The 72089-nt window shown below is 40.4% G+C and overlaps 1 pseudogene; it reads right to left on the bottom strand.

Annotated features, from left to right (window-relative positions):
• Window positions 1–33056: 33056 nt before the first annotated feature.
• On the bottom strand, window positions 33057–59869 carry LOC140850248 (poly(A) polymerase alpha-like; annotated as a pseudogene).
• Window positions 59870–72089: the final 12220 nt, after the last annotated feature.

The following is a 72089-nucleotide window of genomic DNA, read 5'->3' as shown; positions in this document are numbered from 1 at the left end:
TGGCCTCTAATAGCTAACATTTTAAATCATCTCAGGTAGAAAGAAGATTATGATAGAGGAAAGGGTCCATGAAATCAGTGGGCATCTGATTGGGGGTGACTGGAAGTCAAAGCGGAAACTACTAGGAGATGAAAAGGCCAAAAGAGCAGAAGAGAGAATTTATGACATCTGGAAGTATGTGATTGTTACTTACAAAAAAAAAGAAAGAAAAAAAATGCTTGTTTAAATGCCTTTTGAAAATGAGTAATCACTTGTTACACTTAAGAGTTTGAGGTCCAACCCCAGAATTAATTGATTGATTGATTAAGTAATTAATTAATCTCACATGGTTATGTATGAGTGACAACATGATGTCATGGAATGGCTATGGGCTTTGAAGCCAGAAAGACCTGGCTTTAAATCAGTGCTTCTCCATGTGGGGCAAAGCACATTTTTGTCCCAGGACACTGGGCAGTATCTGGAGACATTTTTGGTTGTCACAAATAGGGCAGGAATAGTGCTGCTGGCATGTACTGAGCAGAGCCCAGGGGTGCTGCTAAACATCCCATATTGCCCAGGACGTTCCTCACAGCACAGAATGATCTGGTCCAGAACATCAGTTGTGCTGATGATAAGAAACCTTGGTTTAAACACTAATTACAGCATCTACTAAATATATGGCCTTGAGCTTAATCCCTGTGAACCTCATTCAGTTTTCCCATATGAACAATGAGGAGAATAAAACCTTCTACCACAGTAATAATACCTAAACCTAAAACACTTAAGAAGTGCATACCATATGCCAGGCACAGAAACAGAGATATAGAAGTCTAAGTTCAGACAGGCTGGTGCCCAGTTCAAGCTGCTCAGCAGGATTAGGACCCAGCCCAAACACTATCCCTTACTTCAAGGCACCTCGAAGCCTCCAGTTTGAGGGGTGTAGGACTCTGTCGACCATTCAGTTGGACAGGTCACTTGTACTCCCACAGTCTCCTTCCTAAGAACTGATCAGAATAATTTACATCCATTGGCAACAGTTTGCTCATCTAGATAAAGCTGAAGTGTCAAAAAAAAAAAAAAAGCGGTAGCTGGCAGCCAAGAATGTAATAGAGCTGATGCCCAAATATCTCCAGAGGGTTGTGATGCATTGCAATCAGTGGATAATTCTCTTACTGGATGCAAATGGACAAACAATCTCATGTTATTTTTCCAGGAACAAAAACCCTGACTCTAGCTTTCCAGAATCATAGGGTGTTTAAGAGCCCCAATGCCACACCCTTTACTGCTGCCAATACAGCTAAAGTGCTTTAGATAGAAGCTTCTTACTCAAATGGGTTTCTTTTTTTTTTTAATTAAAGTATCATTGATATACAATCTTATGTTGGTTTCAAATACACAACACCATGGTTCAACATTTACCTATATTATCAAGTTCTCACCCCCTCCAGGGCAGTTACTGTCCATCAACATAGTAAGATATTATGGAATCATTAACTATACTCTCCATGCTGTACTACTGTTTCCATGATTGTGAATTTCAAATGGGTTTCTTTAACAGAAAACAATGATTCCCAAAACACAAATATGAAAAGTCTTTTTCTTTTGTGGATATATATTTCCACAGCTCTTCTGTCTTCAAACCTATAATATTTATTTCTTTTCTTGAGAAAGATTTCATGAATATAAGGTACAAAATTCTTATTTAGATATCAGATATGGCTCTAACTCTAGACAAACTACCTAATTTCCCTGCGTTTAGGAGTCCAGATTTGTAGGAAATAAGATTCTCAGTCATAAGTAATAACAGCCAATTATTGCATGTGTAATATGTCCCACATGCTAGACATGTAACTATTATTCCCATTTTATAATTGAGGAAACTGAGACTCAGGTCTAATGGCTTGCCTAATGCCACAGAGATAGAGAGTGACAAAGTAAGCATTCGAAACTGGGGCTCTCTGAATCTAAAGCCTGACATCGTGATGCTATAGCCCAGCAATGACAACTGTCATTGTCAGTACAGTGAACTTCCATGACAGCTTCAAAGAAGAAAAGGAAATTCCAGAAGCAGGATTAGCAATATTATCGTAGATGTTGGCTATTTTGAAGGAGGCAAAGAGTGTTTAGTAAGAGGAGAAGGGAATTTGGAGTCAAACTAGACTTGAATCCCATGGTCAAGTTATATAGTCTCATGCTACCATATTCTCTTCCTTTGTTATTTTACCAAAATTATAATTTTATATTTATTTGCATGACTATTAAATCTATTTTCCCCTACACACATATATGAGGGCTGGGGTTTTGGTATATCCCCAAGACTTAGTACAGAGCTTGGCACATAGTAAGTGCTGAAGAAACATTTGTTAAACAATAGGATAGAGGTAAAAGGGAAGGAAGGAAGGAGGGAGGCCACTGTTTGATTTTGAGCAAGTAACTTAACACTTTGCCCTTCAGTAACCTTTTAATGGAATTGTTTTAAGTGGTCCCCCCAAAATTTCCTTGGTTTGATGTTATATGATATGGTGTGGTTGTTATTAGTGGTGTCTATTATGTTTCCCTGTACCATACAGTTCTGTTCTTTGACAGTCAGTAGATAGTCTCCCTATACCCAACACTGTCATTCACTGTTTGCTGGGTGTAATTTCTCTCCTTGACCACCGTTTAAGAACTGATGGGTAGAACATATCTTGTACGATGTTTGAATCCCATGGCTTCTAGCACAGTGGTAGACACAAGGAAGATACTCCGCAAGGAGCTATTAAGCTAGAGCAAACTAAATGCCCCTGGGGTTTGCATGCTTTTCATAGGCAGAGGGTGACTGCAATGTTTGGGAAATGTGTGGTTAGGAGAAGAGTTGGAGAATTATTTTCCTTCTAATAATTTAAAAGCCGAAGTGCCCTCTACAAAGTTGTTTTGTTTGTTCCCATGTATACTCTCACCAGCAGTATTTGAGTGTTCCCACTTCTCTGCACCCTGGAGCTGGTCTGGCTTACTGATAGACTTTTGCATTCCTGCATTACTGCAGGAATTATGAGGATTTTCAGTAATCTTAAGCAAGTGACATCCTTATTTCCCCAGGTTTCACAATCCCAGGGCTAAAAATGGGTCACAAATCAGTCAGGGGACAGGCTTTCTCTGACTCTCCTACAATCCACAATTGTTGGGTCTTTGACACCCCTTCAAATTCCTCCTAATGAATTCTGGAGTGCTGACCAAAAGCCTCATAGCAAAAGCCTCTCAGTTACCCATAGGGCCATCATTTTCTTCTCTATTGTTGTGTCTCACGTAACCACTGGGGCCACCAGCACCCATCTCCTACCTGTGTCATCGCCATAGCTAAGACTTGTGTCACATTTGTCTTATGCTGGCAACATTTAGCAAAATAGCTCCTCCTTCAGATTTTTATCCATATAGGCTTGCTATTGAAATATCAAATACAGAAAAACAAAGAATAAAAAATGGAAGACCTTCACTGCTTCCTTACAAGGTTTTTATGTACCAATATTTACCTATGAATAATAACCCTAATAAATTCTATTTTCCACATAGTCCAATCTCTGAATAGTCAAATTCAAAGAAACATAGTCCATCCACAAAATATTAATAAGAAGCATTTGTAATCATTGCACTCATCTCTTGAAAATGAGCACCATAACCCTTACCACATACTGTCTTTTTCACTTCACTCTGGAATCTCTGATATGCTAAGTCACAAACCTTTCCCCAGTCCCAGAGTCACACATGTGGTTGTTGGTAGTCCTCAGTTCTTTGCCACAAGGGCCCCTCTCCAAGACTGCCTCAGGACATGGCAGCTGGCTTTCCCTTCGGTGAACAATCTGAGAGTGAAAGAGTGTGCCCAGAATGGAAACCAAATCCTTCATATAACCTAATCTTAGAAGTGACATCTCAGCATATTCTGTCATATTCTGTTTATTAGGAGAGTCAGTAAGTACAGCCACAAATAAGGGGAAGGGACTGCACAAGGGCATGAATGCTAGTGAGCAAGGATCATTGGGGGCCAGCAGAGACTGCCTACCTTATTCGTTTCAAATACAACATAGTATTCCAAATTTTGGAAGGACTGTAATTTTTTTTAACCATCAGCCATGATTTCCTATTTGTTTTCTTTAATTTTCTTTTCACTTTCTCCCTTTTCTTTGATTGATTCTACTTTTTTTTCTCCAGTGTTTTAGAACTTATACATTGTATTGTGTTGTCTATGCTGATGAGAAATTCACCAAAATCACCTTGAAAATCAAAACAGAGTTTTATTTGATCAAAAATTTTGAACCTAGGCACAGGAAGATATCCCTTTGGTGGAGTAGGAGATATGTTCCAAAGAGCCAAATCATTGAGGAGACAGGCAAGGGAGATATAACTTCAAAGGGGTACATTTCATTTATAAAAGATACATTATTCAAAGAAAAGAGTGGGGGGCAGGGACAATACACATCCTGGTGGACACCTGGCACTAAAGGATATTAAGAGAAAAGGTAAACATTTTGCTTATCTTTTAACAGTGATGTGGGTGCCTTTAGTCTTTAACTTAATTGTTTAGTCTTTACTCTTTAACTTAATGAACAGAATTTTTTTAGTTTTTCATGAGTGGCCATTTTGAGATTCCCAGAGTTAATGAAACCTTCAATACTTAGAAATCTTTCCAGTGGGCCCTCATACAGTGGTTATCTGTTCTTTATTTCACAGCTAAGTAACATTTTGTCAGGATCTATGTCTTGCTGCCTACCCATATCTGAGAACAAGATGAGAGTCTCAGCATGCTGTCACTCCCCACTTACTTCTTTATTTTCTTAAAATCATTTGAACTCTTAGGTCTAGATCTGTGCTGTCCAATAGGTCACACTGGACACATGGAGCTATTGAGTACTTAAAATGTGGCTGGTCTGAATTGAGATAACACTTTAAGTGTAAAATACACACTGAATTTCAAAGACAGTATGAAAAAAAGGAATGTAAAATATATTGTTAATAATTTTTATACTGATCATATTTATATTATATTACTGATTCTGATGTGCATCAGGGGTGAGACCACTGCTGGCTTTACAATACACAACAGCAGAAGAAGATGAAATGAAAACCTCTTATCAATAGCAAACATACTATATTACCTGAAAATCAGAACAAACTAGTGAATACACATTTACCCTTTTAAAAGAGATCTAAAAAAAAACACACAATAGAGCCATAGACATGTTGGTTGATTGGTTTGTTAGAGCTTGGTTGTGCTTAGAAATGAAAGATATGAGAAGTTTGTATTGGCTTTTTTAAATGGTTTAATATTAAAATTCTAAACCATAGCAAAATTAAACTAGCCTAAACCTGGCCCCTCTGATGACTTTGGTCACCAAATTTCAATCCTTGAAGATTTTTCTTTATGATGTTGTCTCCTTGTCTCTGCCCATTTAATGGATGCTTCCAGAAGACTGAGGAATCTTGGGGGAAAAGCCTTTGTAGCCTGAAGACGACATGTTAACAAAGCCTACTCAAACTCAATTTAAATCATGCTTAGACAAACATAAACAAATTTAAACTCTGATTTTAAAGTGCCTGCAACTTTCTTGGAGGGATAGAGTGGTGAAGAGGGGTTCTATACTAACTGCACCATCAAAGGGGCTTTAATAAACTGTCACTTGTTTATGTGTTAAGAGCTTCTGCAAACTAAGCATCATCCCTTAGAGATTACAGCAGGTCTTAGATATTTTGTTAGAAACCGGCACTTAGTTCTACAGTGAGCTAGAAACTCAACCCCCTACAGGACTGAGACATCTAATCAAACACAGATGACATACTGGTAATGAAATCCAATAGCAGTAAATTAAACCTTATAATATTGATCACTGTGTTTTTAATTCCATTCACTAAAGGCCTTTCTACTTCACCATTTTTCCTTGAATTCCAACACTTTCCAGTTTACTGCAAATAGGTGAGACCTAGTTTTGTAGTTTCGTATCAAAAGCAGAAACTGCAGCTATGTTAAGCCTAGAGGGAATGTATATGAACTAATTTCTTTTGTAATTTTTGGACTCAGAGAAATGGATATTTGAGCATCCAGCCCCCTAAGGGCCCATGTATCATACCTCCCACATGTTGTACGTCACTCTTTAGAACATGTGTCATCAAACACCTTTCAAAGTGCTTTCAGCTGAAAATCCTGTGGGGCAGGCAGGAAGTATTAACGACCTCAACTTAAAAGGAATATGTCAGTTAGGAGGCTTTGGCTGCAAGTAATGGAAAACCCAATTTACACAATTAAAAACATTTATTATCTCACATAAAAATTGCAAACAGAGACTAAACCAGTTTTCCCTCAGAGGGGAAGAAATCACTAAAAGCCTCCTTGACAAATGGATTTCACATATTTATCAGTTACCTACAACTTACAAAGAATTGTGAAATAACTCAAAGATGAAAAGCAGGGCTAGAATCTGGCTACTTGAAAGGGTACGTTATAGATAATATCACCAGAACTGGGAGAGGGCACAGCCCTGGGAAGGGTAGTGTGAGGCAGAAGCCCAGGCAGCCTGCCTGGGAAGAGGGCCAGGAATTGGGATAAACGGGCCATGACAAACATGGGCCCGCTGGCACAGTAGTGGTCACAAAGGAGCTGGCTGCTGCCCTGGCGCCCACAGAGTGGCAACAGGACTTGAACATGGATGCCTCTGATTTCTGATTCACCCAGGAAACGCTGCAGAAAAACACAGGAAATCAATCTCAGGTGCGGTTGGCCTCTGGTTGCAAGGTGGTAACAAAAAGCCTTGCTCAAAGAGGGGCAGGCCCTGACAAAGTCTGGCTTCTTGGTTGTAAAGAACAGAGATTTACTCACCACAAGAAAAAGGATTTTTGTAAGGTTACTGGTAGGCTGGGAAGTATCAGGAACCCAACCAGCTCATACTTGACAGTGTTTTCTCTCTCTCTCTCCTAGGAGGCTCACTCTCTCTCCCCGTCTCTGGTTCTCTCTCCCTCTCTGGTTCTCTGGCCCCTGCCCACCCTGCCACCAGTTCTCCTTCCCTCCCTCTGTCCCTTCCTCTTCCGGATCTCTCCCTCCTCCTCCCCCTCCCATCTCCCCGGGGCCCCCAGCTCCTTCTCTGTCCCCCTCCGTCCCTCTTCCTACAGCCCACCCCTGACCTGCTTTCTCTCCGGATCTGTGCTGCTTCGCCACGCCCTCCGCTCCCATTCTGTCTGCTCACAGCGCGGTCTGCTCATGGCCATGCAGCTCTCAGCCCCCTCAACGTCACCACCTTTTCAGCAGCAGACCTGACAGCTGCACTCAATGCCTTATTTTCTTGGCATTTTCCAGTTTTAATTCCCAAGCAAGGTAGAAATCGATTGGTTCGGTTTGTTTTTAATGTCAGAGCACATCATAAGGTCCTGGGCAGCCTGTGAATTGGAACTGAGTCATCTGTGGCTGGGGAGGGCAGTGTCAGAGGCTCCAGGAGAGGACCCAACAAGATGGCCCTGTGGAGGGAGGGGCAGGCATCATGACTGACACTAGAACTGTATCCAGAAGCAAGGTCTCAGTGGGGGAAGTGGCGCTGTTGTTTGCCTTTTTCACAGTGTTGACCTTTGCACTGACCAGACAAAAAGAATGATGGGTGGAATTCCTGACACCTTAGTGCAAATCAGGGCAGAGCACCAAACTGTATTCAAGTCATTGGATTCTTTGCCACAGTAATCAGGAGTTTAAAAAAAAAAAGTTTTATTTAAGAATGTTCTTGATGAAACAGGAAGTTATCAACTTTAAACAATTAATAAAATTATCAATGAATTATTAATAAAATCATCAATAAATTATGAATAAATTTATTAGATTTTAAGTACACATAGTTTAATGTTTTGTATGACAAAATGGGAAAGCATGCTCTATTCTACTGCATATCAAGACATTTGTGTATTGCTTGAGTTGTGAGCTGAACTAGCCATTTCTTTTCATTATTTTTACTGAAAATACTACTTTTGGTTAAAAGAACTGCTGGCAGATAAATAATGGATATTTGGCAGTATACAGTATAGAAGACTATCCAAGTTTCTGAAAGACTATTAAAATGCTCCTTTTCCAACTGCATATCTGTACAAAGTCAGATTGTTTGAATATACCTCAAACAAAACAGCACAATTAAGAAATTGAATGTAGAAGCAGATATGAGAATACAGTTGCCTTCCATTAAATAAGACATTAAGAAAAGTTCCAAATATGTAAAATAATGTCACCCTTCTTACTAACTTTTCTTGTTTGGAAAATACAGTTATTAACATAGAAGTGTTGTCTATGTTAACATTAACTGAGTTTGTTTTTGTTATTTTTATATGTTAGTAAATATTTTAAAATTTAGCTGTATTGTCTAATGCAGTAAATATCATACAAGTTAATCTACATAAACAATAATTCTTTAGGTTCCTCAATAATTTTTAGTGTAAAGAAGTCCTGAGACCAAAACATTGGAGAACCACTAATCTAAAAAACAGAGACACAAATGGCTCTGAATTCATCTGTAGACCTGCTTCTATGTGTAAGGCCTGTGCCTGCCAAAGTAAAAAAATAGGCAGTTTATCTTCTACATGCCTCTCCCCATTCCCTACCCTTTTCATAGGGCTTCTCCTTCGCCCAGGGCTTGAGCTTTCAAATTGTCTCAGTTTCTTTGAATTTTGAGAAACTATTTCCAAGTAAAGGTGTTAATGACTTTACACCTCCAAAACAATTTACATATTAAATAATATCTGAAGAGAAACAGGAGTGTTTACCCCAAAAGTAATTTCAGATAGTGACTGTAAGAACTTCAGCCTCTGAGTAGAGGGAGATCCCTGGGCTAAGAGCCTTCTTGAGGCCTCCCAATTGGGCACAGTAGTTGACTACCTGCCCTACCTGGACTTGCCACCTCTCTTACAAGGCTTGCTCGAAAATCTGCATGGGCGTAGGAACCCTAGCTTTGTATCTGGCACATTAGAGGAAATAGTGTCAAGTGGCAATGTGAGGCACAGAGAAGAATTGAGCTGAGCCCTTTATTGGGATGAAGGGCTGATAGCCACTTCCCTACATCAGCTCATAGGGCCAGGGGCCAGAACTGTCATAAACCACACACACATTTCCAAATCATTTTTTCAAAGCAAGAAATTTATGACTAGCTATGATGTAAGCAATCAGGAGTAAATATTCTTACTTGTCTCACCCCAACCCATATACAAAATATTCTTTGTATCTATGGATTTAATATTGGAGCAGTGATTATTTACAGGTGACACTGAAGGGTCATGCAATGTAACCATATGTAATTCTTATGAGTGCAATGATGTCTGAAGCCAACTACTCAGACTTACACCCAACTTCACTGCTTAAGAGCACAGTCCTTCACAAAGCTAATTTACTTCAGACACCAGTCACCAACACTGAGGTCCCCAGGGCCACTCTCACTCTGACGAACTCGTTACATATTTGGGGGTTCCTCTACCCCCTTGAATTTGATAACTCACAGAACTCAGGAAAGTACCGTGCTAGACTTTATAACTTATTAGAAGGATACAAATCAGAACCAGCTGAACAAAGAGGCTCATAGGTCAAGGTCTGAGAGAGTCCCAAATGTGAAGTTTCCACTGCCAATCACCAATCAAACAATATTTTAATTTCCATTATTATGCAGTCTATTACATATACAATGCAGCCTATTATATTTATCTCTAGTCTACACATATATACACATGTGTGTATGTGTGTGTATATATATATATGTATGTATATATACACACAGAGAGAGAGAGAAAGCTTTGAATAAATAATGAAGAAGCATAAAAATACATTCTGGTATGGAAGCCTAAACATTGAAGGAAAGAAGAAACAATTATCCACAGGTTAACTTACAGGTTTTAAAGTATTCTAATCTAGAATCTCAAGACACTTTTTTCAACCTCAAAAAAAAAAACTTCTAAAGTTTATTCAGAAGAGTAAACAGACTAGACTACAAGAGCTAAAACAATGTTTGAAGATGAAAAATGATGGGAAAGCATTCCTAGCCAAAAAAACCCCACAAAAAAAACATTTAAAATTAATACAATAGCACTAAAACTGGTATACAAATTAATGGATAAGGATAGCTAAAAAGGAAGTTGAAGTATATAAAGTAACTCAACTTATTATTATAAAGGAGGCATTATAAATCAATTAAGAAGGGGAAAGTATTTAATTAATAAAAGGGAAATTGATTTTAGGTATTAGGGGAAATCAATCAATTTACATTCTCACCTCACAATATAAGCCAAAGAAATCCTACATGAATCAAAGAGCTAAATGTAAGAGAAAAAAGAAATAAAGAAAAACAAAACACCACAAAAATCAGAAAGAGAGTAATTTTTCCTAACAGAGAAGAAGAGACTTTTAAACCTAAATTAAGTGGGGAAAAAAAAATCTCAAAAGAAAAAATAATTTGATACCTTACAATCTATTAAAAATAAATGCAAGGCTTACAAGTTGTGAAAAAATCTAGGACCAAAAATGCAATTTTTAAAATATATAAATATTTTATGAAAACAATAAAAAATATACTAATATGTTTACAAAATAAGAAGCAAGAGATAAAGGCTGACAATTCAATTACTAAAGTCTAAAAGAAATTTTCTTTAGAAAAGAAGAAAATTCAATCTCACTGAGCATCAAAGAATGCAAATTTAACAAAAGGAGAATATGTTCAGGACTTTGAAGAATACAGATTTTCTTTAAAAGGACTGTGCCCTAGCATAACCATAAAGGGAAAAAAATGGGATCTAATGAAGTCTATTAAAATGTATCTCTTTTCCTAATGCAAAGTGTAGTGAAGATAGACAACAATATTATATTCATCAAACTTGCTTACAGACTAAATCTTAATTATTCCAGCCACTAAAAAGAAATGGTAATTATGTGACATGATAGAGGTGTTAATTATCATATGATAGGAACCATTTGCAATATAGAAATGTATTAAATCAACATGTACACCTTAAATTTATGCAATGTTATATGTCAAATATATTTCAATTAAAAAAATGTGCATATTTTGTTCATTAAAATACCCTTAAATGTATATCTTTTGTTCATCAAAAAAGTATACTTTTGTTCATCAAAGTGCAAAGGCAACCCAAAGAGTAAAAGAATATATTGATAACTGACAAAGAATTCAATGTTAGAATATAAAAATTGCTTATACAATTCAGTAAGAGACAACTTAGCTTAAAAAGGGGCAAAAATACCCAAAAACCCATAAAAAACAGACTATTTACAAAAGAGGGTATCTTCAAATGGCCAGTAAACATATGAAAAGTTGTTTAACATCATTAGTAACCAAGAAATGCAAATTAATGCCACAATGATATATGACCACCCAGCCCAGCCAGGCAGATGAAATTTTTTTTTTTTAAAGACGAACTTGATACTATCAAGTGTTAACCAAAATTCAGAGAAACTAGAATTTTTATACATTCCTGGTGAGAGTCTAAATTGATTCAGATCATGTTGGAAATTATTGTCTGGCAGTATGTATTAAACTTGAATATAGGCATGCCCTATACCCAGCAATTCTACTGCTAGAAGCCTGCTGATCAAAAATGCGTACTTACAGTCACGAAAAGAAATGTACAGAAATGTTCATAATCCAAAGCTGAAAACTATCTAAAAGTCCTTTGACAGCAGAATGGATAAGTACACTGTGATATACTGTATTTATAAAATGGGATACTACACCAAAATGAGAAAACCAAAGAGGACCAACCTATTGCTTAGTTGTCAGGATGGTGATTATTGTTGTGGTAGTAATGACTGGAAGAGGGTGAGGCAGGGTTTCTGAGGATGGTGAATCTATCTTTCTTGCTATGGCTGCTGATTACTCAAGTAGGTTTGCTTTGTGACAATCACACACTTTTCTGTGTGTATTATAAGGCATCAATAAAAAGTTTAGAAATAGTAATCTGATGGCATTTTTGTAAGGTTTCTAAATGAATAATTCTCAGTGGTGACAAGGATATAGCAAAACAGGTACTTTTTTAGACTATTCCTGGAACTCTAAACTGTTTCAACCTTCCTGAAAAACAAATTAACAAAATGCATAAAAATATTTAAAACCCTATGCTCTCTGACCCATTAATTCTACCCACATGAATCAATCTTAAGGTGACAATCTGCTCAAAACAAATGACAAAGAAAAAATTTATGACAGGATTAAAAACTGTAATGAAGCTATGTATGTACAATAGAATCCCAACTATTTGAAATACATTTAGAAAAACAACAACAAAAAAGACTAAAAGGAAATATACCAAAATAGGTTTGTTATGGGCTAAACATTGGGTCCTATTCCCTCCTCACACTCCAAAATTTATAGTCAAAAGCTCAATCCTCATGGTCTTTTGGAGGCAGGGCTTTTGGGAAGCAAGTACATTTAGATGAGATCAGGAGGGTGGGGTTAGTGTCCTCATAAGAAGAGGATGAGATATAAGAGCTCTCTGTCTCTCTCCACCACGTGAAGATACTGTATGAAGGTGGCCATTAAAAGCCAAAAAGAGACATCTCATCAGACCAGGCCATACTGACACCTCGATCTTGGCCTTCCTGCCTCTAGAATTATGAGAAATAAATGTTTGTTGTTTAAGTCACTCCACCTATGGTATTTAGTTATAGCAGCCCAAGCAGACTAAAACAATAATCAGTAGCTATATCTGAGTTTATGAGATTTTGGGAGATTCTTATCTATTCTTTTCATTCTTTTCCAAAATTTCCACATCCTTATGAATTACTTTTTTATTTTTATAAAACATAATTACTCATTAATATGTGACTACATTCCCATTGTAAAAGTCAAGCAATAAAGAAATATAGAGTAAAATGAAAATTTCCCTTTAACATATTCTCCCACCTATCCTCCTTTCCCAACTTTGATTTCTCAAAGATAAGCACCAAAGTTTATATATGTATCTTTCTGGGTAGCTTATTTTGCATTTACAAACATGCATATGTATGTAAGAAAATATTCATGTACAGACTTTGTTTGGTAATTCTTGCTTGCAAACAACCTTAGGAGAGCTAGATACTCCCAGTATAGTGTTTCATTATGTAAAAGGTTATATAGCTATACAAATAATACTTTTCTATAACACAAACAGCTTGGTGCCTGTTGTCATGTACCTGGTCCTTCACATTTTTGATACCTGCTTGGCCTCCCTAGGTTTTGTTGTTGTTGTTGTTTTATTATTTTATTTTATTTTATTTTTTGGTATCATTAATATACAATTACATGAGCAACATGTGGCTGCTAGATTACCCCCATTATCAAGTCCCCACCACATACCCCACTACAGTCACTGTCCATCAGTGTAGTAAGATGCTATAGAATCACTACTTGTCTCCTCTGTGCTATACTGCCTTCCCGTGCCTACCCCCTTAAATTATGTACACTAATCATAATACCCCTTTTTTCCCCTCATCCCTCCCTTCCCACCCATCCTCCCCAGTCCCTTTCCCTTTGGTAACTGTTAGTCCATTCTTGGGTTCTGTGAGTCTGCTGCTGTTTTGTTCCTTCAGTTTTTGCTTTGTTCTTATACTCCACAGATGAGTGAAATCATTTGATACTTGTCTTTCTCCACCTGGCTTATTTCACTGAGCATAATACCCTCTAGCTCCATCCATGTTGTTGCAAATAGTAGGATTTGTTTTCTTCTTATGGCTGAATAGTATTCCATTACGTATATGTACCACATCTTCTTTATCTGTTTATCTACTAATGGACACTTAGGTTGCTTCCACTTCTTGGCCTCCCTAGGTTTTTTTATGTTTGTCACCCTGGATCTCTTTAGCATATTGCTCTGTAAAATGCTTTTTAAAAATCACAAATGCCAAGTAATAAATATGTCTGCATGTCAATATGTGTAGCTCTACTTCATTCTTTCTACATAGTATTCCATAGTTCACATTAGTTTTATAATCAAAATTTTGAAAAGCACATATTATTTTTTAAGGGAGTTTAGATGCAAAATTTCTTTTTGTTTCAAGTTTCCTGAGTATGTTTCTGTCTGCTCATTAGCTATGAAGTAGGAAGTCTTTTACTCTCTGTTTAATTTTTCATCAAAGATGTCTCTTGAAAGGGTGCACTGGTGATCTGGAAGGCATTCTTATACTAAGCATGACATCAATAAAGACTCCTGTTAGCACAGTGGAAAAGCGTAATTATTATTTAGAAACTCCCTTGAGGAAACTTGCTTTTCACACAGATTGGATTATTTGTCTAAATGTCAAAGGACTGTTCAATATTTGTAAATAACCTTCATGCCCAGCAAACAGCAGTTGACTGGAGATTTCTTGAATCATGATTGCCTCTATCATTTTAGAGACAGCTTAAATCTTTGATTGTACTCAGTTCCACTGCACACTGTTTTATATATTACAATAATTCCATGCCTCCTTAATTTAACCATTTAAGCCTTGCATCTCCCAAATATGGTCATTTCATGGAGAAAAGGGTATTTTTAATCCGTATGTAGACAGACCAACCTGGCTCTGTCTCAACAGGGAGTTGCAGACTTATTCCAGCAGTCAAGAGTAATTAGGGGTAATTCCAATCCACTGGCATCTCTCAAATATCATTAGAGAGGATGTAATACATGCTTATGGTAATAGTTCTCCAAATGCTCTTTTCCCTAGTCCTCTGCAAAAGGACTACCCTTGTCAAAAATCTACCCAAAAGCCTCTCTCCCTACTGCTCACTCTAGCCTCCCCCTTTCCTGAGTTAGTTCCCTTCCTTGTTTCTCTGTTCTTCCCAAAGGATTACCACCAATCTGTGGTTTAGGAGCAGAGTTGGAAGGAACAATCCCACCAGACAACCAAAATCGACCTAGCAGGAAGGGAGAAGGCATGAGAGATGGAACAGGATCTAAATACTTTTGTTTAATAATTTTTTTGTACTTAAATATACCAACACTTTTAAACGAATATTTTATATACACAGTCTAGAATTGAGCAGCATATCGAAGCTGGGATTATTCGGGAAAATCAAGGGAGAGGTGTTTTGCGGTTTCTTTGTTAGTTTTTTGAGAGGAGGAGGAAGGTGACATTTACTGAGCGTTAAATACCGTGGAATGCCCCTTTCACGTATTGTTGTGTCTAGCTAGCACACAACTCTGAAAGTAGTGTTATCATTTTATATTAGAGGAATATAACAGGTACCTTTGAATATACATCTGTCCACCTCCTAAGAAGCAGTGAGTTCTCTAGGAACTGTTCTGGCAAATTTCCTCGCAGTTACAAAGTTACAAAGGTAACTTCCTCTCTGGCTTGTGCTGATTGGACCAGAAATGTGATCATACGACATAAGGCGGGCCGATGAGATATTTTCTCACAGTAATATGAAATCCGGATTCAGAGACTGCAGTGTTTGGAACTGGAACTTGTGTGAAAATTAGCCTTGTTAGAGAGCGGGTCCCGGTGCCTGGGGAATCCGTTCACCAACTGCCATAGTGGGATGGGTGGTGCCGAGATTCAGCTATAGAAGCTGGGAGAAAGTTAACGTCCCTCGTTACAAAAAGGGCTGAGAGGTGGAGAAGCCTGGTAGCGGTGAGGTGGGGTGGGAAGAGAAGGCTAGGGAACAAGCTGCATGAAGTGCTCCTGGTAAGGACAAGAAAGAGGTAGCCTTCGTTAGCGTGCTACTGGGAAGCTTTGGGAGCAGAGGAGGGATTAGAAGAGTATGCTGGGCTGTGTGCAGGGCAACCCCCTGCTTTGTCCTTCCTTTGATCTCATTAGTAATACGGATGCGTGGCTTGTGTTTTCTGGAGAGTAGGCTGTTTCCAGAGCAGTGCCGAGCTTGGTGTCATCTCTGGTGTGGGACAGGAACAGGGTCTGGACATGGGGATAGCTGGCATTTGGGCTAAGTGAGTAAACTCAAGGTAAATCCATGTGGGGAGGGAGCAGATAAAGCTGGACCGTAGGGAGAGAAGAAATCTGGCGTGAAGAGAGACATATGGGTGAGTGACAGTAAAAGTCTTGTTTTGTGGGTGGTGATGGTGTTTTGCTGTTCCCAGGTCCTGGTTTCAGTTCTTTCCTGAGGCCCAGATTATTTTCTGCCCTTGCTTTCTGGGAGACATTCTTGTATACTTATCACAAACTCTCTTTTTAGTTCAGCCATGCTCAAAGTTGGGTACTGTTATTTGTGACCAAAGACCCTAATAATTACATGGACACTGTGGTTCTCAGACATTAAATAAGTTGAGAAATGTTCTGTGGCTGCTTAATGGTGAGAGTTGGGGTTCAAACCTTCTTCTTCATGCTCTCCCCCTCACACACTCTGCTCAGTCACACTGGCCACATTGCTCTTCCACAAACCCACCACACTCTTGATCATCCTAGTGGGGTCTGTTCCCTCTGCCTAGAGAAGGCTTAAAGGCCACTCTCCCATCTCATTCAGGTCTCAATTCAAGTGTAATTCATAGTTACCTACCCTGACAACCTCATCTGAAATATAGTCACTCTCTAAACTCTTTTTCTGCTTTATTATTATTTTTTAAATAGCCCTTATCACTACCTGAATTTGTTACTTGTTTCTCTATCTCCCCTACCTCCCATCCCAGAATATAAGCTCCTCCAGGACTGGCATCAACTCTCTTGTTCATTGCTGTATTTTCAAGTGCATTCATTGGAATTGTATTTGACCTATAGGAGGCACCCAATAAATACTTGCTTAATTTATCATTTCATTAAACCCTTATCTGTTTCTGACTTCCATGCTATTTTCATGTCTCAGAGCATGATACAATTCTAGAAACATGGAGAAAAACCCTACTGGATTCAGGATGAAAATAATGTCTGAATGACCTTTGTGGCACTTGGCTCATTATCATGCAGGGAGAGGGATATGTGCTGGCTATTCCTGTGGACAAGGGATGTGAGAAGTTGAAGCAGCATGCTCTAGCCCAGCATTTATAAGAACAGACCAGAAAGCTGGTAAATTCATTTCTACTTGTTCTCTCCTAATTTGTTTTTCTGGCCTGGAAAAACAAAGCTCCAGTGACAGTTAAAATGCTTCTGTTCCTGTGGTGCCACACATTAAATCCCAAATGACATTTATTTTGTTCTCAGGCTAATGTTATTTTCTGGGTCTGTTTCATAAGATTGTTCACTTTGATCATGCTCACTGTCCCTGGTCAGCCTGAGACAGGTTCTGGCTTGCTGAGGGTACCAACACTTACTCATGCCAGACAAAGGGGAGTCAATGTTTACTTGAACTACACACACAATTGCTTATTCTTTCCACTTGCCTGGGCGTGTTCTGAAAGCGTAGGTATCAGTTACCACCAGGAAGTGGTGGCTTTCCCCCTTACCTCTTTGTTTTATCATGTTTTTAAAGTGTAATGACTAGAGGGATAGTCCAGTGCTCAGAGGCTAAGGCAGGGAACAGATGGGTGCTGTTTCCCCCCACTGCTGTAAGGGGGGAAAGCCACAGGGGACTGACTTGGAATGTCCAAGTCCTGCCTGGGAGGACGAGTTGAGGGAGAAGACAGAGGAAATGGGACATGTCTTATCTGTACCTCTCCAGGCTCTTGCAGTGTATAATTTTGAAGCCACACTACCAAAAAGGGGGTCACTTTGGTAAAGTGACCCCTAACACATGTACCGATGTTGAATGTGGCTCCTCACTAGTTACCCTAAAACTTGTGTTGTTTAATCTACTGCTTTTTACAGTTGGCTAATGAAAGGAGGCAAGTAGCCTAAGAGTCAGTACAGGTCCACAGCTAATGCTGGAAAAATAAACTTGAAAAAATGAATAATAATATCAGCTTGCACCTCTGTATTGCTCTTTCATCTTAACTTCCTCACTTCACACACTTAATTTTCATAGATAAGAAACGCAGCATGATTCAGTGGCTAATTTTGATTATTCAGCAATTTAGTGGTAAGGTCAGAATTCAAACTCATACCTCTTGACTCCAAGATCAGAGCTCTCCCCACTGCAGTGGCCTTCCCTATATTTACAATCAAAGAATGGCTTGCTACAAAAACTATTTTTCATAAGCTTATTATATTGTTAAATAAGTAGAGCCTTAAAGGACCACAAATTCAGAGAAAGCTAAAGATAAATCAGCAGCCTATAAAAGACGGTTGATAGCTTTTATTTGGTAAATCACAGCACAAATTAGATCTTTACCCACATTTGGATGACAACCTCATTTCTAGTGAGAGCTGGATCTGGTGCAATGAAAAAATGCAGGAAATGGGATTTACAGCAAGTCATTTCCGCAGCCTGTGACGCAGTGCCTGAAGGCTGCTTCTCCTGCAGTGTGGAGTCAAAGTTACCCAGTGGTTCAGTCCACACCGGCAAAGGGCGCTTTGCTCCTTGACTGATTCATACCAAAATTAAAACCCTGGCAGCTGAATGGCCACAGAGATGCCATTTGTTCACCAAACTCTTGATAGAGTCTGTGGTGGGTTCAGTAACTCTCTACCTAATTCCAACAATTTTGAAAACATTAATAATTAATTCCAGTTTTCCTTCCCTTCCAACACTTACTCATGCCAGACAAAGGGGAGTCAATGTTTACTTGAACTACACACACAATTGCTTATTCTTTCCACTTGCCTGGGCGTGTTCTGAAAGCGTAGGTATCAGTTACCACCAGGAAGTGGTGGCTTTCCCCCTTACCTCTTTGTTTTATCATGTTTTTAAAGTGTAATGACTAGAGGGATAGTCCAGTGCTCAGAGGCTAAGGCAGGGAACAGATGGGTGGCAGAAAGAGAAGGGCCCCCACTGAGCAGAGAACTACAAGCTGAGGAGAGAGCTTATGGGAAGGAAGGGCAGCAGGAAGAAGTGCCATTAAACTTTAGAAGTCCTAGTATTTGACACAGCAATACTACTTCTCACAGTTTATCCTTATGTCAGTTGGGTCTAGCCTGGAAAAGAGAAACCCCTCTTGAGTATATACAGCAGGGGCGCCCTGGAGCTGAGCGCCATCAGCAAACCACTCCAGTTCCTTTGGCTGAGGACATGTAGGTGAGAGGTGGCATGACCAAATCAGGGCCTAAGGTCACCTGACAGAAGCTGGGACTTTGCTGGACCCATCAGGCAACAGTGGGACGACTGAGAAGACCCTGGAACCTGAGCTCCTCTCCTCCTGGCTCCTGGCTCCAATTCGTGCCTCCCATTGGACAAATCCAGCTGTGAACGGGTTGGCACAGGAGCCTGAGAAGTTTGGCCTGCTCGGGTTTGCTCACCGCTGTGATACAGAGCAAAACACAAGGAGAGCAAGAGGTGGATCTTGGCTCACAGGCCCAGGAGAGCAACCCAGAGTGAAATCATATGTATTTCAGTAAGTGAATGCTTGCAAATGGGTAGACAAAGTCATGGATGTTTATACCTAATTATGAAGAATAAATTTGGATTTATGAGAAATGAGATAATCAAAAGCATTCCAGGAAAAAAAGTTCTGTAAACAGACCCAGAGTGAAATCATATGTATTTCAGTAAGTGAATGCTTGCAAATGGGTAGACAAAGTCATGGATGTTTATACCTAATTATGAAGAATAAATTTGGATTTATGAGAAATGAGATAATCAAAAGCATTCCAGGAAAAAAAGTTCTGTAAACAGAACTATAGGTGGAATAAAAGCTAGAGCTGGGATAAGTAAAAATAAGCTGCATATTTATAAATTATAAGAGAAAGTGGGAAATAAACCCTAGTTGAAAAAGAGGAAGCATGCCTGGACACAAACCACAGTACAGCTTATTTTCTCTCAAATGAGCTGGGCCTCACTTATGAGTAGAGTGTCAAAATAATTCCCTGTGATATGACATGGGTTAGAGACAGGGACAAATTGCAGAAAGTATATCCTTTATCTGGAAGTCTTATCACAACCCCAGACACATGTTCAGTGTCTTGAGACCCTAGTAGATGAAAGGGAATAAAGGATGACATGGACAAAGAAACAGTAGCCTAAGAGGTTATACTGAGCTCTGGTATAGTCCTTTGGGGATGTCATCAGAATAGATTAAAAATCAAAAACTCAAAGGAGGACTAACAGAGGAGAATCAAATTGTTATTTTGCCAAGAAAATTCTAGACAAAAAACAGCTATGAACTATAAATACCATATATTACTAAAGAAATAGGAGGACAAAGAAAATCTTGGAATAAGGCTGTCTTTAAGTTGAATACATTTAGATAAAACAAAACTAATTACACTGTTCTATTTTTTTCCTTTTGCCACAGAACAGTGTTTGATAACTGAAAGGAAAGGAGCGACACACAGCAGCAATTCACCGGAGAATTCTGCTTTATTAGGGAAAGGTGCTGGGTTACATAAGAAGGGGCATGAGCTGATTGAGGTGTCACTTCTACGGGGCTGGTGGCTATTGGCTAGGTGCTGGGATTAGGGGGGGCTAGGGGTGAGTTCGCCATCTTATGGGTGGGGGCCCTTCAATAACCCCTGAATCTTCCGTTCTATGATCCTTCCTGAGTTTGTTAAAGTTTGTTACAGTTTGTACTATGGGAGGCATGAGCTGAAGAGATTGTTAGGGTTAGGAACAGATTTACATTGAATTCATATCCAGCCAGACAACAGGCTTGCCATCATCACCACTAAAAACCCTCTTGGTAGGGAGAAACTTGCTCTCCTCAGCAAAAGGAAAGAAGAAATGAATGGCTACATGCTCATTCCCAGCAGCCCCCTTCACGCCATGTTTGGCCCGATGAATTTAACTTCTTTGGCTGCAGCTCTTCGGACCACACTTAGCACCTGGTCCCTGTGCAGTGAACCTCTAAACTGATCAGAAATTTAAGGGGTGGTTTTGTGCAAGAAACATTGTCCAAGCAGGGGCAGTGATGGCTTAACAGACTCTTGCTTTTTTTGAGATTTTGACTATGAAATATATGTGGAGAGAATTTAATTTTTGGTTGTTCTAATGATGATACTGTTTTGAAACTGGAAATTTCCTGATGCAAAAGAGGTAGCAGCTCTCTTGGTGGCCTAGTTATGCAGGATAGTTTTGAGAATGGTTCCTGAAAGCTTAATCTTGAGTTTTTCTTTTAAAGACCCCCTTCCAATAACTCAGTAAGCCATTTAATATCTGTAATAAATCCTTCCCTGCTTAAATTGGTTAGAGTGGATTCTGTTCTCTGAAGCTGACCCCTGGCTGATAGAAATGTAATTCCTGTTTTAAAGGCATTATAGCCTTTTGGGGAGACAGGTATGGAAGGAAACAAATCCCTAAGGATAATGCTATAATTCAGGTCCAAACAGAATACACCAGGAGCATAGAGGAATGAGTACCTAAACTTGAGGATGCCAAGGAATGATTCACATGGTCGGTAGTGCTGACACTTGGAAGCTGTGTATAGGAGGTTAACAGAAGGACAAGGAGAGGGAGACATTCCTCACCCATTGGTGTATGACAAAGATGTATAAGAAGAGGGTGTAGGCTGAGAGTGTTGAGTTGAGGGGCAAGAAAATGAGAGAACTCTAGCTGTAAGGAACTTCAACAACTATCTAATATAGTCTATTTATTTTATATATTCAAAAACTGAAGCCAGAGAGATGACATGACCAGCTCTAGACCAAAAACTAACTTTATTGTCCATGCTGAGCATAGGTCTTCTGACTCCCAGGCCAGTGTATGTAATATACATGGACTCCTAAATGTATTGTGTGATGGTGAATATATAAACAATAGAATGGAGAAAGTGAATGAGTGATAAAATGTCTAGAGAGCAGGAAAAGGGAGAGTTGAGAAGGGTGAATCTCTTTGGGAGCCCCTGTAAGTACCCTGGGGCCATGGTGGAAAGCGCTCTTTCTGACTTCAGTGCTTCGTGTACTTCATAGCCCATCTGCAGGCACCTGCTGCACATTCCTGTCACAGAATTTGCTTATTGCATGCTTGCATTGATCCCAAGTGGGTCAGTTTTCGTGGCTCTGTTCTGCAAATGAAAGATCATTGGTACCCTGATCACTGGGCATAAAGGAAGAAGAATGGGGAGAGTGTAGGTAGATTTGCTCAAATCTGGGACTGTTCCTGGAAAAACATGCCAGGGATCGTGCTTTGTCCTTCATCCTCCACATCTAATATCCATTTGTCTATTCACTGTGCATTTGTTCATCCATCCACCCCTCTTACCACTTATCTGTCAACTATTTATCCATATATCTGTAGCTGTTTTGCCAAATACTTGTCTAGTGCTTACCTATGGCAGGCAGTGTTTCCAGTGCTTTACGTAAATTAATTCGTGTCATCCTCACAACAGCCTGTGGTGTGGGTGCTTTTTTTATTCCCATTTTACAGATAAAGAAACTAGGCACAGAGAGGTTAAGTCACTGCCCAAGGTCACACAACTTTTATCTGTCTACCTACCTTGACGTTTACATCCCTTTTCTTTCCTCTAACAGTGACTCTCTCATCCCACTGATCACTGAGTTTGTTGGTTCTATTTCCTAATTACTCTCAAGCAGTCTTCTAATTTAATTCAGACTTCCTAACCCAGCCAACTAGCCCCTTCTGATTTTGGATGATTGCAGTAGTCTTCTTGCAGGTCACTCTGATTTCAACCTCTGCTTCTGGTTCCTCCACACTTCACAAATGTTTCCCAACACAGACAGAGTGATCTTTCCTAAACAGTGTTTCTCAAGGGAGCTGTCCTGAGCATTGAGGGACATCTGGCAGGCCACTAAGTGGCAGTGTCACCCCTCAGTCATTATGAGAATTAGAAATGCCCTATACATGTTCCCACATTGCAGTTGAGAAACTCTGTTAAAAAGCACACATATATATATGATCATCTCTCTTGAACCCACTTAAAACTCTTAAGATGGGTTTATTTATTCAACAAATATTTGTTAATCCCTTCCCATGCCAGGCACTAGGCTAGGTGGTTGGGAATAGCAGTGAATAAGCCAGCCCTGGCCCCCATCCTCAAGAAGCACACTGTCTAGTGGGGGTGGCAGGTGTTGAGCCAGTCCTCACAGATGTGTTCACTGCTACACAGAAGTGCAGGCAAGGGCAATGGGAGCCTGAGGAGCCAGGAAGGGCCCATTCAAGAATCTAAGATTGAAGCTGCAACCTGAAGGACTAGCAGGAGTCAGCTGGGTAAAATGGGCAGCTAGAGAGGCCAGGCATTCTGGTTAGAAAGAGCTGCGTGGGCACAGTTCTCAGTGAGGAGAAGGGCACATCAAGTCCTGGGACCTAAAGAAGCCTGGCAAGGCCGAGGCAGGAGAAAGCAGCAGGTGGTGCAAGGTTGGGGGCCACGGTGAGGGTGCTGGTCTTTCTCCAAGGCAAATAAAGGCTTTTTTAAAGAAACCAACTTCATTTAGGTATAACTTAATATGATACTCACGTTAGTGTGGTACACTTGTTACAATCAGTGAACCAGTATTGATATATTATTAACTGCAGTCCACACTTTATTCAGACTTCTTTAGTTTTTACCTAATGTCCTTTTTCTGTTCCAAGATCCCAACCAAGATACCTCATTACATTTCTTTCTCGTGTCTTTTTGGACTCTTCTTGGCTTGGTAGTTTTCCTTGTTTTTAATGACCTGGACAGTTTTTATTTGTTTTGTTGTTGTTTTTATTGTGGTAAAATATACATAATAGAAAACCTACTGTTTCAGCCATTTTTAAGTGGTTCAGTGGCATTAAGTACATTCACACTGTGGTGCAGCCATCACCATCATCCATCTCTAGAACTTTTCCATCCTCCCAAACTGAAAGTCTGCATCCATTAAATACCAACTCCTTATTTCTCTTCCCTTTAGGCCCTGGTAACCATGATTCTATTTTCTGTCTCTGTGAATTTGCCTATTCTAGGTACCTCATATAAGTGGAATCATATAATATTTTTTCTTGTTTATTTCACTTTGTGTAATGTTTTCAAGGTTCATCCATGTGGTAGCATGTATTAGAATTGTATCCCTTTTTAAGACTAAGTAATATTCTATCATGTATAGATACCACATTTATATCATATAAATGGGTTGTTCCACTTTTTGGCCATTGTGTCTAATTGATTTTTAAATTGTCAATATGTATTATTGCTACATTACTTCATGGAAGAAAGATAAAGGAAAAAAGATATTAAAACCTGCATGGAAACTGGCCCTTTCAGTTAAAACACTTTTTAAAAAATGTGCCTTTTGTGTACCAGATTCTTTGTCAGCTGCTGAGAAGTAATAATAAATAAGATTGTTAACATGCCCAAACCAAATGAAGAGACAGAAAAGTAAACAATTTCAGCATTGCATGGTACATCCAAGTAACAACAAAATGGACAATGGTCTATTGGTAAGGACCAGATCAAGAAAAGCCATACAAGCCACCCTAGGAGAAACACTGAAATATTTCAGTCCAGGGCCGCAGGAACTACACCTGCATCTGGACTGCCACATGGACAAATGGAAGGAAAGCTCTTTGATGAGAATCTGACTGACCTCTTCTTTCATTAAGCTGAGCTCTGGCCATCTCATAAGTCTCCCTTTAGAACTGACGTAAATTGCAATTGGTGGGCTCTCAACAGCCAAGGTACAGCCTGCCAGTGCAGAGCTGGGAGGTGGGGGACCTCCACTCTCTGCAGAGGAAGGACTTTCTACTTCCTTCCTGATCTTGCCTGCTGACCCCAAGGGCAACTTGTGGAAATGTTGTCTTCTCTCAAAGTGAGGAAGAGCCCCAGATACCCAGCGTTTCTCTTCGCATTAGACACCAGCTCTGCTAACTTCTGTATATGACATTGTGGGTGATTATGTTCTTTACATATAATTATGCAGGTTTTATCAACATGTTAGATTCTGAATTCTTTTAAAAAGGGGAAAGACAGTAACTTTTCTGTATCTCACAGCCCTTTGCTTATCTACCTGTTACAAAGCTTATTATATCTTACTGATTCCTCTTCTTTTCATGTTTATTATCCTTACTATTCTGTAAATTTTTCAAGAGCAGAGATGAAGAGGTCAACCAGTACCGAGTGATGAAATACCACTATTTAGATTCAATGAATGAGTGAAATTTATTCAAGGGGGGAAGAAGGGAGAACACCAGTCTTTGAACACTGATCCTGATCTTACACTTAAAAAATGTGTATTTTAGGAAAATACCAGAAGAGTATTTGGAGTTAATTCATTAAAACAATGAAATGTATGTGGTGTTTTTCCCTATAAAATTATGTCCATTAGGAATTTTTTTAACTTTGTATTTTGAAATAATTTTAGGCATACAGAAAAGTTGCAGAAACAATAGAGAATCCACATAGAGCAATCAACCTGTTTTCTCCAGTGTTCATATCATATATAACCATAGTACCATTATTAAAATCAGGAAATTAGCATTGGTATAATACTATGAATTAAATTATACACAGTATTTGAATTTCACCCATTTCCTCCCTAATGTCCTTTTTTCTGTCCCAGGAGCCAGTCCAGAATCCCACATTGCATTTAGTTATCATGTCTCCATACTTTCCTCCAATCTGTGATTGTTCTGTAGTCTTTCCTTATCTTTCAAGACCTAATGCCTTTAAAGAGGACTGCTCAGTGATATTGTAGAATGGCCCTCATTTTGAGTTTGTCTGATGTGATAGATTGAGGTTACAAACTTTGGGAAGAACACCACAGAAGTGGTGTTGGACCTTTCTCAGAGCATAGTATCAGGCACAAATGGAGTCCACGTATCTTATGATTGGTAAGGCTAACTTTGATTGCTTAGTGAAGAGGGTGTCTGCTATTAAGATTAACACACATAATGTAGGGGGGTCATGGGGAAGGCAGTATAGCACAGAGAAGACAAGTAGTGACTATAGCATCTTACTATGCTGATGGACAGTGTCTGCAATGGGCTGTTGGGGGGGGACTTGATAATAGGGGTGAATGTAGTAACCACAATGTTGCTCTTCATAAGATTGTATATCAATGATACCTTAACAAAATTTTTTAAAAAAGGATGTCTGCTAGATTTTTTTGACCATAAAGTAACCCAACATCTTGGGGGAGAATCTTTGAGATTATGCTTCTACAGTGTTTTCCTCAAGCTTGGGCTCACTGATTTTAGCATCCTTGGTGGATCTTTCTTGGAATGGTGATGCTCTATTTCTTTCATTTCCTTCTACATTTTTAAAATTAGAATTCTTCTGTAAAAAAGACTTGTCCCATTTCCTCTTTTTAAAAGTTAGTTAATATTGGCAAGGATTCATTTTATTTTAAGGCTTAAATCAATTCTAGGGTTATTTACTCTGTAGCTCAAAGTCTTCCATCTTTGCCCTCTGGTTGTTCCTTCTATTTGGCTTTTGTGTCCTTTTGACAAGCCCCCACCCCTTTTCAAGCACTTCCTTATTTTTTTGGATCATAAAATGTTCCAAGCTCATTTTGAATTTTTCCTGCCCAAACCTTGGAATCAATCACTTCTGCAAGACACCCTGGCTCCTTATACTGAAAAATGGCTATTGAAAAACTAAGATCTGGGTGCTAGGTTTTAATAGGAGTGTTTTTCATGAACTTTTGACCAGAAAATGGTGATGTTGATTAAATTTTAACCTTTTCTTTGATTCATAGTCACTCTTTCTATACCAATTATTGAAGTGATACATTGATGACCTCAAGAATTACTGATATATATGAGGCTACTGGCCTTGACAGTAACTGACTCCATTCTATTTTCTATTTCTATGAATTTGAATATTTCAGACCCCCCATATAAGTGGAATCATACAGTTTTTTGTCTTTTCGTGACTAGTGTATTTCACGGATCATAATGTCCTCAGGGTTCATCTGTGTTGTAACATGTGACAGGATTTCCTTCCTTTTCAAGGAATATATTTTTGTTTTAAGGAATAATATTCCATCGTATAGGTGGACCACATTTTCTTCATCTGTTCATCCACTGAAGGATATTGGAGTTGTTCTATTATCCTCTTGGCTATTGTGAATAATACTGCAATGAACATGGTATACAAATATCTCTTTGAGATCCTGTTTTCAATTCTTTTGGGTAAACACCCAAAAGTAGGATTGCTGGATCATATGGTAGTTCTATTTTTACTTTTTGAGTAAACTCCATACTGTTTTTCATGACAAAATTCTTGACTCTTCTTTGCCCTTTATTTCCATATCCCATCAGCTACCAAGTTACTTTTAATTTGTGCTTTTTATCCTTTCTAATTTGTGCTTTTATGCCAGGGTGACATGCTGTGTCTTTCACACATGCTAACATATAAAGTTTAGCTGGAATTAGGATTGAGATGAGGGTGAGGTGAGTAAAGTATTCATCTCAGATGCAAAAAATTTAAGGGAGTGCCAGAAATATTTGTCATCAAGATAAGTAATAACTGAATGCAATATTTAAAAAAAATCAAAATCAGTGCAAAAAATCCATTATGAACAAATGTCGAAATTTTAAATAAAGAAGTGTCTTGCTGAGCTATATTGGAGTCTGAGGCAAAAGGAAAATCCGGGTAACACTGATCTTATCTTTATTAAAACTTTTGTATTAAAATATTCATCTTGATGGCTGAGTTTTTGGTACTCCTTTAAATTTTGCACTCAGGCTGAGTACCTCTCCTGCCTCACCCTAATCTAGGCCCTGGCTTGGATACTCCTGGAGTGTTTAGGACAATTATCCTAGCCTTGCTTTTATGTTTAAAAATGCTGATGACAGTACACTGGGTTTTGTCTCTGACACCATCTTTGCTACTTTTCACTCTCCTCTTTTACTGAACACTTTAGTGTTGCTAAGCCATTGGGAAGCTTCTAAATAGGTTTTGCTTTTTGTACTTCTATCTTGTGAGCATATAGTAAGCCTGCTGTTTGGAAAGCCCTCCCCCTACTTGATAAATTCCAAGTCATTCATCTGATCCAGTTTATCCATCAAACTCCTCTTTCAGTCTTTTTTCATATCCCCACTTAGAATTTACTATTTACTTCCTTCTTCTGCTTATATTACAGTACCCAAAGCATCCCATTGCTATTACTTATCAGTGTAAAAAAAAAGAACAAAATGTTTTGAATTGGTTCCAGAACACCATTAGGGAGAAAATTATCTTTATGTCCTCTTTCAGGGCACAATCCATTTTTACTTAGGTACCAAAGACAAGGTGACTCCATATCATTGGAGGTCTTGAGGATAGACACATTTTCATTTTCTAATGGACTGTGAGCTCCCTGAGAGCAGGGACTATGTCTTTTCCATCCTCTAATAGGTGTGTAGTGGACTTTCAATAACGTTTGACTAGAACTTGGACTCAGTGCGCTACCACTGTTCATATCACTCTGATCCCACAGGTTGTTGGTGGTAGATGTGGAACAAAAGAAACAAAAGATTATTAAGAGTTGTTTGGAAGACATGTTCCTTTTTTAAAAAATTAAGATGTGGAAAAATAACCATCTGTGAACTTAGTGGAAATACAGTTAGCAGTGAGATATATGAACCCTGCTGCAGAGAGATGGGTGTGGAGCCAGAGACAGGAGGCTGGTTAAGGAGAAACTGCCGGTCTGTGCTGGCCCTCCCAGGGTAGGGGCACAGTTAATCTGAGGAGAAAGGCTTTGGGGGCATAGGAAAAGAAGGAAAGTGTTAGTAGCTGGCTATTCTCTAGGAAGGATGGATGGGAAGGAGGGAAGGGAGAGGAGGAAGGGAGGGAAGGAAAGGAAGGAGGGAAAGGGGGACTAGGAGAGAAGAAAAGACAAAAAGAGAGAGAGAGGGAGAGAAAGAAAGTTGGGGTGATCAAATCTTATGAACATACTAATGATAAGCCTCCTGGAAAGGAAACCGAATAAGTATTTGCTAGTGAGAGTCATTATCTATGAAACCTTTTTAGCAGGGTGCACCTGCTCAGTCTAGAATGGCTTCTAAGACACACACTTGAAATCTGTGGGTCATGGGACACAGCTCCTTGGAAAATGACATGTAAACTACATAACTGTATGAGTATAAAGTTGAGATGTTTCATGACCCAAGTTGTTCTCTTTGCTTTAGTGATGACACACATCACTGGAGACCTCATATGTTACTTTAGCAAGAAAAGGCCAGATTTTTTAGCAAGAAAGGAACAGAGAGCAGCTTTCATGGAGCAGGTCTCCAGGATTCACCTTACCTCACAATGACCTGTATTCTTGAAGGGATTACTAACTCATTACCGGGAGAGATCTCTAATTCCTGTGAGTCTGGTTTGACAGTCTGACCTTTTGTGGTACTTCATCTTGAATACCTAACTGTTATACACAGTTCATATTTTCTTTATTTCCCTTAGTTTTAAGAAATGCTGCTTTAATTTTGAAGTAAATGAAATATTTGTAAATCCCTTAGCATCTGATACATAGTAAAGCACTCAATAGCTATCAGTTTATCCTCCTCCTTGTTCTTTAGATGTGTAAACATGCCTCAGTTATGCTGATGGAAAACGGGAAGAAAGAGGATGCCATGTGGTCATGGCATTCTGAAAGCATTGCAAGATTCCATAAATACAAAAGCTTCAGATGAAAAACCTGTTCAATGTTTATACAGCCTTCCTTTCCTTTCTGGAGATTTTTTCCACCAAAAACTCTGCTCTACTTGTTTCTAAAGAAGTTTCAAAAAGAAGCCCAGAGGACATTCACTGTAAGGTGGTGAGGATCACAAGTGGAAGGTCAGGGATCATCCAGGCAGGGTTCCTTTCCTCTGTTAATGCCGGTCAGCAGCTCTCAGATTTGAGAGGCCAGGATACTTGATTTGTTAGTGCCCCAAGAAAGAATCTATCTTTTAGGGACAGATTCATGTTAATCGAACTCACAGAGGTTTAAAAATACAAACTCAAGGATCCAAGTATTTATTTATATGAAAAACAGAGTCTTGAGGGAATAGGGGACATCCTTGTTCTCTGGCTGGCACATCCTCTAGAAGCGGTCTATTTGGAAAATTAGAGTCAAAAGGTCACTTGATGAGCAGGCATTCACACAAAAAATTACATTTATATGCCTACTAAATACCAGAACTGCTTGGAAACAGAGGCCACAACAGTCAATATTTATAAATCCCTGCCCATGGAGGGGGCATATGGCACATGCCTAAGGAAGAGGAGTAAAGAAATAAGTAAACAACAGTGACAGCTTTTCCAGAGACAAGTCCTATAAAGAAAATAAAAATAGTTAAGGAGATGGGATATACTGGGTGATGTTGGGAAGGCTTATTAGTTAGGATATGCTCTCTAACTGACAAGAAAAAGCCAGCCACATAAGCTGTGGCTGGGGAAATAGCAGGTGCAAAGGTCAGAAGCAGACAAAGTTTGTCAAGTTTGAAGAACAGAAGGAAGGCCAGCATGGCTATAGGAAAGTGAGTGAGAGGCAGAGTGGTGGGTGACAAAGTAGAAGAGAAAAGTAGAGGTCATTTCTCATGGGGCTTTGAGGCTATCACTGGGAGTTAAGGCAATGTTCTATGTGCAGTTGGGTGCAACTGGATGATTTCAGGCAGGGGAGTGACTTATAAGTGATTATATGGCAGCTGGGTGGACAACAGATGGAAGGGCAGTGGAAGCAAGGAGACCATTTAGAGGGTCACTGCAGTAGTCCAGATGGGAGATGATGGGGCTTGGAGAAAAAGGCACGGTGAAGACAGATTCAAACAACATTTTGGGGTTGCTGCTGATGGGGCTTCTTGACTGGATATCAAGGAAAGGAAAGAACCAAGAATGCCTCCTGGGTATGTGCAGTCAGGAAAAGGATATCAATAGTGCAAGATGTGAATAGTTTAGATATCTAGCTGCATTAGCCTGCTGAATCCTTCCGTATTCCTGCCTCCAAGATGAGAGAGATGGGCCAGGACTCTCCTCCTTCTGGCACAGTGGAAGTGGAGGGGCTGTCTTTTGACCCTCTGGTTACTATGCATCGAGTCAGTTCACTCAACCACTGTTTATTAAGCACTTCCTGCATGGCTAACACTGGGACTGTAGCAGTAGGGAAATAACATCATTAAATATCAACAGTAGGTTGGTAGAGTTTGTGCTCTGTGGATGAGAGTCATTCCCCATTCCTCCCTTCTCTTCTATGCACCTCCTTTCAACCTCCCCCTCTGCTATAAAGCTTCCTTTGGGTCATCTGGCTACCAGTCCATCCTCCCCACCCACCCTTCTGCCTCCATCCCAGCTGCACACTGGGCCAGCCTCAGCACTTGCTTGAGGAGCCCACCTCTAGCTGTGGACATTTGGCTCTTATGAATCTTCCCAGGCCAACCTGGCAAACCAAAGATTAATCATCTTGCAGATGAGGTGAGGCTGGGCTTTCTCACAATCTAGGAGATGAACTGAGAGACTGTAGGAAGCAGCAGAAATCACCCTGAGTTCAGTGCAACCAAGGTGTTTGATATTCTAAATACCTGTGTCCTTGAACAGCCAGCCTCCCTCTCATTATTTCCTATATCACATCAGAGCTGGGATTAGTGCTGACCAGACCTCAGCTCTTGTTTCTAGAATGGTCCTTCCTGGGCATGAGCTCTTCCCTCTCCTCATTCTCAAATAAGAACACACCACTTTATATTTGTGCAACATTTTGCAAGTTAAAACACGGTTTACCTACTTGACAAGATCTCATTTCATCTTTTAAAAACCCTGGGAAAGCAGACAGTGCAAATGTCATACATGCAAATGGCTTGTCCATGGCCATACAGACTTTTAGTCTGGTGCTATCTTTACTGTTGTCATATTGTCCTTTTGCACAAAGCTTTTTAAAGAGTGGATTCTTATCAATATATTTGTATTAACATTCAGGTACATTGGATACATCTAAATATGGAAAATGCCCGTAATCTGGGTATATGTTCCCACACCTGCTCTTCTCAAAGATGTATTCCTGGGAACTATCTGGTAAAACGGATTCAAGTTTCCCCTAGGAAAATGTAATCTCTGGGAATTATGTTGCTAACAGATGACCCAGTATCATGTGCATCACCCATTAGAATCAGACTGTGTTCTGCTGAACATAAGTGTCTAAAGATGATTCACCACTTAAAATGGTAAGTAATGGAATTTTAGAGTTAGAAGATAACAGTGAGGTCATCTAATGCAGCTCATTTATTTTGCAGACGAGGACTCTGAGACCCAGAGAGGTGAAATGATTGCCACAAGGTCATGCATACATATCTAAGTCAGGGAAGGGGCTGAGACCAGAAAGAAGTTTCTGGTTCCTGCCTAGAGTTTTTTCCACCGCTCCACTTGCCTCCCTTTTGAAAGTCCTAATTCTAAGCACACTTTATTTGAAGAATTTCAGTGTGTGTGTTTGTTAGGGAGGAGGGGATTTCTTGTTTGACTTCTTTTGTTCCCTAAAACCTGAGGCATAAATCACAGAAGTTTTAAGTGAATGGTTTGATGAGTTTTGACAAATGTAAACACCGGGACACTTGGTCTTTTAAGACACATCTATTAGTGGAATTGATGGCTACTAGGGTAGCTGTATATTTAAATTTTATAAGAAACTGTCAGTTTTTCAGAATGGCTATACTATTTTATATCCTACCAGCAATTTATATGAGTTAGTTCCTCCACATCCTCACCAACACTTGTATGCTCATCTTTTAAATTTTAACCATTCTAGCATATGTGTGGTGCTACCTCATTATGGTTTTAGTTTGTATTTTCCTGATGATAAATGACATTGTACATCTTCTTATGACCAGTGTACTATTAGGTATACATAGGATAACATAAATCAACCAAATGAATAAATAAGCTAAAGATAGATGACTGTGTTACTTTTCTTGGAATTAGTGCATCCACAGGGAAATTTGGATATATATATTTTTTTATGAATTCCTCAGGAAAGATTCAACTGATGCTTTCTTTTATTTCAACAAATTACTTGTGGAAAACTGATATATTCAGAAGTATGCCATTAGTGGTTCTTTCTAAAGTAGTTGTTCCAACAATTAAATATTTGATGATTTCAGTAAGGACATTAGTTATAAAAATTTAAGAGGGCAGGAATGGAGTAGAGGGAAAAGTGTGGCCTCTGAAGTCATAGACAAGGCCATTTTAACCCTGGCTCAGGTTCGTACAAGTTTCAGTTTTCTTGGCTGTAAGATGGAGATAAGGATAGGGTTTTTTTTTTTTTCAGTGTGTATAATTTTATTTTAATATAATCTAAACACATACCATTTAGAAAATACCAAGAAAAATTTAGGTAGAAGAGTTGATGCTATTGCATTTGGATAAAGCTGGCAAGTTCTTGATACTAACATAGCCCAGGAAGCACAACCAAGGAAACCTAACACATTGGAATAGATGTTGTGGCGTTTGGCCCCCAGTTTGATAGCTCTCAGAGTTAACCTAAAGTTGTCAATGTTTGGTACCAGATGTAAAATGTCATCGGTTACCCTGCAGCCATTAAGACTTCTGATGCATATTATATCTAAAGTTTTAAGCAGACTGTCATCTTGCAAGTCTAAGTCTCTGGAACGGTCTGCAGGGCTAATCTGGTAAACAAAATATCAGTCTCTATCCCATCAAACCGGTTCAAAAAACTGGTATGAATGCCTCTTCAACATCTCTTAAATCTTTTACTTCTTCCTGTAATTTCAATTTATCCTAGAGTGAGGTTGAAAAAGTCACTTCGATCAGCCTGTCTTGGTGCAACACAAGCGCATCAGTATGAGCACCTTTTGTGTGCGCTCCAAATCTGTGAGAATCAAATGGATAAATTTTTCCTCCAGCATTTTCGGTTACAGATTGTGGAAGATCCTGGCTTTCACTGATTTCTTTTATCTCCCCTTTTACCAGGTAATTGAACTTTCCCCAAATTAAAATCCTGTGCTGCAGTTCTTCCTCTTCAGAAACCCCAAAGGGCTTCAGAATCTCAGGTCATTTCGGTGTGAGAAGACAATGGTCGCCTTGGGGGCTGCCAAGCTGACAGGAGAGGTAGCGCCATCGCCCTTCTGCGCAGCTGTGGCCAGCCCCGCGCGGTAACCGGAAAGGCGTCTCCTGCGCCTGCGTCCGCGCCCAGCACCGCCTTGTCATCCCAGCCGGCGGCGGCCACCCTGGGCACGATCCACAGAGGGGCACGGAGGGGGGCCTGCCTCAGCCCTGGGTCCAACCCCTGTGTTAGTTTTTGTATTGCTGCTCTAACGAGTCACCACAAACGTGGTGACTTAAGCAAATTTACCCTCCGACGTCAGAAGTCCCAAATGGGCCTCACGGGGCTAAAACCAGGATGGCAGCAGGGCTGTATCACCCCTCTTCCCTTGGTTTTCCAGCTTCTGGAGGCTGCCCACTGTTCGTGGTGGTGGCCCATTCCGCTTTGCAAGCACAATGGTGACCTGGGTCTGCACCTCACTTGGTGAGTCAGCTCTCCCTGTCACACCTCTCCGACCCTGACTCCTGAATAGGGGTCCTGTGTTGACATTGGGCCCACCTGGGCAATCCAGGAAGTCTCCCCATCTCGAGGTCCTTAACTCAGTCCCGTCTACCAAGTCTCTTTCACCATGTAAGGTAACAGTCACAAGTTCCAGATTAAGATGTAGACAGCTTTGGGGGGCCATGATTATTCTGTGAACCACACCTACTTTATAAGGTTGTGAGGATTCAAAGTAAAGATATGTATGAGATCTGGTCATGGAATCTGTTCGTTGAGGAAGCCTCTATAAAAGCACACAAAGCACAGCACACAAGGCCCAGAGCTTGGTAAGGTTGCACGGCTTCTCTTGCTGTTCCTTCCTGCCTTGGAAGGGTCTGGGGAACATTGGTCTCTTGAATCACATTCTCTTGCCAGCCTGTTCTCTACTGTGTTTACAGCAGTAAGGTAGCCTTGGTCAGAGGAAAGAAGTCCAGACAGGAGATTAGCAGTGGTCTAAAAGAGGGGCAAAAACAGTGGAACTATTCTACTTTGGGGTTGATTTGAGAGTATTACGGGCATTTGTGGCTTAATCGGTATTTTCCCAGATTGGGGACCTGGGAGGACAACGGACCACCATAATAGCAACTAAGTTGCATTTCTCAGGCTTAAGCCCCAGCCTGCAGAACTGCAGGATCCCCAACCCTCACCCTAACTCCACCCAGAGCTTTCTGGTTCCAGTGGAAACATGGGGCAACTGATGAGCTATCCCAGCTGCGGGCTACATTTCTAATTGCAGCTCTTCAGCAGTGGCTCCCACCTGTGCTCTCCAGCACCTGTCACCTTCCCCACTCCTGTGCTGATGTGCTGGCAGCCTCAGAGGAGCCTGTGACTAGGGCCATGTTCTGAGCCAGGCCACTGTCAGGCCTGTGCACACCTACCCTTCTCCAGGTCTCCCTCTCTGTTATAGGCTCAGGCTCCCCGGACTGGGTTTACAACTTCTACTGCCACCACCCACCCACATGCCAGTTGTGCAGGATTGTGTGGCCCATCCAGGCCTAGTCTCCGCTGAAGTCACCAAAGCCATTCCTTCCTATTGTCCTGTCCTCCACCTTCCTGCAACCAGGTAACAAGAGCACCTTATCCTGGTGGCTGTCTATGTGCGTGTCTGTTACAACATTCCAACAGATGGCAGTCGAGAGCTCTGAGGAAAGAGCACCTTTCATAATTCACAAAAGGCTACTATAACGATTAACAGCAGAGTTCCTGAGCTATTATCCCTCCCCTGGTCCATGAAAGCCCTGTGCACCCTACGCCCTTTACCCCAGCACAAAGGGTCCCGAGAAAAAATGCTAGCATTGATAAGCACAAAATGCCCGGCGTGTACTCCCACCCAGGCTAAAGGAGAGACGCATACTTCTGTGCCCCCACCCCAGCACCCTCCCTTCTTTTCATCCCTGGCCCCTTCCCTGGAGAAGAAGCTCTCCACTGGAATGCAGAATGGATGAAGCCTCAGACTCTGCCTTTCTTCCCCAACCAGCTGTTGAAGGTGCTACCCGTCAGATCTATTGGGGTCAGGGGTTGGTTTGATTTTCCTAAGTAGTAGAAGTTCCATGACTCCATAAGTCACTGCAAACAAGGGGGTGCCTGTGCAGGCCTCAAGGAGTGACAATCAGGGGTGCATTAGGTGGCCTTCAATGTGCAGAGTGAAACAAGAGGTGTAAGAAAGCTCAGGCTGCCTCTTCTTATAGAATGAATCACACTGAGCAGAGTGTGAAATATTAAAGAGCAGAGCGCAGAGCATTCTGATGGTTTAAATGGCACTCACTGCCCGGGAAAGCAGACGCCACGCTGTGTGGTTGCAGGGAGTCACAGACCAGGGCAATGGCGAGAGTGTCACCACAGAGAGAAGAAGTTGTCAGTTGCCAGTTCTGTCAATTAGTGGCTGCATGGTTTGGTGGAACAGGTGACACCACAGAGAGAAATGGTTTCTGTGAAGGACCCAGTCTGTGTGGGGATGAGCTAGTTAGTGACTGACAAAGAATGATGAAGTCACTGATGGATTTGGTGATGAATGGCTATGACTGACAACTTGGCAAACATAACAGCAAAGAGATTCCTGCAAGGGAAAAGCCTTCTGACCCTCTCCCTCCTTTTTCCCAGAACTGGGAGTTGATGAAGGTACACATGTGCACAGGTGTGCATGTGCACAAATACTTAGGCTCCTGCAGAGTAAGGATTCTGAGATTCTTCAGTCATCTTACGCCACATACATCGTTGTCAGAGAGCAGTGTTAGGAATATGCCTACTTTACCTAAAACTCCATTTCTTAGCTTTTTCTCTGAAATGGACCAAGTCTCAGCTATTCCATTGCTTTCCAACCACTGCTCTCTCTAAACATTAGTAGCTATACCAGGGATACAGAGAAGAATAGATGTATAATAATACCATCTGACTTTTTGTACTTGGATATCTTTCCTATACATTATTACAGCTGAACCTATCACTATTAGGGTGCTGTGGAGAAAAACAAAAGTGATGGCAAAGTACTTTGTAAATAATTAAATACCAATCGTCCATCCTGGTAGTGCTCAAGAGGAAAATAGCCACAGGCAATTTTAAGAGCTTTCATCATAGGTAAGCCACCATAAAATCTGTTAACATCAGCCCTCCCTTTAAATTATTGTTGTCTTTTAAAAATGTTGCTGTGCTAAATTGAAAGGAGCAGAGCAAAGGTTTCAAAGAAAGTGGTTAAAAGGGCTTGTTACAGGCTCCTTTGGCAGGAACGAAGAGTGCAATATTAACATTTGATTGCACCAACTTCTTCACCAAGTCATTTTATGACATTGGATTCTTTTTCTTGACCTTTTAGCTAATATGCAGATTCATGCTTCTCCTGAAGATACCCCCACCCCACCTGACCTCTTAGCATCTCATCCCTGATAGAAAACCTTACCCAAGAGGTATTTTTCCCCATCCTTTTAACAACTGCAATAATCAGCACTTAATCTAAAAGGTTAAGAACCACCTACATTTTTATTTACTTGTTTTGCAAAAGAACAAGCCAAGTACAATAGTGAATTTTTGTCTCTTCCTTCCTGCTGTGAATTAATTCTACCTAATTTTATAGTTACCACATGGCAGGTTAGTGGCTTTTCCCTCTATTTAAACAAGGAGAGGTAGTTGGCACTTTTGTCACTCTTTTTTGGCTTATTTAAGATTGCCTAAAAACAGCCAATGGTCTTGTAATAAGGGGCAAGTCCCCTTCCCCTAGGAATGTCACATCCTTAGATGGGCTGAGCCTTGAAGCTGAGAAGAGAGGAAGGGATCCGCTACTGTCACTAACCCTCACATGCTCTGTCGGGGGACAGGGATGATTCCTCAGACATTTGGGGGTTACAAGCAGTAGCCTGGTGTGGATCCAGCCATTCTGCTCCAAAGGGTGTCTTGGAGGGAAATGAGCCTCCTTATGTATGTTTACATCCAAAGAGGTATGTCATTAAAGGGCTATAGTGCTGGCATGGGACACCCATAATGAGCCAGTGGACACTGATTGCCTTTTCTGAGTGACCCAGGCCCAAGAGACATGATGGTAGGCCAGCAATGGTGAGCTCATCACTGGTTCTAGGTCATCAAAGCCTTTCACTTGGGTAAAGAGGTCATATCAGACTGCAGGATCACCAGATATCAGTGGTGAAATCTGCCCAGGTCACCACAGATGATCTGACAGTGGATAGAAAGAGGGCATCAGATGATTGGATGGCCCATTTGTGGGGATCATTTTTGCCCCTGGCAGGCAGCTTTGAAAACATTTGGGGGTTATAGTTAGGGAAATTATTAGTGGGTTTGGAAATTATACAAAACTTTTGTGAACTTATAGTAAAGTAATTTTGAATTGTTTTCAATGGATTATTAACAAGAATTAAATATTTAAATGTCATTGATTTTTTGAAAATTTTGTAAGATGCCGGTTGGCTGTTGAAAGTGTCAGTCTGTGAAAGGATATAAATGTTGGGAGCTTTTGTGTGTGGTGCTAGAGAGCACATGGGGCATACGTGGAATGATTGGCTGGCTTTAGAGACCCAAGCACACTATAGGCCACTACCCAGTAATGCTCTGCTGAACATTCCAGAATATGGAAAGGAGATCAGTGTGTCCTGACAGAGCCTTAAATTCCAGTTCCAGTGGTCCGTTTCCAGGCAGAGCCTGTGCCCTTCCATTCATCCCTGAGGTAAATATCTATTGACTGTCCTTTCTCTCTCAGCTATTGGCCTCCACGCTGGAGATAGAGCACTCACCAAAGAGCTGTCCTTGCAAAACGAGGTTTGTAGCAAAAGAAAACAAACAAATACTAGCAGATAAGCTAACGTCAGGTGAGGATGGGTGCTATGAAGAGAAATAAAGCAGGGAAGGTCATTTAGACAGCATGACCAGGGGAGGTCCCAGAAGCAGGAGTGGCCAGTAAAGGTCCCCAGGGTGGTTGCGGAACTGTTAAGAAGCCGCTCTGACTGGAGTGCAGAGAGTGGGTCAAAGAGTCACAGAAGATACAGGAGGGGAGATAACCAGGAGCCAGGTCTGCTAGGGCCTAGGTGGGCCATGGTAAGACATTCAAATGTAATTTTCTGTAAAATAGAAGCCGTTGGAGGGTTGAGCAGGGGAGCAACTTGATTGATTTACTTTGTTAAATCAGCAACCTCTGTCTGCCATGGAAGGAATGGACTGTAAGTGGTGGTCAAGGTAGGGGGTTTGGGGGGGAGGGGTGCCAGTGCCAGTGTGAAGAGGCAGTGACGTGTATTTTGGAACTGTGGCAGTAGAGATGGTGAGAATTGATCTGTTCCAGTACATTTTGAAGCTGGAGTCAATAGGAGTTGCTGCTGGATTGAATCTGGGCGCAAACAATCCGTGATGACTCTACAGTATTTGACCTGAGCAACCGGTAAACAGAGGTGCTCTTCACTGAAGTGGATAAGACTTGAGGGGGACCAGGTTTTGAGGGGGAAATAAGAGTTAAGTTACTGATATGTTAAGCCTGAGACACCCACTAAATTACCAAGTGGAAACGTCAAACAGACAGCTAGAAATGGAGACAGGGGTTGGGGGGAGAGGTCAGGGATGAGGTGTTAATTTGGGAGCCAGAGTATATAGATGGTGCCCAAAGCTGTGGGCATGGCTAGAGAAGATGTTCATGGCCTAGCCCTAGAGCAGTACCCAGTGAGAGGCTGTGAAGGTAAGGAGCATCAGCCAAGACGAGGAAGGAGAGGCCAGGGAGGTCAGAGGTAAATCAGGAGAGCATGACGAGAATGGGAGGGTTACAGCAGGAAGTAGGGTGTAATCAATTCTGGCAATTACAGTCAGCATGGAGGAGGACTGAAAAACAAACCAAAATAAATGGAGTTTTATACAACAAAAAAATGCAGTTTTATACAAAAAATATGCAATTTCATACAAAAATGATGCAGTTTTATACAAAAAGAAAATGCAGTTTTATACCAAATAAAAAAAAATTATGATGAGGACTGTGAATCAATCAAATATGAGATTTGGCAACATGGGGGAAAAGAATGTTTTTTCAGGGGTCACAGCATGAATAAAAGCCTGACTGGAAAGAAAATAGAGAGGAAGTAGAGACAGTGAGTGTAGGCAACTCTTGAGCTTTCCTCTGAATAGAGGGGGAGAAGTCAGACAGAAACTGGAGGTGATGTGCGATCAATGGAGGATTTTTTAAAAAATGGGAGATATTGCAGCGTGTTTGCTGATGGGAAAATAGCAAAAAAAAGTGTAGTGAATTAAAAGTTTAAACGAAGCCCTGAACAATAACTCAATTTCTTAAAACTTTTGGGCTGAATACTACCCTTTCTTCCCCATCTCCTTCACTAATACCTGGAGTGTAAATTGGTAAGGGTCCAAGATTTAGAGCAGGTACATGGCAGCAGTAGGCAGTGTATGCACCCAAATGTCCAAGCTTCTTATAAATTATTACCTTATTATATTATGTCATTTAGCAACAGGATTTTACATTTAATTTTTATTTATGTTCTTCAATCTGTCTCTTAAAAAAAATCTCTTAAAACAGGAAAAGGACCAAATTGGACCTTTGTGTGGTGGATAACTAACATTTCAATAATGACACCTAGTGGCAGAAGATAGCACTAGCTGAAAAGAATTGAATTCCCGACCGAGCCAATTTTCCTTTTTTTTTCTTCTCAGGGGATTGTATTGGAATCTGACTTTGTATGAAGTGAACATCCCTAAAGTTTCGTGCAGTTGTACGAGGAGGAAAATCCCCCGAGAAAGGGAAAAAGCCATTTTTCTGGCAGGTAGGATGGGGGTCCAGAGTCTTCAAATTTAATTTGAAACTATTTAATAAACTATTTCTTCATCCTCTGAGCTTATCTGGTGCTTTGTGGGGCTGGGTTCTCCCCTGTCCTGAAGTTTATGAGGAGAAGCTTGGGCTGTTACATACATTTCTTTTGCTGAATAAACTGAGATGAGGGTCGGATGGACTCTGGCCAACAGAAGGTCACACCTGATGATTTTGAACTGTTAAGTTAGGGCAGTAGCAGGTGTTTACTTCCAAAGAATTTTGGTTGGCCCTGAATTTATAGCTCCTCCCAAGTACCCTGAAAGAGCACCACAGTCTGTTTACAATTTCATCTTTTCTGCCAATAGCTTGGTACTGCAGAAGGTCCTTAAATTCTGCAACTCCCCAGATGTGATGACTCATGCAATGCCATTAGTGCCCCAGGGACATCATATTATCATATTATCAGTCTTTATTTTAAATAATGAAAAGATAAAACTGTGCAGATAGATGAAAACATCCAAAATGAAAAAGGGAGTTACACAGCTGAAAAAATGTTTCTTCCCTGAAATATTTACCCTAATAATATTATAAAAGATCATCACACATTTGGGAATATACTGGGAATTAGAAGATAAATAAAATTCATGAGTTGGGCTTACAAATCGACTTCTGAGTTGGATTTAGAGGCAAATAAAACATGAAGTAAAGTACCACTAACTCTCTAGATTTGCAGTAGTTTGGTTTTCAAGTTCTTTGTGAAAACAGAATTTTCTTCCCATCTTGTTCCAGCCCGGTATGTATTTTGTATTAACTTCATTCTTGGCTCCTTTAATGTGTAGGGAAAATTTTGTGTTTCATTGGAAATTGCATCATCTCTACTCTAGAGGACACCCTATGGGGTTATCTGATTCTGATTATTTGGAGGCTCTTGTAACTCTGTAAATTGTAGATTATTGATAGCAATGTAAAATAGTTTTTGTTTATAGAATGATGAATTCTGTCCTGTCTGGTAGAGGTTCAATTGACTTCATTTTCCCACAGTGAAAGAAAGGGACCGGTGGTGCCTCCATTTGTACGTTCATTTCAATATTCCTGCTCTTTAAATATGTTTGTTTTTCAGTTTATCCCTTAAACTGTTTCCTCATTAATAAAATATTTATACATTTTTACTTTTATATCTGTATTTGTCATGATTCTAGCCTATTTTGAAAATTATTTTCTGAAATTATTTTTGAAATTATCAAATTAGTTAAAAGTAATCTTTTTGAAAATTATTGTCTCTGTCCTTCTTAAAAAAGTTCTTACCTTCTATTTTATCTTGCCTTACTGTATTTTAAATAGCTTTTAAGTTGCCTTAAATTCTTTCTGAAATGAATGCATAAATAGTAAATGCTTAATAATCAGAATGTTTAGGTTTCTCTAAAGTTCTTTCTTTGATATTCTATTCATCTGGGAACAGGAAGGTCAGATATAAGTTTTTTGTCTCACATCACTTTTTTTATTGTGGCAAAATACATGTAACATTTGCCATTTTAGTCATCTTTTAAGGCATATGCTTTTTAAGCAACAGGGTATGAGAATTCCCTGAGAAAATACAGTTGACCCAAGAAATGCTGATGTCTTAGCCATATTCCAAATTCAAAATTTAACCCACCTGGGCATTAATTTGCCACTGGAGTTCTCCACCAGCTAGTCCATTTTCACAATTTGGAATGTTGGGAAGGAAGAAATTTCCTCTACCCCTTGAGGTTCTTCTAGCTGGTCTAAGAATAAAATTTACATGAGACAGATTGACAGAAGGAAAAAAACTCAAAGGTTAATTGCATATGTATGGGGAAGCCATAGACATGGGTTCCAAAGACAGTCAGGGAGAATGAGGTTATATGTCCTCCTGAACTCAGGGGCAGGGAGTAGGGGGTCAAAGGAAAAGGGAAGTAATTCAGAGGAATAGGAAAAGAGCAAATGTTTGGTAAACAAAATACTTGATGGGCCACACAGACACAATGGGGCACAGAGAGAAATTTTAACAGACTTTGTCATATTTCCTTCCTGTCTGTCACCCCTAGTTTATATTATAATATAGTTATCTATGAACATCTTTCTATGTTGATAGATAATAACCTACTAGTGAGGGTGAGGATTTAATAATACCGGTAACTGTTGAACCACTGTGTTGTAAATTTGAAAGCAGTATAAGATTCTGTATCAACAATACTTCAATTAAAAAAAGAATAATATAGCCCTCCATGGTGACAGCTCTCCTCCTGGAGCAGTTTCTTCATCTAAATTCTTTTTGTGCAGTTGTGGGAAGGGGATGGTGGTGGAGGGTGGTGGTCAAAGTGTCTTCCTAAAGCTTTTGGGTTTTGATGGTTTCTAGCTCAAAATAATGTGCATGTCACAGTGGCACATCTTGGAGAGGCCTACCTTTGGTCCCTACAGGAATAAAGTGCATTATTAACATGTCGCACTTGGGTAGAGAGCACAACACGGGTTACCCCACTTCTACTGTCACTGCTGGGAACCACAAATGCTTGTATGTTTTTGAAAAAGTGATTCAATAATGAAATTCCTTATAATTACCATGCTACTTGTAGCTATAGTTGAGCAGGGAAGAAAAATGGAGTAATCAACTGTAACTCTGGGGGAAAATTCTGGGACAAATTACCTTTGAGACTGACATCAGTCAAAGGGAGAAACAAAGTGGGAGAAACCTGTTTATTTCTTACAAGCAGTTGTCCTGCATCTCTCTCGACCTGGCTGCAGAAGAGAGAGCTCCACCCAGCCTCTCCAGTCCAGATAAGCCCTACCAATTACCTACTGATACGGAGATGACTACTTCTCTCCACCCCTTGGAAACACCTATTGATGTGGAGATGCACTAAAGCCAGGCAAGAGGTTCTGGAAATACTACAATTTTACTCACAGCAACTTGATACTGGACACTTGTTGATGCCAGGGTTCTTGTTCATGGAGTTGAAGAATGAACTTCGCAAACGCTCAAGGTAGGCAAGCTTAAAGCGATAGGACAGAGCTCCTGGTGCCTACCAGGAGGGGACAAGAGAGTCTGTGGCTGGGCTTTGCCTAATGATATATATCTTATTTTTAAACTGAGTTGCCTAATTTTTTACTGGTTCCCACCAGAATGCTGTCTTTTGTTTTAACCAATCTCACTAAAGAATGCCTATATTCCTGGTTTGGCATTTTTGCCCTAAAGAATTAGTGTGACTCTGACTTTGCTCAATGTTTAACATGGAATTTCGGTAGGAGTTTCTTTGCACATTATTACATTATCCTGACCATAATTATCCTGCTTTGCTTTTTCCAGAGGCCTTCTTCCTACTCTGTCTAAACCCACAGTCCTTGTCACATTGTGATCTATGCTGACTTTGATAGTTTTTGCTTCAGGAGTTGGAAAAAAGGGGGAAGGACTAGTTTGAAATTGGCCATGGTTTTTAATCATCTGTGTAACTCAAGACACAAAAGCCTGAGTGTTTTTTTTAAAAGAACTTGAAGAAGTGGCTTCCTTTTTCATTTATTTTTATTTTTTTAATTGAAGTATAGTTGGTACAATATTATGTTGGTTTCAAGTATACACAGTGGTTCAACAGTTACCCATATTATTAAATCCTCACACCCTCCAGTGCGGTTACTATCATCATAGGAAGATGTTACAGAATCATTGGCTATATTCTCCATGCTGTTCTGCCATCCCCCTGACCAGCTTATATTATGACTGAGATTCTTGTGCTTTATGCCCCTCACCTTTTTCATTAAAAAACAGTGAAAAGAAAGCTTCCTCTTTTTTCATTTAATATTTAAGTGGCCCATTGGAGGTAAACACCAGGCTGTTCTTGTCTGGAGGCACCTAGTCTGGGGACTAGGCCACGTTGGGCCCTGACCACCTTGGAGGGCAGAGAGAGTCACTTGGTCAGCACACCTGTTAACCACTCACAGCACCTGGGTCAGAAAGCTCTATCTTGACCATGCAGCATGGTTGATGAGATCACAGCCCTTAGAGTGTCCAGATTTATAGCAAGCTATAATCTTTCATCCTCCTACTCAACTGCTGAGCCAATGCCACATACTGTTGGTCTTGCTTATGGCAGAAAGGTTATCAATTTTTGCATCATTTAGAGTATCTTCAAGGTTATCGATTTTTACATCATTTAGGGTAGGTTGCTATAGCAATGGATGGAGTAAGGAGGTGAGCCCAGAAGATGTGAAGTGGGGCCCAGAGATGTGTGCTGCCAAAGGTGGAGGAGCAGCTACAGGTAAGTTGATCTTGGAGTATTTTCTGCTTTGTGATTTTAGCATTTCGTTTCATCTCCCACCTTGCATATTGAGTATTTCTCATCCCTCAGTTGGTCTTCCAGAGTTATCCTATTTTTCCTTCACCAGGCCTTTCTTACCTAGTATCCTGGAAGTAAAACTATGGCCCTGCAGCTTTCCCTCTGAGAAGAGAATCTTTGTCTATTATCTAAGTGGGCAATGTCTTTGAATTTTTTATCTGCCCCATTGCGGGCATGGGGAAATAAAATAACCCTTTGGTGGAAAATGAGGAAGAAGTGGGAAAATGTATGTGAAATAGACCTGAACACCCATGAAGCAGACATTAGGGAGCACTGGAAGGCTGTTGTGTAGTGTTAAAAGGAAATACACAAGCCCAGCATGGGGTCACTGCTGCCAGGCCAAGTCACCAAAACAGATCCTAGTACTTAAACCCACCTACAGTTTCAACCTCCCCCAGAAATGTAGTCAGTCAGGCATTTTCTGAGTAGCATCTTGGATAAGATCATCTGTCACTTGAGCCACGCCATCTGCCCTAAAGGAAGATGGGGTCATCTGCATGACAAGCCCCCTGCTCCTCCCCCAAAGAGAAAGTGACCTGCCCAAAACAACCCCTCTTTTCTTTTGCTAGTAACTCCCCACTCACCCCCCCTTCCCCATCCTCTCCCTCACCCCCTGCCTATGAAAACCTTCCATTTTGGTTAGTTCCTGGGAGCATGTCTGTCTGCCAGAGGGAAAGTTACCCAATTCATGAATTGCTTAATAAAGCCAATTAGATCTTCAAATTTACTTAGATAAATTTTGTTTTTTAACAGTAGAGAATGAGTGATTGGGGGTATGACCCCTTCTACAAGTTGCTTTATCCCCCTGAACTTTACTCTTCTAATTTCTAAAGTAAATGGGTTGAACTCTCTAATCTCTAAAGACTCTCCTGGGCCTGACACTGTTGAAGAAGAAGGAGGTAGTTAAGAAAGGTTGACATTGTGCAGGATGGATTAAAGCATGGACATCGAAGGTATAGAGGGCCAGATGAAGTCTGTCACCTCTGGAGACCAGGCCCTAGTGGATGGAATTAGCATCTGGACTGAGGCGGCCAGGACAATGGAGGAGAAAGAAACAATATAAAGGGCATTTTAAGCATGAAACCAATATGATTTGGTGATTAGGTGGTCAAGAAGGAAGAAGAATAAAAATGAACCAACCCTGGATTTAAAGTTCTGAGTTTGGGTGCTTCATAGACTGTCAGAGCAAAGGGTCCCACCAGACCTGGAGACAGAGGATCCCGGCCCTCACCCTAGGCACTGATGAGCTGAGGGACTGCCGGCAAGACCAAATAAAGAGAAAAGAAAGAATGTTGTTGCCATTCCTGCAATCTAGGAACCTGGGAGAAAAAAACCAACTGGACAGGTGGGGAGAAATAGGACCAAAAGGCAGAAATAGGTCAAACAAGCTGAGGATAACAGCAGGACTGGCATTTGGGATTGAGTGAGAGGAAATAATCAGTTAAGAGACTCAGAGGTTACTCATTCATTCATTTAAAACATTATGAGCATTTATTATGTGTGAAGCATCAGTTAGATGGGAGAGTTAAGGTCTCTGTCAGATGGGAAGAGTTGGGGGCTAACAGAGTAAGAGGCAAGAGAAGGAAGTTTAGCCATTGCCCAAGGCTAGGGATTGGGGTGAGGAAGAAGAGTCAGTGGAGAAAACCTTGGTGTGATTAGAAAAGCAGGAGGATAACAGAAGGCCAGGGGCCATTTAAAGATGGATGTCCACAGTGCCAAAGCCACAGGGACTTCAACAGGGGAAGAAAAATTTGATTTTAGGGAGTGGTTTTAGGAAGTGTCATTTTTAAGGCAGCTTTGAACCCCTCTGCTAAATCTTTCACAAAATATGATGCTTGGTGAAAACAAAACATTTGTGAAAGGCTTTAATACAGTGTCTTTGACACTTAGTGGATTTTCGGATCAAGAAGTCTGTGGCTATCTAAGGGAGAGGGATCTTACAAAATGAAGCTCAGACAAAATTTCCCTCAAGTCAAAAATGACCAATGAAAGAAGATCTCACGTGTCAAGAGCTAGCTGTGAATAACAGTTTCCTTGTTATTATTTTTAATCATAATCTTTCCTTAGAGGTGAGCAGAGCAGTGACAAAGTTAAATAGAACCTGAAACTGCTATATGAGCTGAGACTCTGATGATCTGTCAAAACTGGAGGTGCTTCCATTCTCCAGGACAGACCTTTCATCACTGCCATCATCATTATCATTATTATGTATAAAAAGAATCTGAAGTGTCAGGACACCCTGAGGCAGGATGGACAGAAGGATGCTACAATCCCTTTCTTCCCGACAAAATGCAAGATCATACATCACCCCCAAAGCCATCCGCACTGCTCCGCCCACTGCCTGAAGGAGCCAGTCTGAATTAGAGCACCAGAACCTGGGTATGTGGAGCTGGGGACACAGGAGTGGGGCCTTCCCACCCCAGGTCACCAAATCTCTGCCTGGGTAATTTCTCTTCCAAAAAGGGGAAAGTGTTCTGACCATTTTTATTGCTTTCTGGAGGGAGAAAATGTGAACATTTTCACAGACAAATGTCTCAAAGAGGAGACATTCAGTTATAACTTTTGGAGGCAATGATGGGTGAGATTTTTTCTTTAGCAGAAATATTTTTTAAGTTAACCAGTTCAATATTTTTACAGAGACATTCTTTATAGGAAAATTACAAACATTGCAAGTATTCTTCTGTAACAAAATCATTGTGTTCTGGGAAGTTATACAGAGATGCAGTATTTCCTTTCAGAAAAATAGATAACATGAAGAAATTTCTTATTTGACCTATCATATGATAATCTATACATATTGCATAGTATTTATATTAATATAATTAATTATGTATTAAACACAAACATTTTTTTAATATTTTTTATTTTTTATTTTGGTATCATTAATCTACAATTACATGAAGAACATTATGTTTACTAGGCTCCCCCCTTCACCAAGTCCCCCTCACATACCCCTTCACAGTCACTGTCCATCTGCATAGTAAGATGCTATAAAAACACTACTTGTCTTCTCTGTGTTACATAGCCCTCCCCATGCCCCCCACACACTATACATGCTAATCGTAATGCCCTCTTTCTTTTTCCCCACCCTTATCCCTCCCTTCCCACCCATTGTCCCCAGTCCCTTTCCCTTTAGTAACTGTTAGTCCATTCTTGGGTTCTGTAATTCTGCTGCTGTTTTAAACACAAATATTTTTATGTTGTGATCACATGAATGACTATATCAATATACATGATATTAATACACATAATCAGGACCTATAGTTGGTCAGCTAATTAAAAATTTCAGTTAAAGTAAAAATTTCATTAAAATAGATACACATATCTTCAATATTTTATTTTAACATGTAACATATAAATGCACATTTACTTTGCCAATCCTATGATTTAGGCTCTAATTTCAAGACCTCTCCTTCACTGTCATCTGTTGATTTGGGTACTGCCATCTTTCTTGCATTACTTCCACAAGACATCATTTATGATTTCCAGTTTCCTTTCTTGAAAAAGGAGCCGGGACTTAAAGGTACCTTTAAAACAATCAGAACGTGGGGACTTTATGAAGATTTTCTGCCCATCCCATATTTTGAGTCAATTTGACAATTCCTAATATGATAATTTTTTACTCAGTTTTATTACTGTAGGGAAGGAATTCTACCCCAGAGAAGTAATTTTAAAAATGGAAAAGTGTATGTGCAAAGATGGTTATGATCATCCATATTGATGAAAGAAAACTTTCATATTAATGACTATGAAATAATCTGTGGAATATATTCAACCATTCCTGTTAATGGCCATTTAGCTTGTTTCCATTTCTATTTTGCCACAAGCAGTGATTCCCGAACTATTCATATGTATATATTCTTTATGCAGATGACTTTCTCTCTTAGGGATAGAGTCCCCAAAATGGAATTAATAGGTCAAAGTATAAATGTATTTTAAATTTTTCTAGAGCATTCTGCTTCTGCCCCCCCAGCCTATTTGGCCTGCTTATTACAACTGAAAACTGGCCAAAACATCACAAGCAACAGGCTGAATACTCTGAAGAGTAATCAGCAGCAAATTGTGAAATGGAGTCAAAACTTGAAGAAGCAACCAGCAAGGGAATTAATTAGTTCCCCAATTATTTTTCATTTTTCTTTCACAGCTTTGCCAAGGGGTGGTCCCAGTTATGAAGCTGCATGACAGAGTAGCAGCCGGGATGGCTTAAGCTCCTACAGAAAGCTCATCTTTCTGGCCAAAGGAAGTGGAACTGGGGATCTCTGTGGACTGGTTTTAGCAAAGCAAATTCCCAAAATATGAGAGTGTTTGTCTCCTAGAGAGAACTTCTTTCTTCAAAAGTGGCTTGAAGGACAAATGAGATTCATGAATATTCTGTGGTACAAATAGCTTAGAAGAAGAGGTGTGTATAATAGAAATAGCTTGGAATTTAGTGCCAACTGGTGTGTGCCATTAAGGAAAACACTCCACCTCTCTCAGTTTCACTTTCCTATGGCAGAGTCACTCCTGAAAGCCTCTGGGGTCTGACTGTTGGACTTCCAATCCTGTTGCCATCACTTACTGATCTTTGATCTTGGGCATATTAATCAGTTTCTCTGTCCTTCAGTTTCAGCACCTTTATAATAACAATAACAACAACTCAGGTCACCATCTGTCTTAGTTTTCCTGGGATGGTCCTGGCTTACGTTTGTTGCTCTTCTGTAATTAATAGTCTCCTGGCTTTGGTGATAGATCACATATTCACTCTAATAATAGTACCCACATACTACAGGGCTGTTGAGGGAATTAAGTTAGTTATTATATATATATAGAGAGAGTTTTAGAATGATGGCAGGAAGTCAGGGTCATTACCATCCTTTCAGTATATTTGAGTGCCGGCTATGATCTGGGCGCTTCCCTAGGTGCTGGGCCATGGGGGGAATGGGACATACACTACACTCAGTGTCTGGGGCCTGGCATAATAGTTAAGTCACAGGTTCTGATGCTAGACTACCTGAACATAAATGCTGTATCTACTCTCTATTAGCTTTGCGACCTTGAGCAAGTCATTTTAGTTCATATCTGTCCTATGAGGTGTTACGAAGATTGAATGGGTTAATTTACAGAGCACTTATACTAGTGGACCAACACCTGGTATAGGTATACAGCAAGTGCTGTATAAATACTTGTTAAATAAAACATACATGACTTACATTCCAAATGTTAGGATGATTAAATGCATTGATATAGGCAATGTTTATATGCATTTACACTGTAGACTTACCTTTTTTGACTAAAGTTCATTCTGGTGGTTTTCCCAAAACAGAATAGGACTCCTCCAAAGGTGAATTGATGGCTCATCTGCTTCTAGAGGCAGAATACTTCCAAGAACTTTTGGAAGACATTTTTTTCTAGCTTAAAAGAAAATTACTACAGTCCCATCATATTCTCACAACAATGCTAGAAAGTAGATATTATGAATATGGATGGGTCTTTTAAGAAAACTGAGGCTCAAAGACTTGCCAGAGTCACAGAGTTTTGTGTCTTTTTCTTTGTCTTCAGCAAAGGTGTTAGGTGAATGCTGCATTTCAGTCTGTTTGCTAGAAGACAGAGAGCAAGTTTCATTTGCTGAGTGAGGCCAGAACAAGTTCAAACAACACATTAATAAAGCCAATGTGAGGAAGCTGGACTGTTCTATTGTCAGAGATAGAAATGCTGTAACAAAATGACACTTTCATTTGAAAGTAGGTAGCCTAGCTCCAGAGACCATATGTAGAAAATTGCAGTGATAGGAAGAGAAGAGAGCTTGAAGCTAAGGAGTGTGTGGACACAAGAGTCAGCCTGTCTTTCCTGGAGTGGGATGATATACCCTCCCAGGTGGGCCCCCCTGTAGCCTAGCTCTGTCTGACTTTGTGTTTCAGGACCCTCCCACCCAATAACTCCAGGCTTCCACAGATTTCGCCTATCATTGTTTCAAACAACTGCAAGCACAGGAGCACTTTCTTTTCTGTCAAGAGTCTCCAAACATTTCCAATGGCTCATGGCTGTGGGTATAATTCAGGTTTAGGTGACCAGAACCTGACTACAGTGACAACATTTATATGCCATAATATATGCACACCAATGCACTTAGCGATGTGTCCCCCTTACCCACAGCCTCTTAGAATATGTAAAATGTGCCTGTTATATATAATCCCTTTTATTTTGCCGTTTTCCCTGGAGTCTTGTAAGTGCTGTCCACTAATAGTTTATTTTTAAGGGTCTCCTTGAGAAAAGAGATAGCATTCGGGTCTTAAATCTAAAGACAACAGAGCCTGTCCCCATTTTAATATTCTTATACACCCAGAAAGAGACCCTGAAAAATGGGCTGCCTTTACCCTTGGTTTTCTCTTGTGCCCTAGGGAAGCTCTGATTTACAACTTGCCCCTGTAACTCCAGCAGAAGCTGTAACTGATGACATAGATCTGAATGTGGACTGATGTTTAATATCCCTGAAATAGACCACAAGCCTTTGAGCCATCTCCCAGCCTTCTCTGAATAAGTGTGTGATTTTTCACAGATCCAAAAGGAGAAGAATAAAGAGCATGGACTGAAAATCTCAGAATTGTAAAAGAGAAGAATCATAGACATTTTTCTCTTTAAATATTAATCATTTAAATGTGTGATTTTAAGGATTCATTAATCCTCCTTGACAGTCCTCACAAGGAAAACTTCCTTTCTTAATTCTGTTCCTGGACTTCCTTCCAGCTATTAGCTAAAGCCAGAGGTGAAGTTCCCTTGAACATTTCATCCACTGCTAGAAATCCTATGATTCTCTAAGTGAGCTGTTTTGAATTAATTATTAATCTGGTGGTGGGTGTGACTTTCTACCAGATTGTGAATTTCTAACTCTTGAGATGTCAGGAAAAAACACTTGTGAAAGAAGGAGGATAAGAGGACAGAGAATCTGAGAAAATGTTTTCTCCCTGGAAGCCCTTACTTGTCTTCATGCCATGGGAACAGCAGACCTGTCAAAACCCATTTATGATTAGTGTTAGTGACACCAGGAACTCTGGGAAATATCAGTCCTGAACAAAGGCAAGAGTGGTGAATCTCCATAAATTTTGCAAAAAGGAAGACATGGTTTTAATAAGTTGAAATACAGAATGTTATATATTAGTTGCTAAGCTCAAATTGTTCTATTGAAGGTGGTTTTTTAAAACAAATTTTATAAGGGTAAATTTCCATATATATATATTGATGGGAATGTACTTTTTTTTCCTGAAAATTGCCAGAGCTATACATGTCACTGGTTCTATCATGCTGATTTATGCCTGAACAGTGAGAGAGATTGAAGGATGAAGTATTCAGTGTTGTTGGTCAACTGACCACAGTTGTTTTGAGCATTTTTCCAGGGAATTAAAGCCTTACTGTCACCTGATGTTGTCACCGGTGGGAAATTGTACTATCTCTTGTTCTTAAGGAGGGACAGAGAGGGCCCCGTAAGAATACAGGCTTCTCCCACTATCCAAATGTACAACATTCTTATGAAACCATTCCAAAACTGAAATGACATAAAGTGAAGAATAATTACCATTAATTTACAAGAAAATGTTTGAACGTTCCTATAACCACAAAATAACCTCTCAGGCTTATGTGATAGTTTAGGACACATTTTGCTAACAGACGCACAAAATAAATCATGTTGCAACTGGGCTTTCCCTTTTGCAATGAGATCCATCCCACTGGCCACAAATCAACCCATTACCTGCCCCCAAAATGCTATGATCTAAGGGTGTTCTAATAAACATGTTAGAGAATAAGATATATAAGACATACTATGCTGATGGACAGTGACTGCAATGGAATGTGGGGGGGACTTGATAATATGGGTGAATGTAGTAACCACAGTGTTTTTTATGTGAAACTTTTACAAGAATGTATATTAATGATACCTTAATTTTTAAAAAAAGGTATATAGGACAGTGGAAGCTTTTGGGGGCTTCTTGCCATTCAGAAGCAGAGGAATAATAGGTCATGCCATACTTAGTAGTCAAGTTTTTGTTATACAGCTCTGTGCCATTCAGATTATTTTTTTGAGCTTGCTTTGGCAGTACATAGGTGAAATTATTTTTACTGGCATCATTTTAATTGGAAGGCTGCCTTGTTTGGTGGGAGACATAGCTTTGGAGTAACGCAGATGTATATTTTAACCCTGCTGTTTCCATTCCACAACTCTGAAACCTGAAGAGCTGAATATTCTACTGCTCTAACCTCCACTCCTCATTGGTAAATGTGGGTGATGATACCCAGCTACCAAGAATGAAATACCATATTTAAGTTCTTAGTAGAGTAGCTGTCCTGAGGAACATGCTTTGAGAATTAGAGACCTAGCAACTATGATCATCCTACTGTATTTAGTCTTCTTAAACAGGACATAAACTTTCCATATTTATTGGTGTCTCTTGCTTTTATTTTTCTATCTCTACCAGGTTTTTAAAATTACTTCCTTGGCAAAAATCTGTCTTGAGTTGTTAGTGCTCTTTTTTTCTGTGGTGAATGGAATTATTAGTCATTATAATTTTAACTTGGTGTAGTGATGTATTGATTTGTGTGCATTATATGCTGCAACTCTTTTTCATTCTCTTTATTTTATTGTACTGATTGACTTTCCTAAGTATATGAATAATAATGTAACAGCTACATTAGCTAAAAGCAAGTACAATCAGGAAACAAGCTTATTCCACCCCCCCCTCCAAAACCTATTAAATTTCTCTCTTTCCTCCTGCCCTGGACAAAATCTGTGGCAGGTCTCATGATTTCTCCAGTTAATCGTAGGTAGTTGTAATATTAAAACTCCTTAGTAATTGTTTTGGCTGGGTGCCTAACCTGTTAGAACTCTGGTCCAAGTGCTGGAGCAAGGTCCTGGACAAACCCTACTGGACCAGGTATTACTGCTTTAATTTCTCTATCTTAGAGCCTAGAAAGGGTCCCAGGAGAAGAGTCGTGGCAGCTGTGTGTGTGTGTGTGTGTGTGTGTGTGTGTGTATGTATGCACCAGGGTCTCAGGCTGGGGCATTTACCACCTGGTACAGAAGTACTTCCATATTTTGGTGATTGGTCCAGCCATACCGGTGTGGACAGGCACAAGATCAGCCTTGTTCTTAGGTCATAAAAAATACTCTGGTCACATCTAGTGCCAAGTCATTGATTAAGATTTTATCATATATTAGTCAAAAATGCTAAACTTTAATATTAAAGCCTTTCTTCAACCCCAGCTTGAGGAAAAAAGAGAAAGATCAGCTTCTCTCTTTCCTTACCTGTGCCTTCTGCTCCTTCTTTCCAGTTACCAGGATGACTGGTGACTGAAGGGTTGACAGGGTTGGGGGCCAGGGAGACAACTGATTAGAACCAGGAAAAGTGAAACTTCAGGCACAGATGTAATCTGGCACTGGTGTCTTTGATGGTGGCAGTATTGAATACTGACTGTAGAAAGTAGATAGTTACTGCCTACATTGCTAAAACTAATAAATCAGAGTGTGTGTTGACTAGTACTGTCTGTGATTGTGAGGATTTGGTGGCTGGCAGGATCAAATGTTAATATTGCCACCAACTGGGCACAGAATATAATGCAGCAGTTTCTTAGAGCAAACAGCAATATTCTGTAATTTTAAAAAGACCTTTAAAAAAGGTGGTTGAGGCAATATATATATATATATATATATATATATATATATATATATATCTTTTAAAAATAGTTTGGTGAGAAGATGAAGAGAGAAAGAGTAGCTAAAATGTGTGTGTGTGTGTGTGTGTGTGCATGTTTAAAATAATTTTCAATTATCAAACCACATTACCAAGAAATGCAAAGCATATAGAAAAAGAAAGAATAGAAAACAAAATCCCTCCACCCTAAACCAAATTTGGTTAAAATTTTGGCTTATTTTCTTCTAGAGTTTTTCCTGTAACAACAATAGTAATTAGTAGGTGTCACTTAGCAAGCTCCTAGTATAGGCCAAACAGTTTTTCTAAATGCTTTTAAAATACTATCTCAACAGATGAATGAATAATTAAAATGATTTGGTATATACATATAATGGAATATTATTTAGCCTTAAAAAGGAAATTCTGACACATGCTTCAACATGGATCAGCCCTGAAAACATAATGCTAAGTGAAATGATCCAGACACAAAAAGACAAACACTGAATGATCCCACTTATATGAGGTACCTAGAATAGGTAAACTCACAGACAGAAGGTAGAATAGAGGTCACATAGGGGGAGTGGGGTGTTGTTATTTAATGAGGAGAAGTTCTGTTCGGAATAAAGAAGTTTTCAAAATAATTGGTGATGACTGCACAATATCATGAATGTACTTAATGCCCCTCAGTTGTACACATAAAAAGGGTTAAATGTGTGTAAAAATGGTTTAAGTGGTAACTGTATGTCCTATATATTGTACCACAAAAACATTCTTATTTAAACCTCCTAACAGTTCTATGAGATGAATTACGCAACTCATCAATGGATCTGAACCTAAGTATCTGACTAAAGAGCCCAGGTTCTTTGCCCATATTTTGCCCATATTTTTAAAAAGAGAGAACAGTTTAATGAAACTCCATGTACCCATCACCTGTTTCAAAATATGGCAATTTTGTTTCATCTGTTCCCCAACCTACTCTCTGCCCTGCCCCCCTAGGATATTTTGATGCAAATTCCAAATAATGTGTCATTTAAACTGTAAATATTTCCATTATATATCTCTAAAATAGTAATTAAGAAAAACACAGGTGAAGGAGATTAAGTGGTGCAGCATAGGAAGTATAGTCAATAATACTGTAATAACTCTGATGGTGACAGATGAAAAAAAAAACATTTTAACACTTAAGAAAAAAAACAACTAACAATTCCTTAATATCATCAAGTGTTCTGTCACTGTTTGCATTTCCCAAAAATTGCCTTGTACATTTTTAACTTTGTTTGAATTAGGACCCAAATAAAACTCACACATGGTCATTGGTTGATGATTTTCATATCTTTCAACAAGTCTCCCTCCATCTTTTTTTGTTCTTACAGTTTTTAAATGACGTGTGTCATTTGTTCGGCTGAGCTTCTCATAGTTCTGAGTTTGCTCTTTGCATCCTTTGGATTCATTGACTGTGTTCCTTTGTCCCTTGTATTTCCTGTAAACTGGTAGTTGGATTTGGAGGTATCACCAGTTTCAGGATCTGCTCTTTTGGTAAGAAGTCATGGGTGGCACTCTGTACTCCCATCAAGACACACAGAATATCCAGATATCTGTTGCATTTTTGAGATGTTAGCCATCATTGATAATTATTGTCCAGAAACATGAATTTCACTGAGGACTGGGAAATGCTGATGTTCTCTCTTCATGTATTAGCTGGAATACTTTCATAAGGACAGTTTTTCCTTCATTAACTTCTTGGTCACCAAAGTACAGTTTGCACAGGAAGGGCAAGACAAATACTTGGTCATTTCCCTTTGTTTACAAGTTTTCAATTATGTGTCAGTTTCCAGGCAGTTTGTTTGTCTTAATGTCATTTTTTTAATTGAAGTATCGTTAGTATGCAGTCTTATATTGGTTTCAAATATACAACACAGTGGTTCAACGGTTACTCATATTATTAAATCCTCATCCCCACTAGTAGGGTTACTACCTGTCAACATAGAAAGATGTTACAGAATTATTGACTGTATTCTCCATGTTGTACTACTGTCCACATGACTAACTTATATTATGATCGAGAATTTTTGTACCCCTTTATCGCCCTCCCTACCCACTCACCCTAACCACTCCCCCATGTTAACCACTAGTCACTTCTCAGTGTCTATGAGTTTACCGCTGTTTTGTTCATTCTGTTTTGCTTTGTTTTTATATTCCACAAATAAGTGAAATCATATGGTATTTGTCTTTCTCCACATGGCTTATTTCACTGAGCATAATACCCTCTAGATCCATCCATGTTGTTGCAAATGGCAGGATTTCTTTTTTTGGCTGATTAATGTTCCATTGTTTACATGTACCACCTCTTCTTTACCCATTCATCTATTGATGGACACTAGGTTGCTTCCATAACTTGGCTATAGTAAATAATGTGATGATAAACAGAGGCTCACATATCTTTTCAAATCAGGTACTTTGTTTTCTTCGGGTAAATTCCTAGAAGTGGAATTTGGGGTCAAATGGCATTTCTATTTTTAGTTTTTGAGGAACCTCTGTTGGGGTGATGGGTTTGTTCTCCTTGGTTTTTGTTCCTGCTGCAACAAAGAACTGAAGGGCAGAGACATGGTAGTGAAGCAGAATGAAACTTTTATTTGAATACCTCTAAGGGAGGAACAGGCTAGAGTCAGGGTAAATAAAGGCAGGTTTACCTGCTTATCTGGAGTAGGGGCAGAGAGAGTGAAGACTTATGCTAAAGTCTGGAAAATAGAATGGAATAGCAAAGTGACAAAGACACCACTGGAAGAGCACAGAGACAAAGTGTAATACGTTGAGCAGTAAAAAGTCTTTTGAAAATACGCACTCCAAGAAACGGGAGTGTGGGCAGCCTCAGAGAGAAGGAGGTACACCCAAAAGCTGGGATTATATCTTTTAAGGAGTTTCAAGAATGGCATAAAGGTAAAGGGTCAGGGGGCAAAGGCTTGTCAGGAGGTCTCATGATGTTTATCTCTTGTGAGAGACAATATGTCATTGTCTATAACCAGTCCTCTAGGTAATTCTGTAGGAAAAACTTTTTGTTCCTCTCTAAGATAGTGGCCCTCCCAAGTATTGGGAACACACCAATTAGTACTGCTTGCCTTACCTTAAGATAAGTCATTGGCTAATTACCAAAGAATGTTAGTCTAACTTCCCAATTCTCTTTCAAAAGTGGAATCTTAGCCTTAAAATAAATTTCTCTTGTTCTTATTATGCTAATCTCGGCATTTTTTTAAGGAAAATTAATCGTGATGATTGTCCCTTGTCTCTGCCCTATCTCACCTTCATTAGCTAGAGCAAGTCTCAAGGTCAGCCCAGATTCGGAGCATGTGGAACAAACTCATTAAGCAAAGGGTGAAAGTCCTTTCTAGCTCTCTAATCTGATTAACTCCCTGAGTTCTTGGTAAGCTCCACGCTCTTCTCATCCCACTCCTTTCTCTCTTTCTGCTTTAACACCTCCATACTGCTTTCAACAGCATAGTAACAATTTACATTTCCACCAACAGTGTAAGAGGGTTGTCACTTCTCCACATCCTCACCAACATTTCTAATTCCTTGTCTTTTGAATAGTGGCCATTCTAACTGGTGTGATGTGATGTCTCATTGTGGTTTTGATTTGCATTTCCCTGGTAATTGGTGATGTGGAGCATCTTTCCATGTGCCTGTCGGCCATCCTTATTTCTTATTTGGAGAAATGTCTGTTCAGGTCCTCCACCTGTTTTTTAATGGATTTATTTGTTTTTTGGGTGTTGAAGTGTATAAGTTCTTTATGTATTTTCAATGTTAACCCTTTATCAGATGAATCACTTATAAATATATTCTCCCATACCACAGGTTGCCTTTTTGTTCTGCTGGTGGTGTCCTTTGCTGTACAGAAGCTTTTTAGCTTGATATATTCCCACTTGTTCATTTTGATTGTTTTCCTTGCCCGAACAGATGTGTCCAGGAAAAAATTGCTCAAGCTTTTGTTCAAGAGATTGTTGTCTGTTTTCTTCTAAGAGTTTTATGGTTTCATGTCTGTGGGTAAAATTGTAATATTTCCAGAATCTCTTGTGCAGCCTTAGGGCACCTCCATATCAATAGGTGTTTCCACGGGGTAGAGAGTAGACCATCTCCATATCAATAGGTGATTACAGGGGTGGGGGGAGTGAGGGTATATCTGGACCAGAGAGTTTGGTGGAGCCCCTTTTTTCAGCCAGGTGGTAAGAGATATGGGCAAGCAGAAGTGGATGACTGCTTGTAAGCAATAAACAGGTTTCTCCTGCTTTATTTCTCCCTTTGACTGATTTTGGTTTCAGAGGTAATTTGCCCTGAACTGGGCAAAAGATTTTCCCCCCTAGAGTTACAACTGATTTCATCTTCAAAGGTTATTTGCCTCAGGCTGAGAACACATTTTCCCCCTGAAGTTACAATGTCTTACAGTTTTAATGTCATTCTGAACTCATGCATTTAAACATATTTTATGTGTTTCAATCTGTTGTAGTCACTCTGGTACTCAGAATAATGCCTCTGAAAGATGTTCATGTCCTAACTCAGAAACCTGTGAATGTTACACTACATGGTAAGAGGAATTAAACTAGGAGATGGAATCAAGGGTGCTAACCATTTGACTTCAGAATAGGTTGATACCTTGGATGACCTGGGTGGGCCCAATGTACTCACAAGGGTCCTTAGAAGTAGAACAGGGAGGCAAAAAGGTGGGGTCAGAATTATGAGATGTGAGAACTCTGCCATTGCTGGCTTTGAAGATGGAGAAAGGTAGTGTTGGGGAGCAAGAGATGTCCTCAGCTCCTTGAGGTTCTTCTAGCTGGTCTAAGAATCAAATTGGCATGAGACAGATTAATAGGAGAAAAAAAGCTTGATTATGTATGTACAAGGAAGCTATAGACAAGGGTTCCAAAGACAGTCAGGGACAATGAAGTATATATGTCACCCTGAACCAAAAGAAGTGGGTAGGGGTCTGAGACTGCAAAAGAAAAGGGAAGCAATTCACAGGAATATGAAAAGAGTAAATGTTTGGTAAACAAAATACATGATGGGCCACACAGACACAATAGGGCACAGAGAGAAATTGTAACAGATTTACCACATCCATCCCTGTCTACTACACCTAGTTTCATTATAATATAGGTATCTATGGTGCTATCTTTCCTCCTGGAGCAGTTTCTCCACCGAAATTCTTTTTATTTAGTTGTGGGAGGTGGGAGGTCAAAATACCTTCCTGAGTCTTTGGGTTGATCGTTTTCAGCTCAAAGTTATCCACATGCCAAAGTGGCACATCTTGGGGCATCCTGTCTTTGTTCCCTATAGTGGTCAGGAGACAAGAAAGTCTCCAGAAGCTGGAAAAGGCAAGGAAACACATTCTTCCCTAAAGCTTCAGAAAAGCGTGCAGTCCTGTTGATACCTTAATTTTAGCTTGATGAGACCATTGCTGGAGTTCTAACCTAGGAAATTGCACATTGTATTGTTTTAAACCACTCAACTGTTGCAATTTGTTATAGCAACAATGGAGAACTAATGGAGTTACTAACCTTCTGATGCTTACATTAACATGTTTTGCAAATTGGCTTCAAAGTACTTGAATTTTCTTGCTTTCCTATAGGAAAAGATGTTTCAGACCCACCTATTGGTAAACTCTTAGAATTTGATTTCCACCTCAATTTATCTTGTTCTCTTTACTGTAACCAGTGATTTTTATTATGGGCTGAGTAAGTTGTGTTTTCTCCCTCCTTGTCTTCTACAAGGAAGAACTCAATAAAGAGACAGACTTAGAACAGTCTTAAGGCAAGAGTTTATTAAAGCAAAAGCACACTCTATAAAGGGTGGAAAGCAGGCTGGCTGTAAACCAGAAACAGTCCTGCTATTAAGGTTAGGGTTGGTTTTTAAAATGGTGGAAAGTCCCTCCCTGCCTCTTACATCATTTAATTGACAGGTTGATCTGAGGCAGGTGGTAGCTGGTGGGATTTGTAGAACAGAACATGTTGTCTTGGAGATCGGCCAAGCAGGATGCTGATATCAGGCATTGTGGTCAACCAGGCCAAGCTGAAGGAATAAGAAACCACTCCAGAAACGGCCAGCCTGAGAAACAAGAGGGTTTTCTGATTTCAGCCCAGCCCCAGCAACAAGTTCTAGGCAACCATGTGGACTTCCTAGTCTGGCCCTAGCAACAAGTCCTAGGCAACCAGGTGGACTTCCTCCTTTCCAGTGTTTATAATCCCCTAGACATTGCAGCCCAAATTGTTTTCTTTCTTGGAGCCCCTCCTAATTAGCAGGAGCTGTTCTCTTCACTCCTCATTAAAAACTTTGCTGATTACTCTATACTTTTGTTGGTTGGCTTCATTCTTTGTTGCCTCCAAGACACAGTCCTGGGAAAAACAGCATCTCAGCTGGTAACAGATTGATAATTTTAGGTTATATGCACACTTCTTCCTAATGGACACTTATCCATAAGCACCCAAGCAAAACCAGTGTGTGTGTGTGTGTGTGTGTGTGTGTGTGTGGCAAGACTGCAATGTAAATTTATTATAATTATGGTGTAATGAACCCCAAGGTAGCTGCAGGTCACCTCTGGGTCTTACTGTGCCTGCAGCCAACCTGTGTTTGTGGTCCGGAAGCCCCATTGGGCTTTTTACATCTTGTTTGTTCCTGATAAGGTAGGAGACTGAACATTAGCAGGAGGGGTTTTGGGTGAGTTCTGCCATCTGGTTACCAGTCAGTAGGTGGAGAGGGGAAGGACCTTGTCCAGGACAAGGCAGAACCAGGCTCAAGTCTGTCTAGCTACCTGAGAAGGTCAAATAGAAAAATCCAGTCATTAGGATTTTTGTCTTCTCTGCAGCACTTGACACTAGGTCTTTGTTTTCTAAAAGACAACTACCCTCCCCTACAATGTCACCAGGGATTCCTTTCCATTGCCTTTCTTGGGCCTTATTTCCTCACCTACTAAGGCTGTTCTCAGGCCTCACTTCTTCTTTCTCCACATTCTTCAGTAAACCCATCCATGCAGTCCATAGTCCCTCCAATGCCAGTGGCTCCTAAACCTGTTTATTCTCCCTCATCTCTCCTGGTAAAAGTCCAGGACCTCATTTCCAACTGTTTGTTGATAGTTGCCACCTGTACAGTCTACACCTCAAATTCATGGCAAACCTTTACTCCCATTGTCCCCCAACTCTTTTCTGTTTCTGTGAGTGGTTCTCTCTGACACTCAGATTCAAACTCTTGAGTACTATTTAAAAATCTTCCTTGTCCTATGGCCCTCCTCAAATAAGAAATATAACTGCCCCAAGTACTAAATTATAATATTTGCTCTCGGGCTTTGTTTTGCCAAAAGAAACAAGCATTTTTAAAGTTTGCTTTGCCCTCGAGCATCCATCCATGGACACAGACCTCCATGAAAAGTCAGATAATCATCAGAGGTGATTTGTGAGCGTGGTTTGAAGATTTGTGGTCTCCAGCAAGGATGGTATGAGTGTGGGGTCCTTCTCATGGGATTGCAATACTTGAAGTCTTCGCTAAGGTTCCCTCCCTCCTTGCTGAGAAAGCTTACGTGGTCCCTACCAGTGCTTCTGCAGCCTTTCTTTCAATGCACCCAAAGCCTGACCAACCTTTTGATTTCCTTAAGAATATTAATATCTTCAATCTGGTGGCAGGCAAATCTTACAGCACATAAAATCCCAAAATTAACTGAGATGGCTATCTACTAAACTAGAGGTAGATCTGCTAAGAAAGACCCTGTAATCTCCATTAATGCTTCGTATAAACCTTAAGAAATACCACCTGAGAACTACAATTTGTATATACGTTGTGATGCTGGATGCAGGCCTTAGTGGCCTGTGCAGCACTGTGGAGCTTGGCGCCCTCTTGTGTTCACTACAGAGCTAAGCACAGCTGGCCTCCGTTGATTTGCCAAGCGTATTTTTAAATACATCTCTTATATGGGAAGAGTCTGAATTTAGCTACTAGTTTTTAAAAGGATTTGTCACCCCGAGAATCATATGTACACAAGGACAACTGTAGGAAAAACTGAAAATGTAAACCCCTTTAGATCCCTTATTTTGTCTTTGATCCTATTCTCTCCTACACTTTCCTTTTCCCATTTTTTTTCCCTCCAGAGCTCCCAGATTATATTAGATCCTGTAACTTGAGTATTTCATCTCAATTTAAATTTGTGTAACTTTTTAAGCTTCTAAGACATATTTTTGTCTATTAGGCATCAAAGTATCTTGTACAGATGGATAGATGAAACCAAGAGAACTGAATTAATTACATCAGATAATACAGGGGGAGGCAGGGGTGATGAGGAAGAGGAGAGCTGGGAGGCAGTTCTACTTTTCTGTGACTCCCCAATAATGTCCTGTGTTCTAAAAGAGTCTGGAAAATGACTTAACAAAGGTGGACAGAGTAATCTTGGACTTTGACAACCATGGACTTTAAACCTCCATTCCTATACTCACCAGTTGCACAAACTTGGACAAGTTATTTAACCTTTCCAAGCTCAAGTTTTCTAATCTGTAAAAAAGCAATAATATCTACCTCACAGGGCTGTTAGGAGGACTGATTGAGGTAATATATGTAGCATATTAATAGTATACAAAATTTATATTTAAAAATTCATGTTTTAAAAAACCACACACATACATAAAACATACAATATTGTTTTATGTCAAGGTGTGTCCTGAATGATTCTGAGAAAGAAAAGGACATACTGTTCTGTAAACGATCATTAAAAATAAAACATCATAGCTCTAGACACCATTGGCAAAAACATTTCACCTCAGAAATGAGTTGGCTTTTTAGTCAAAAGCATGGAACTGACTGTGAAAAGAGGGACAGATTTACAAACTCTTCCAGAATCTCGAATTGGCAATGACAGCTACAGTCAAAGAATAGGGCATTTGTACCCTAGCTCAATGTTTCAAGACCCAAATAAATACCCAGGATACATTAAACAGTGTTAAATTATATAGTAATGAAATTCTTCTGACTCTGCCTTCAGATAACTTAAATAAACATTTATTTTGAACTCTGTGTAAGGCCCTTCACAGACATGCCAATCACAAGGCCTGTCAAGTCCACCAACTACTTCCTCCTTGAGAGTCTGGAGATAACTGAAGTGGGCCCTCCCTGGGCTGTTGGAGTAAGAGGTCACTGATTAGGATGGAGATGGGTACCTGGAAACCTGTGCAGTGGCTTGGCTTAACTTATATTATGATGGAGTGTTTTTGTGCCCCTTTATTCCCCATCCCAAGCCCTCCCCCATAGTAACTACCAGTCACCTCTCAGTGTCTATGAGTCTACTGCTGTTTTGTTCATTTGGTTTTGTTTTTATATCCCACAAGTAAGTGAAATCATATGGTATTTGTCTTACTCTGTCTGATTTATTTCACTTAGCATAATACCCTCTAGATCTATCCATGTTGTTGCAAATGCAGGATTTCTCGCTTTATGGCTGAATAATATTCAACTGTGTATATGTACATCTTCTTTATCCATTCATCTATTGATGGACACTTTGGTTGCTTCCATATCTTTGCTATTATAAATAATGCAAAAGTAAATATATTTTTTGAATTGGGGATTTTGTTTTCTTTGGGTAAATTCCTAGAAATGGAATGGCTGGCTTGTATGGTATTTCTATTTTTAGTTTTTTGAGAAACCTCCATACTGTTTTCCCCAGTGGCTGCACCAATTTACATTCCCACCAACAATGTAGGAGTGTTCCCATTTCTCCACATCCTCACCAACACTTGTTATTTCTTGTCTTTTGAATAGTGGCCATTCTGACTGGTGTGAGGTGATATCTTTTATTTTTTTTTTATTTTTGTATTTTGTTATCATTAATCTACAATTACATGAAGAACATTATGTTTACTAGGCTCCCCCCTCAGGAATCCAGAGTTTTGCAGAACCCAGCAGCATCTAGGAATTCTTGCATGCCTCCCCTTGTCTGGGGCTGGGGCAAGGAGTCAATGACCTTTTTCCCCTCTGGCCTTAGTGCCCTTTCTCCCTGCGTGAGGAGGAAGCCCAAGTACTGGACTCACTGCTGGTAGATTTGTGCTTTCTTTTTTTCTATGGTCAGGCTCGGTATCCTGAGTCTGACAGGAGTTGCAGGAGGGCCTTTGTGCCTTTTGCACGACTTTCCTGGGTGTCACTGGCAAGGAGGAGGTCATCTACATACTGCAGGAGGGTGCAGCACATGACATCCCTCAAAAGCTGGCAAGGTCTGCAGCCAGTGCCTCTCCAAAGAGAGTGGGTGAGGTCTTGAACTCTTGTGGAAGCCGTGTCCACGTTACCGCCAGTATTCAGTTCAGTCTATTCAAACGCAAATAAGAGCTGGCTTTGGGGAGCGAGCCAGAGGCAGGAAAAGGCATCTTTAAGTCTAGGCAAGTGAACCATTTGGCAGACCGTGGGATCTGGCTGAGGAGGGTGTACGGGTTTGGGACCACCGGGTGTAAAGAAACAGTCACTTTGTTAATGACTCGCAGGTCTTGAACAGGCCGGTACCCTCCTCCTGGCTTTTTGACTGGTAGAAGTGGGGTGTTCCAGGGTGACTGACACTCGATTAGAATGCCTTCCTCTCTGAGTCTGATCAGGTGTTCCTGGATGCATGCTCTCGTCTCTTGTGAGAGGCGTACTGCCTCTGTCTTTGTGGCTCTGAGAATAGTTGCAGTCTTTTTCACTGAAGGGGGCTACAGGGAGGGTAACCACAGAGTGTTCTGCCCCTGTGTCAACTATAAAATTCATGTTTTGTTCCCCCACTTTCATTTTGACCATGGGCTCATGGGGGCCAAGAGTGAGAGAGCCCAATTCTTGTCAGTCTGAATCTGCTCCTGCCAGGCCAGTGAGCCTTTCCCCATGGGGCTCCTCCTGGTAGCAACCAGGCTTCAGGGCTTTGCCTCGGTTGGGGCATTTGTTCTTCTAATGCCCCTTCTCTTTACCATAAACATGATGGTCCTTGGCTAGGGGGGACCCTAGGCCTCCTCTCTTCTGTTGTGAACAGGGTGCGGAGAAACTGTTAACAGTTTTTTTAGGTTGCCTGATGGATTTTCAAGAGGGATTCTATGAGATCAACCAGGGCTTATGACTTTTCTGATGGGGTGTCAGTTGTAGAGAAGGGTTGATAGTAAAACATGGACTGTCTGGGCTGGATGGTCTCATATTTATTATGTCTTTCAGGCTCCCTTGTCTCTTACACTGGCAACTGATGGGGGCCTGCTCCCGGCCAAGGGTGCAGTCTGGCTGCTGGTCTGGGGGAGAGTGGGTTCACTGGTTCTGGAGTTGGCAGGGAGGCTGATGGCAGCAGGGTATCAGGGACGGGGGGCTGGGTGTTGACAGCCTTGGGGACATATAAGGTGGGGGCAATATTAGCTCTTCCTCTGGGTCACCAGCAAGACTATGCAAATGCTCAGGCTTCTGTTGATTCTTTGCAGGCTTCTTTGTTGAGGCAACTAAGACCCTACCCTGTCCCTGCCTGTTGCAAGTGAATCGCACCCAAGGGGGAAGAGTCTGGGCAACTCCTAACCAGGAGTCAGTGTACGGGAACTGGTCAGGATGACCTGGATCTCCAGTGATGACCCGCCAGACCTGACGGACTGTTGGGACATCTAGAGACCCTTCTGGAGGCCACCCTACACTTAAGGTGGGCCATTCAGATTCACACAGGGCTTTCATCATGCCAGGAGTTCATTTCACTCCATAGTCTTCTGAAAATCCCTTCCTGAAATTCTTGATCATAGTGTCAAGGACTGTGGGTTTACTATGCCCTGACCCCATGACGTGTCCGTGGACAGTGCTTCAACAACAGACAAGGTAGGGGTGCCCCCTCTAGAGAGGAGACCAGTCAGATGCCCGTCCGTTTGCACTCCTCTCAGAGACTTTGGTCAGCCTTGACTAAGGTGCACCCATATAAGTCCTGGGCCAAGTCAGCTGAAGCTGAATCACTGTTATGCCATGATGGCTGACCACCACCGTGTGAAGGGCCCACTCAGATTCCCTAGCACAGGCCATGGAATCACAGATTCAGTGCAGATGGAATGACTTCAGCCGCCCTGCACACTCTCTCGCACACTCAGACCAGAGTTTAAACACTCCCCCACCGGGAATGTCTACCTGTGAGACTTCCAAGAAGTCTCTGGGAGGTGATCAGGCTCCCTTCCACCCCCAACTGGTGTGACTGGATGGGTCAGGGGCCCCAGGGCCTTACTGGATTCCACATCGGAACCAGGTCCTCACCTGCCAAGCCTCCTTGAGTCTGGCGGGAACAGCGGAGCGGGGCTGGCCCAGGGTGACCAGGCGGGAGACTGCTGAAAGATCAGGTGGGGTGCACCTTCTCTGCTGTGATCTCCCGTTCCTTCACCGCCCCACCGTTGCCCCAGACTGGTGGCAACAAAGGGCCTGGGCAGTTGGGATTCCCGGTCAGGAAACCAAACATTGTGGAAAATACTGGAAAGCCTGGACTGGATCACTGACAGAAGAACCAAGCGGCACTCGGAGGTCTTGGAGTGGTGAGGCTTTATTTCACACTGGCGGGCTCAGAGGGGAGTGATCTCCCAAAAGTCTGAGCTCCAAACAAAGGCAAAGGGAGCAATATATATCTTTCTGCTTCTGTATCTGTTAACATTCTTATGTGCACAGCAAGCGAGCAGGCAAGGGGGAGGGAGTTTAGGGAGTAAGTGCCTGGCAGAGCGGGGAGTGAAGGGGAGGGGAAAGTTAAGGGAGTTCCCGTTGTCTTTGCTAAGCAGAGCAGCAGAAGGGAGCCACCTGGAGTAGACTGCTGTTATTCTAAGTTTTTCCCTATTAGTATAACTATGAATGTCAAAATGAGCTCTTTCACACTAATTTGGAGTTAACACAGCACTTACTCCAAAATTACAGCAGGGAGAGATGAATTAGAGCACTACAAGATAAAACCACAGGATTTAGGAAGCAAGCAATACTACTTTTCAGGAAAAAAAAGCCTAAGTATTATTCACTTTGGCCTGGGATGCAGAGTGACACAAGTCTGGGGGTTGGGAAGTAAATGGGACTGAGTGGCTATTAGACTATAAGGAGAGAGAATATCAGCCTTATGTCATTCGAGCAGGGCTCAGATCCCAGGCAGGTTTTTTGGAGGGGCAGGTCACAGGACAGAGCCTGAGGGGAGCTGTTCAGGAGGCCTAACACCCACCTCTCTCAGGAGCTAAAATGAAGTAGGTTGCAGTTATTGTTTGAAGGTAATGGAGAAGCAATCGGGACTTGGTAAGATAAAGTCATGGAGAGGAGAGAGCTGCCCAGAGCTGCCCAGGGAAGTGAGGATGGCTTGTTGCTGTGTTTCCCTCAGGGCAATTAGCCTTTCTGAGCAAGGGTCAAAAGCCTAAGAATCTGAGGGGAGGGCTTGGGCAGAGGGCCTCTACTGAAGGGCAGAGAAACTTCTTAGGGGTGAGGAAACGAAAAGTAGAGACTGGAAGGGTGACTGTCTCAGTAAGAAGGAAGGGGCAAGCTATGTGCTAAAATCTTGTCCCTAAGACATCTGCCAAATTTTCAAGCTGAACAAAGCTAAGAAGCAGAGCAGAAAGGATCTGAAGAGTAGGACCAAGTTTGTGTCAGTCGTGTAGTGCTAAGCAGAAGATACATTCAAGACTCATCTTGGGACAAGCCCAGTCAACTTCCAGGCTCTGCTGGAAACCTGAAAGGCTATATTTTAACAGCAGAGTTGAACCACACATGGAAAAAAAGCTTTCTAAAATTTAAAACCCAGCTTTAATTCAGCTCAGTCTTTAACGGATTAAGATAATTAGCCCCCATTCTATCTACCTAGCAAAGAAAGGGTGGACTTTTTCTGGAGGAAGATATCATCAACAGACAATACAGTTTTTCATAGTCCACATCAGCATTCAATTAAAAATTACTTGGCCTGTCAAGAAAAAGGTAAAAATGACAGACAACTGGGAGGAAAAAACAAAAGACAGCACATCTATAAGTGGTCCAGATATTAGTGCTGTTGGTCAAGGACTCTGAAAGTCTTATAATTAATAACAAAATGGATTTTTACCAGGGAATTGGAATCTGTAATGATCATGTTAATATGGGAGGCAGGAAGACTAGTTATTAGACTAAAACAGAGTTTCTCAACCTTGGCACTATTCACATTTGGACTGTAGAATTTTTTGCTGTTGGGAGGCTGTCCTGGGCACTGTAGGTTGTTCAGCAGCATCCCTGGCCTCTACCCATGAGATGCTGGCTAATAGCACCACTACACAGTACAACAAAACTGTCTCTAGACATGGCCAAATGACCCCCAGGTGGCAAATTCACCCCCAGATGAGAACCAGTGTGCTATGTTTTAGTATAGATGGAAGATAATGCAGACGTCAATTAGGAACTGACTTGAATGACAGTTAATATATAGAACTGAGAACACCCAGTGTTAACCTTAAAATTATAACAGTCAGTTATTGTACCAGCAAAAACAGGCTTATTTGGGAATAGCAGAGAATTTCAATCCAGGACATGTAAACTACAGCAAAACCACAGCCATGTCTGGGGAACAAAGGAGAGGAACACTCTTTCATACAGGAAGGGGCCAAGGTAGGAGGGCTGTTCTAAGGAAAAAAAGTCCACTGGAGTAAACTGAAGTCCCATGTATCATGGCTTCTCATTAGTTGAGTTGTGACAGTCTCTTATTAGCTGGGCTGTTGTAGGTGGGCAGAAAGTGGAAGCCTTCTTCCTGCTGGGTGGTAAAGTAGCTAAAACAGTATGGTGTCTGGTCTCTTCTGATGAGATCTGAGATTTACAAGGAGTGGTGGGTGTGAGAGCATCTCCTGCAGGATTCCTGAGGCCATGTCAGTGAGGTTTCCCTTAATTAATTTTCACACCAGTGGAGTGAAGAATGATAGAGTGGGACAGTCTAGGATATATGACTCATCTCATGTATTTCATATTTTGGATGTTATAATAACCAAGACAGGAAATATTAAAGGATCAGATTTTGGGAGAAAGTTAATGAATTTATTTTGGGGTATGTTAGGTTTGAGGTGCTTGGATTAATTTCCCATTGCATTTGTAACAAATTACCATAAACTTATCTTACAGTTCTGGAGGCCAGAAGTCTGAAATGGGTCTCAGTGGACTAAAATTAGTATTGGAAGGGCTGACTCTTTCTAGAGATTCAAAAGGGGAAACCATTCCTTGTCTCTTCTAGCTTCTAGAAGCTGCCAGCTTGGTTTGAAGCCACACCACTCACGTCTCTGCTTCCATTGTCACACTGCCTATTGTGATTCATGAAATCCACCCGAATAATAAAGGATAAACTCTCCATCTCAACATCATTAACTTAATCACATTTGTAAAGTCCCTTGTGCTATACATGAGGTTCCAGGAATTAGGCATGGACTTATTCAAGGGGATCTTATTCAGCCTCCCACAGTGCCTAGGAGGGATCCAAATAAGTATGTCTGAAAGGCAGTCGAGCATATATATGGCTTTTGAGCTCAAGAGGGATTTGGACTGTAGATATAGATAAGAAGTCACTGGTATGTGTGTGCTGAAGTAATGGGTGTGAATATTGCTTCAGGAGAAGATGAAATATCAAAGGCATAACTTTGGTGAATACTAATAATATTATATAAAGGGAGGGCATATCAGGATTAGAATCAGCTGCATAAAACAGAAATAGCAATGGTTTAAATAAGAAGGAAGTTTATTAAACTGTTAAAGAAGTCTGGACTAGCATGGCAGCTTCACCACATCATGTCACCAGTGTGTCAGTTCCTTCTGTCTTTCTGCTCTTCCATCCTCAGTGGTGCAACAGTCCAGGATGGCTGCCAGAGTTCTGTCATCCCATCCAGGTTCCAGGCAAGAAAAGGACAAGGGGTAAAAGGGCAATCCTCCTTCCCGAGTCAGGTCTCTGTAAAAAAGATTTCCCAGAAGTCCCATCCACCCGACTTCCCTTTGACCCAGTGATCACACCTAAAGTAGTTGGACAGTGCAGTCTTTCATAGGTACATTACCACTCTGGAAAAAAAAATCAAGATTCTTTTACTAAAAATGAAGGGAAGAATGGGTATGAAGTAGGCTAACAGCAGTCTCTTTGAGAGTGGACAAAAATAAATCTACAAATAAGGCTAAGAAGGAATGGTCAGTGAAATAAGAGGAGAGCAACCAAAGGTGGGGACCTTGTGGCTATGTCCTGAAGGGCAGTTCCCTGTCAGAAAGTACTTCAGAATTGGCACCTGCTGTGTAGCAGGCCAAGGGCAAAGGCATCAGCCCACCACTTTCAAGGTATTCTACTGGAGAATTGGCTTGGGTGGAAGGACCAGCTGCTTCCACTGAGATGGTCCATTAGAAAAATCGAACACCTTGCCTGAATTCTCTCGTGTCTACTCCTGTAGACCTTGGTTGTGATCTGCTTGATCAACTTTAGGGTGGAGAATAGAAAACAAGCTTATCGGAATCTCCAGGCAGGATATCTACAATATGAATTTGGTGTATACACTGATGGACAGTGACTGCATTGGGGTATGGGTGGGACTTGATAATATGGGTAAATGTAGTAACCACATTTTTTTTCTTTTTTGTTTTTGTTTTTCCTGTCGTCCTACGTATGACTTTAAGCCATTTTTCTCTCCCACAGAGCCTTTTTTGTCTGTACATTTTTATACTTGTAATGTTGGCATATATGCCATATTGATTCCTCCTTATTTGCCACTTAGTAGTGTAGCCTAAGCATCGGGTTCATCAGAAACATTTTTATGATTGTACAAATTGGACTTTAAGGGCTTAATCATTTGTTTCCCAAATTACTGTACCTGTAGAGGTAAAATCATTTATGTTCACTGAGGGAAATTTAAAGATTACCTATTATACCAGGACTTAAGATCAACTTTTTTTTTTCCAGTTCCCTTCTGTTTTCAGTCCATGTGAAAACAATATTTACATGGTTTTCATTTATTCAACAAACATTATTGAGCATCATTTATGTTTAAGCTATATTTCCTAAGATAAGGAGATCAGGCTAGTTAGGTAGATAAAAGCAAGATTCTCACATTACAAAAGCGCTGTGAGAAGTAGGCACGGGTTTTTAAAAATTTTTCTGTTTATAAAGTTTTTTTTATTAAGGTATCGATACGCACTCTTATGAAGGTTTTACATACCACATTGTTTTTTCATGTGAAACCTTCATAAGAGTGTATATCAATAATACCTTAATAAAAAATTTTTTAAATGCTTACAAGAATACTTAGCAAAAAAAAAGAATTTGGTGTATACAGCCTACATTTTGTTTTATTATGCTATATAAACAAGTACTAGATTCTTTACCTGACCTTGACTTAAAATACAAAAGGGCCCTCCTTCATTACCTTATCTTGAGAGATACTAGGTTGAAAAGGGGTGAAATGGGTAGGCCCTTCCAGTGTTTTCCCATTTAAGTACTGGTTCTTTATCTTTTTCCCCCCCTAATATTATTACATAAATATCAAAAAAATAAATATCTTATTCAGACTTAACAAGAAAAATCTTTCCCACAAATCTCTTAC

The sequence above is a fragment of the Manis javanica genome, chromosome 6, assembly GCF_040802235.1.
Source record: "Manis javanica isolate MJ-LG chromosome 6, MJ_LKY, whole genome shotgun sequence".
Taxonomy (NCBI): Eukaryota; Metazoa; Chordata; class Mammalia; order Pholidota; family Manidae; genus Manis; species Manis javanica.
The sequence above is the reverse complement of the archived record's forward strand: the minus strand, read 5'-3'. Positions and strand labels throughout refer to the sequence as shown.